Source organism: Phyllobates terribilis, unplaced genomic scaffold, assembly GCF_046119375.1.
Source record: "Phyllobates terribilis strain yellow unplaced genomic scaffold, ASM4611937v1 Scaffold_11__3_contigs__length_659146591, whole genome shotgun sequence".
NCBI lineage: Eukaryota > Metazoa > Chordata > Amphibia > Anura > Dendrobatidae > Phyllobates > Phyllobates terribilis.
Window position 1 is genome coordinate 78,749,646 of NW_027362771.1, and position 72,089 is coordinate 78,821,734.

Sequence of the window (72,089 nt, forward strand, 5' to 3'; positions counted from 1 at the left end):
TCTCCTCATTTTTGGAAGTGGTTTTTCTAAACACTACTTGCAAACAGATTGCGGAAGAGCAGATTTATTTATTTTATGTATTATTTATTTATTCATAGATTAACTGTACTAGAAAACACACAGCGGTCCTGAAAAATTATTTCTTTGGCCTAAAAATGGCAACTTGGCAGCTGATGCCAATTATTTATTTCCCAGACTACTAAAAAACACACACTAGTCCAGGAAAATAGTTTTTTTGGGCCTAGAAATGGCAACCAGAAAATTGATGCCAATTATTTATTTCCTAGACTACTAAAAAACACAGACCAGTCTAGAAAAATTGTATTTTGGGTATAGAAATGGCAACGAGATGGCTGATGTGATATATTTATTTACAAAACTACTAGAAAACACACAGCGGTCCTGAAAAATTATTTCTAATGGAAATGAGACGGTTGATTCCAATTATTTATTTCTCAGACTACTAGAAAACACACAATGGTTTAAAGGACAGTACTCCCAGAGGCGGGGGTGTGTGGTGCAGATTACACACAGCGGCTTAAAGGACAGTAGTTCCAAAGGCGTGGGGGGTGCAGAGTACACATAGCGCCTTAGAGGACAGTACTCTCTCAGGTGGGGGTGCAAATAACACACAGTGGCTTAAAGGACAGTACTCCCACAGGCGGGGGGTGCAGAGTAGAGATGAGCGGTGTTCGACTCGAACTGTTCGCCAATCTCAAATTCGAGCTGTTTTGAGCGGTGTTCGAGCCGTTCGGTGAACACGAACGATTTTAAAAAAATCCGGCTGTTCGAGGTTATGTTCGATAACTGTTCGTGCACCAAAATCATAACTGGATTCTTTCACAGTAATGCTGATAATCAATGTTAATACGCAGTTTGAGTGTACAGCGGGGCGGGGGGAGGGGCAGGGGATGGATCTCTGCATAAATAATGAAGATCTCCAATTTTTTTTCTCTTTCCCGCATTTACAGTGGGGAGGTGGAATCTGTCAGCCTATCAGCAGCGCACACACGGAGCGAACTGCTTTTTTTCACACAAGCAAGGGCATGTGTCATTGGCTGTTTATGTCACATGTCCTTGCCCTATAAGACCCAGCCATTTTCCCCGTCGCCACCATTTTCTCACTGCTGTAGCTGTGTTAGACGGTACCGCTGTTGCTGTGTGCGCTATACTTTCAGTGTTAATTTCAAGCCAATTTTCTCAGAAATATACTGATAGATTGGGAGTAGGGAATAGTTGTGATTGCAGTCCTTTTGAGGACTAGGTTACAGCATTTCCTAAGACTTTTAGCAGGCAGGTCTGTGCTCTTAAATAAACAGCTTGGGAGTAGGGACTAGTTGTAATTGCAGTCCTTTTGAGGACTAGGTTACAGCATTTCCTAGGACTTTTTGCCAGGCAGGTCTGTGCCAGTGCTGTGCAAGTGTTTTTCACAGCATTTGTCTAAATCTAGCTAAGCAAATCCTTTTTGGCTTCTTGCAGTGGGTGTTAGTCAATGGAGTAGCGTATCTGTGTTGCAAGCTACACCACCTGTGTATAGAATACAATTTTTTTTTACTGCACCTAGCCAAGTAAAACCTTTTGGGCATAGCATGATTCTATTAGGCCATCTATACTAAGCTCTACCAGCTTGCAAATTACAAATAAATTTTATCTGCATCTAGCTCGGAAAATAATTTTGGGCTTGTAGCAGTGTGTGGGACTTATTCTATTAGTCGATCTATACTAAGCTCCACCAGCTTGCATATTACAAATAATTTTTAGCTGCATCTAGCTCAGAAAATAATTTTGGGCATAATAGCAGAATATGGTACTCATTCTATTAGGCCATTTATACTATGCTCCACCAACTTTGAAATTAATAATAATTTTTAGCTGCATCTTGCCTGTAAAATAATTTTGGGCATATTAGCAGTGTGTGGTACTCATTCTATTAGGCCATCTATACTAAGCTCCACCAGCTTTCAAATTACTAATAATTTTAGCTGCATCTTGCCTGGAAAATAATTTTGGGCATAGTAGCAGTGTGTGGTACTCATTGTATTAGGCCATCTATACTATGCTCCACCAGCTTTGAAATGAATAATAATTTTTAGCTGCATCTTGCCTGTAAAATAATTTTGGGCATATTAGCAGTGTGTGGTACTCATTCTATTAGGCCATCTATACCAAGCTCCACCAGCTTTCAAATTACTAATAATTTTTAGCTGCATCTTGCCTGTAAAATAATTTTGGGCATATTAGCAGTGTGTGGTACTCATTGTATTAGGCCATCTATACTATGCTCCACCAGCTTTGAAATGAATAATAATTTTTAGCTGCATCTTGCCTGGAAAATAATTTGGGCATAGTAGCAGTGTGTGGTACGTATTGTATTAGGCCATCTATACCAAGCTCCACCAGCTTTGAAATTAATAATAATTTTTAGCTGCATCTTGCCTGTAAAATAATTTTGGGCATATTAGCAGTGTGTGGTACTCATTCTATTAGGCCATCTATACTAAGCTCCACCAGCTTTCAAATTACTAATAATTTTTAGCTGCATCTTGCCTGTAAAATAATTTTGGGCATATTAGCAGTGTGTGGTACTCATTCTATTAGGCCATCTATAGTAAGCTCCACCAGCTTTGAAATTAATAATAATTTTTAGCTGCATCTAGCCCGGAAAATAATTTTTCTTCCCAATAGTGGTAGCAATAGAAATATGGGGCGCGAGCCTGGCTAACAATAATATACGCTTCATAACAAAAAACACCAGCCTAGCGCACTGCATTAATAAGATGGCATCATCGTCTCTCCCAGTGCTAGGCCTACTAAGCCGGCTAGCATTCCTGTGCCTAAAACACAATGTATGGGTCCGCGCTAGCCACGATGCTGAGGGGTCTAAAGCTGCTGCTAACGCTTTATCACAATTCAATTGGCAGATTTTCACAGAGCTCCTCCCCAACGCCCACCCATCGGGCAACAGTTGCCCACCCTCCCTATGGGATCTAGTGGTGAATAGTTGATGCCATTAATCAGAGCGTCAGTTGCCCCGTCGACGTGGCAAGCATACGGTAAGGCATGGGAAGAGTGAACAAGCCAGATTACAAGTCACCATAAAATTTATCCACCAGCTAATGATGAAGGGCATATCAGGGGCGTCAGCGCAGCGGTGTCTGACCGGAGTAGCATTTCACTTCCAACTACTGAATTGGGGAGATGTGACAAAGAGATTCATCATCAGACAATCCATAAAAGGGTGGAAAAGGGGTCAACCAAGTCAGGAGTGTAGACGTCCCGTCCCGTGTCACTAAAACTGATTTCTCACATCATATCCCTAACACCATTAACATGACTCTCACAATTTGAAGCAACACTACTGTCTACTGCATTTGCGATCGCCTTCTTCGGGGCGCTATGCATAAGCGAATTAGTCCCTCAATCCAAAATTACTACCAGTGGAGGCTTATTACACCAGGACGTAGTCATAGCCAATAATGCAACACGTCTACGCATATGCCAATCGAAAACGGTTCTAGCGGGCAGGGGCACTTGGGTACTTCTACAACCCACAAACGGTACACTGAGTTGGGTAACAATAGTAAAAACATATATAACCATCAGATCACAAAGTAATTTCTTCCTATCACACATTGATGGAATGCCATTATCAAGATACCAGTTCCAAGCTATATTTAATAAATGCATAACATTGGCAGGGAACCACCCCAAAGATTATGGGACACACTCATTCCGCATAGGCGCGGCCACGGAAGCAGCAAGAGCAGGACTGTCAGAAACGGAAGTTCAGAGGATAGGGAGATGGCGATCCACGTGTTTGGCGAGATACATAAGACCAGACTTGTTATCCTAACGTGGTTTGTTTCTTTTACAGGTGACGCTAAACCAACAGTGTGGGTGATAGGCCACTCGTATATATATTGGGCAGAAAAAAGGGAGAAAGTCCACCCAGGTGGGAGGAAATTAGAGTTTCATAACACATATTTCAACTGGAGAGGTATTAGAGGCCTGCTATGGCCACAGGTACTAATGGAGGTAATCAAGGTAGGGAGAGAGGCAAGAGGTCCGGTCTTCTTAGTTATACAGGCCCGGGGAAACGACCTAGGTCATCACAAGAACGCATAACTAATGGCAATAATGAAACTAGACACTGAGCGCTTCAGAGAATTTTTCACAAAACTAACTATAGTATGGTCAGAGATTGTGCCGATAGCGGTATGGCAAGGTGCGCGAGACATCACGGCCATCGCACGGACAAGGCGGGTAATAAATATTCAGATGGCAAAATTTAGAAGAGACAGAGGCGGTGTAGTGATACAACACCGACAACTGTAAGGAGATAAAGCAGGCCTCATACGGCCCGACGGTATTCACTTAATGGATATTGGACTGGACATATTCCTGTCAGGACTCCAGGACGGAGTGGAACAAGCGTTAAGAGTGATGGATGGGGGTCAGAGTCCTGCATACGAGTACGCAGGATCCTCCATGGCCTGGAAATAGAAAGGACATGTTGATGAGTTACACTCTTTGGCCAACTTGCCGTTGTGGAGACCCAGGGCATGCTGCAACAAGCTGAATTATTTTAGAAATAAAATGCCTTTCTAATGGAATGAGTATAAAGAGTTAATAAAGCTGTGACTGATCCTCACCCATCCAGTTGTAAGAGTTACATTATTGTATTGTCAAGGAAAGGGGGGCGGTAGGGGGGCTGAGCGTCTGGGTTTGGTTTGGGGTCCCCACAGTCTGCCTAGGCTAGATGCATTTAAAAATTCTTATTAGATACACAGGCGGTGCAGCTTGCTTCGCAGCTGGGCTACTACGCCCAAAGTATTGCCTAGGCTAGATGCAGTTAAAAATTCTACGCTGACTAGCAGACACTGAAGCTTTGGAGCAGACCTCTGAGTAAACAGCTCTTCAGACTCAACCATCTGTGTTACCCCAAGCCATAGTGTATGTAGTTTCTTACAGTTAAAAGGGGGGGGGGCGACCCAACCCACCTGGAATTGACGATGCCAACGTCACGTAAAACACAGCAAGGGGACTCCAAAAAGAGTCTCCATTTTTTCCAAAAATTGTGGCACAGACATCACTTAAGTGGCATCATTTGCCCCAGAGTTGCTTAAAATGGTTGGTGAGGTGATTTTACCAAATCCTCAAGCTTTTAGTCTCCACAGGATGACACAGGGGTAGAAAAGTCGTTTCGGATCCATGATTTGTTCATCTTTATGAACGTGAGTCTGTCTACATTCTCAGTGGACAGCCGCGTGCGCTTATCTGTCAGCACACCACCAGCAGCGCTGAACACACATTCAGAGAGAACGCTGGCTGCAGGGCATGACAAGATCTCCAAGGCGTGAGTGGCGAGCTCCGGACATTTTTCCAGATTGTAATCCCAAAATGAGCAAGGGTCCAGTGACACAGTCATGGCTTCGATGTTCACTTGGAGATACTCCTGTACCATCCTCTCTAGGCGTTGACTATGTGTCAGACTTCTTGTCTCCTGTGGCCTTGCAAAGGATGGTCTAAAAAACTGGTGAAACGATTCCACAAAATTTCTGTTACCAGCAGATACTGTGTTACTGTTACGGTTTGAGTGATGAAGACTCGACAGTCACACGTTTTGCAACTTAGAACTGTGAGATTCACTACGTGCACCACTGGTGTTTTGTGGAAAGGCACATGTAAGATTCTGCAACAGCCTCTGCTGATACTCCTGCATGCGTGAATCCCTTTCTATGGCAGGAATTATTTCGGCAAATTTACTTTTGTACCGGCGACCTAAGAGTGTGGCAACCCAGTAGTCGGGATTACTTCGAATTCTGACAATCCAAGGGTCATGTTGCAGGTAGTGCAGCAAGAAGGCACTCATGTGTCTTGCGCATCCAGGAGGACCAAGTCCTTGTTGTGTTGGTAGCGAGGCAAGAATCATGCTTCCTTCCTCTGCCCTCTCCCCCCAACCTCACACAACAGAAATGTGATCAAGGTCTCCCTCATCTGATGAGTCTTACATGCCCATCGCCAGTTCGTCCTCCACTTCTTCCTCGGCTCCTGCACCTTCCTCAACAGTTTGGCTGCTACCATGCGCCCTGGTTAATCCCTCTCCCCCACCCTCCCATGCCTGCCGCCATGGTGCTGCCGACCGTCTGGACCTTGGAGATGTTATCCCTTCTGCATATGACTCCTCCTCTACTTCCTCCACCTCCTCTTGTCCCACCACCTGACTCTCAATTCTGTTTAACGTGTACTCCAGCATGTAACTCACCGGAATAGTCATGCTGATAATGGCATCGTTAGCACTAAACATCTTCGTCGCCATTTCAAAACTGCGCAGAAAGGTTTGTGGCGCCCCTGAGGGTTCATTCGCTACAGAGGTACTGCATCTCACCCAGAGGTGTGGTATCTCACCCTCAGGTAAGGAAGGAGTATGGCTCGGGACCCTAACACCTGCATCCAACACATACCCGCAGTGGGGGTAGGGCGAGATTGCTCCTAAATGAGAGCACAATACCAGGTCCCTAGCTGGCGGGAGGGTCATATGTAGTGGGTGTGGGAGGAGAAAGCAGTTTATGGAAGCACATGACAGGGAGAGTATAAATAGGAAGTCATCTTAGAAAAAACAAGCCAGTCAGAGGAGGAGAAGTGACAGGAGCAGAGGCTCTGCATGAGCTCTGCTCCGGATGCGGGCATAGCCTGGGAGGCCCAGGACTGAAGGAGAGAAGAGAGGAGGGGGAGCAGGAAGTCTCCAGGAACCGAAGGGACCCTAGGGGTATGGGCCACGCAGAAGGTCACTCGTACGCCCGCTGCTACCAGGAGGTAGAGCGGTCAGGCCAGATAAGGGGAACCGGTCCCTCAACTAGCGGAGAAACAGCAAGGCTCAACTAGAAACCGGAGGCTGCAGCTGTTATGTTCTGCTACCAGAGCTAAGGAAAGAGAGGAGATCTGTCCCTACGATAGAACTCAGCTTAATCCCTACGATGTAACAGGGAACCTGATCCTGCGATCAGACCTGCTAAAGTCCTAAGCTAATCTGTACGGAGACCTATAGATGTGGGGAAGGAATCCCTACAAGTACTAAGGACTGGGAGGAATATGGGACACCTCCTAACAGAAATAGTAGCAGACAGACGAACAAACAAAATATATAGAACAAAGAGGTCAGTAGACCAAGCAAACTAACAGAGCAAGACACAGAGCACAGGCTAGCTAGAAAGTAGATATACAATGAAGTCCAGCAAAGCCAGAAGGGCGGAGCAGGATTAAATAGGCCAACAAGGTCATGTGACCAGCAAAGGAAAAAAAAACTAAGAGCAAGGTTCTAACAGCAGCATTTCATGTACTGCAGGCCAAAGTCCACACCAGTCTCACTAAGAAGGTAGCCACATAGGACCCAGGGGACGGAACACACGTCGTCCGCCAATGCCGAGGATACCGGATAGAAGTGTCACTGGGTGTGAGGTGCAGGGAGAAGGCCAGAGAAAGGACACACAGAAGGGGGTCCTGCTAAGTACTCCGGACCTATCTGGGGGTGGACTGAGCCCCTCACTGAGTACGCACAGCACGACGGGGGAGATTGCTCTGGTACCTGTAATCTGGACTGCAACAACTGTGAGTAAAGATCTTGGGACTGCATCACACGGACTCTGTGTTCATTACTGACTCCCTGCACTACAACCACCATCATCCACCCACACTGCCCTGAAGCTACACTCTTCCTGTGGGGAGTAATAATACCATTGCTGCAAAACCACTAGCTTCAGAGGACTGTTCCGCAGCGGCGGCCCCTTTGGCCGCACTCCACAGGTGGCATAGTCGGACATTATAAAACCCATATATACATATTACACTTGGATTGACCGCCCTGGGTCACGGACCGGGTCACCGCCACAGTAACTAAAACCCCCAGCATCTACCGGCCCGGCTCCGGGTACCCCACGGCCCAGTGGGCGCGTCAATTTCATAGGTCCCTGATCTGAGACCACTCCTGCAGCGTGATTTGCCCCACCTCTGGATCTCGTTGGCCCAGGCTATATGTCAAAACGTATTACACCAGGGCTTGTTGGTGCTGCCACAGTCGCTGCAACATGTGCAGAGTTGAATTCCACCATGTCGGCACATCGCATTTCAGCCGATGAACTGGCAGGCCCAACGACTTCTGTAGAGATGTAAGTCGTTGAGCTGAGGGATGCGAATGGCGGAAGTGAGCACACAGCGACCGTGCCCTCTGCAGAAGGCCATCTAGTCAGGGATAGTGGGCTAAAAATTGCTGGACAACCAGGTTCAACACGTGTGTGACATTGCCCCGGCGAATGGCCGCACCCAGGTTTGCAGCATTGTCGCACACGGCCTTCCCTGGTTGCAGGTCCAGTGGAGACAACCATTCATGAAACTGGGTCTCCAGAGCTGACCACAACTCCTCAGCTGTGTGACTCACATTTCCCAGACATTTCAAAGTAAACACCGCCTGATGCCGTTGAGCCCTACTGCCAGCATAGTAAGAAGGTGTGCAGGATTCCTTCTGCGCAGTTAGAAAGCGGGTGGCATTACCAGACAGGCTTTGGGTGCAGGTGGAGGACTGAGAGGAGGTTGAGGAGGCAGAAGCAGTGGAGGAACCTTCTAGATAAAGAGGATTGACGCACAACTCGTGGGGACGGCAAGACTTGGACAGCAGCCTCTTGTCCTGCTGTCACCATAGTTACCCAGTGCCCAGTCAGCGACATGTAACGCCCCTGTCCATGCCTACTCGTCCAAGTGTCTGTGGTGAAATGCACCCTGTCACACACAGAGTTTCTCAAAGAAGCGGTGATGTTGTGTGCGACATGCTGGTGTAGCGCAGGCACACCTTTCTTTGAGAAGTAGTGCCGACTGGGCATCTGGTACTGGGGCACTGCGACGGACATAACGTCTCGAAAATCCTCTGTGTCCACCAGGCGGAAAGGCAGCATTTCTGTAGCCAACAGCTTGCAGATGGTGAAATTCAACCTCTTAGCTTTGTCATGGCTAGGAGGAAATGGTCTTTTACTTGTCCACATCTGAGGGACCGAGGACTGGCTGTTGTGCTTAGATGAGGTTGAGTAGGGTGTTCCCGGCAAACTGCCGGTCTGTAAGGAAGATGCAGGCGGAAAAGTTAGGTTGCCTTGATCCAAAGGTGGTGCTCTCGATGTCGGAGAGCGCTCAACACCAGCTGGTGTTTCCACTTCCAAATGAAATGATGACCTGCCAATCACACTGGCTGTTGCGGGTAAAGAGGTGGCAGGTCTGCGTACAAAAACATGTGTGACTGCTGTCCCCCCAGTCACAGAGGATGAAGAGGCCGCGGATGCACAAGGTGGGGCAGACGGTGGTTGGCCAGGCCCGCTAGGCCGCATTGTAGCACAGTGAGCTTCCCACTGCAACTTACGCTTCATATCCATGTGACGGTTCATGCATGAAGTACTCAAACTATGTATTTTTTGGCCTCTACTTAGCTTTTGGTGACAAATATTACAGATAGCACGAGTTGGGTCATCCTTATCGATCTGAAAAAATGCCCAGGCTATGCAAGGCTTAGAGCCCATGCGACCTGAAGAGCCACTACGACTTTTGGTCAGAGGCAGAGTTGTGGTTGAGGATGCAGTTGTTGACGTGCTTCCAGTACTCCATCTCTGTCCAGGAAGGCGCAACCTAACCTCATCGTCAATAGCATCTGTGACGCCCAGCTGCGCTTGGTATCACAGATCCTAGAAGAGTGCATTGATGGAATCCTCCACAAGAGGCCCCCATAAACATTCACACATCTCCACCTTCCACATCAGACCAGCAGAGGGAGAACTGTTAGGGATATAAATAGGGAAGGTGGAGCTAGGCAGTTCAGTTCCTCTGAAGAGTTCCTGCAGTAGAGAAGCCTAAGAGAGGTCAGTCTGCAGTGGAGCTCTAGAGAACTCAGTTTATAGTTCAGCAGTGGAGCACGAGGCTCCTGCTAGCTAGATTCAGGGAGCCCAGTTAGAGCTTAAGGTGTGCCGGCGCCATAAGATCGGTGAAGCGCGGCAAGCTGCCGTTAGTGTGTATAGCCTAGTGAGGGCCCGAGTAGGCCAAAGGCGAGTGGAGAGTTAGTACATAGGGGGCAGAGGAGCTTAACCAGCTCACCCCGGACCCCGGATCCGAGCTTACCGGGATCTCTATGACCCAGTAAGGCATAACCGGAATCCCTGGAGAACTACAAGTCCCAGGATCGCTAAGGTGCTGATACGTAACAGAGCCAGGAGACTCTTAGGCCCCACATACTGGGAGAATGAATTCCAAGACAAGGCCCTACCACAAGGTCAGCCAGCGCAGGACAGAGACAAAGTTAGGCCTAGCTCCAGGCAGGTCAGAAACTTACAACGCAGAGGCACGAAACAAGAGGCCCTACACCCGCTCATTGGGGAGGATCCTGGTATGCATCCTTCACCCTACAGTGCTCCGGGATGTGCCTGAATTTCCACCAGTAAAGGTACTGAAGTGACTACCGTGTCCGTTCCCGTTCTTGCTCTGACCCAGCTGGGTCTCGCCTGTCCTGCATTCCCCCTGCATACACTGCCCTGAGGCTTAGCTCCACCTGTGGGGAGCTATACCATCGAGCTGCCTTATCACCGGCCTTAGTGGACTGCTGCAGTGCTGGTGCTTCTCACCAGATACCACAGGTGGCGTCACAAACTCTTATAAAATTAACAATTATCCACCCTTTTAAAGAATGACCCCTGGGTACCGGCCCGGGAGCCGACCACCGCAACATCCCAAAGGCCAGGCAAAGGCCCGGGTACAGAGTCATCCCCATCCCCTGGGCTAGTCACATCCTCCTCCACCTCCTCTGCTGACCTCATCGACTGGCTGACTGTGGGTTGACAGTAAGTGGGATCTCCAACCTCGTCATCATCACCCTGTGTGTTCTCACACCCGTCGTCCTCAGAGCCAACCTCTTCCTGCCCTGACCGAAAAGTCAAGTTGTCGCTCCAATCAGGTATTTGAGTCTCATCATCGTCTTCATCATTGTCTCCACCAACAGAAGTTACAGTTTGGGAACGAGGGTCTACATTATGCTCAGAACCTTCTTTATCTGGTCCTGGATCCGACTCATAAAGATTCTGGGCATCAGTGCAGATCATTTCCTCGTCTGGATTAACAGAAGCTCTGGAGCCGACCTCCGTTTCCCAGGCTATAGTATGAGTAAACAGCTGTGCAGACTCAACCATCTGTGTTACCCCATACTCAGACGGGCAGCTGGAGACTTGGGAGCTGTGAGGAAGCAAGTGCGATTGGGGTGACACCTCTGAGGACTGGAGTATTTGTGATGTTGAAGTTGATGTGGAGGAGAGCCCACTTGAAGAAGCACTTGATATCCGTTGAAGCACCTGCTGTTTTTGTGCCTCATCTGGAATTTGAAGCGATGGGCGTGTCCGTAAGAAAGGGATCGTATCACATTGTCCACGAAAAGAAGTAGATATCTTAGTTTGGCTGGAAGATGGTCTTTCTTCTGCAGATGTTACTCCCCCTCACCGCGGGGGGGCTCGACCCACCAGCAGACAGGCACCAGTATTGGGAGAGGGGGGCTGGCCGTCAGGGTCCACCGCGGCTCTGGCACAAACCCGGCGACACGGAGGTTGCACGGGCAGGAACGGACTGGCCGTGTCAGCTTCGCACTCCAGCGCAGTCCCTCTGCCCGCTCGCGCCCGTAACCTCAAAGGGATGCACAAGCGTCTTTTCTTTCCAGGGCTATTCCCCGCCCAGCAGGAACGTGGGGGAGCTCAGGTCGGCCTTCCACTGTACTCCCTTACCTCCCTCGCCTTCTTTCCTTCTTCTGTTCTACATCTAACCCCTCGGCTCTATAGTGTCTGCTCTCCCTCCAGCTCTCTCCTTCTCACAGGTGGACTACCGCATGTATTCACACTGTGGCGAATCTTTTGGGCCCAGGCATAAGAAGTTGTCGAGGTAATGGATAATATGTGCCCCCTTAGAAACGTCCATACAACCCATTCGAGGAAGCAACTAAACACCTCAAATAGTGAGCAGGATCTGGAGCACCCCATGGGCAAACAGCGATCTATATAGTATGCTCCTTCCCAGAAGCAGCCCAATAGGTGGACACTATTCGGAGGCACAGGTAGTAAGTAACCTGAACGCTGCATCAATGTCTGTTTTGGCCATTAGGGTGACCCTTCCCAACTTCTTGATCCACCTGATTGCTTTGTCAAAGGACGTACAGTATATACTACTGTACTTGGTTCCGCGTAGATGTTGTTGTTTACTGACCTGCCCCTTGGATATGACAAATGGTGGATTAGTCCGAATGTATTGGGTTCCGTTTTTGGCACAACTCACAACGGGGATACCACTACGTCTTGTAAGGAAAGTGTTCTGAATGGAACCGCCATTCTACCTAAAGATATTTCTTTTTTTAATTTTCTTGTCACGACGTCTGGGTGTTGGTAGGCTGATTTTAGATTTTTACTCCAGCCTTTCTTGATTTTAGAAGGGCATGACATGCCTATATCTGTGTCTCCCCCTCCTTTTACTCCTCCACCTCTTTTCTTTTCGCATGACTATATGTACTTGTCACTTTTCCTTGTGTTAGTTGTGTCTTCTGAGCAGTTTGTCAGCTTTTGGACACATTTGAAGTGTTTTCTATGTGTTTCTATGTGTTTTTCTTTGCCTGCCATTGGTTTTAAGGGTGTTTGAAGGTGTTCAACGAACAGCTCGACGAACAGTTTGGCGAACATACGGGTGTTCGACAAACCAAACCGAACTCGAACACTACGGGGGTGGCTCAACACTAGTGCAGAGTACACACAGCAGCTTAAAAGACAGTACTTCCACAGGTGGGGGATCAGAGTACACACAGCAGCTTTTAGCACAGAACTCTCACAGACAGGTTTGCAGACTACCCTTAGTAGCTTTTAGCACAGTACTAGCACTAGCACAGTACTACCACGTAGGGGTTGCAGAATACACACAGCATTTTTTTGCAGCGTGCACAGTCAGAATCTGTCCTTCACTCCAGCTGCGTCCTCTCCATACACTAATGAGAGCATAATTGCAGCAGCATTTGTGAGCCGGCCTTTATATAAGCTTGGTCACGTGGTGCGCTGACCAAATCACCTCTATCCTAATACTTGACATGGTTAGGATGGCCCCAGAAGTGCCCACAGTCTAAAAGCATGTTGATTGGCTTTGCTGCAGCCTTTCAACAAACTTTCTTACACTGGCGAACCCAAACAGGAAACAGGACGTACATGTCCATGTTCAGGGTTCGTTAACAGACACTAGGTGTCTGGTACATACCCCGAACTTACCCGTTCCTGTTCACTCATCCCTATCTCTATATACTCTCTGGTGCCTCAGAATTCTTGGAACTTTTGTCTCTCTGCAGCACCAATAAAACCCACTCTGCTCAACTTCCCTAGCTGTCAGCCTCTAGTGAATACATGGACTGGATCTAGTCCTAGGTAGTCAGGTGCATCTAATTAGTGCCTCTAGTGCTATGATTTAACATTGTCTTTGCTGGCTTTCCTACATACCCTCCCCCTCTGCGCAATGTCAGGGGCTGGGCACCGTCTGCCAACACAAAGCCTACAGGGCTTTAAATTGACCAGAGCGGGAGCCTCATGCTTGATGACCTAGTAACTCCAAGAACCTGCCCCTATTTTTGGGTTCTCATTTTTGGCTCTTCTGATTTTGGGAAGGCAGCAAAGTTTCTGCTACTTTGACATCTGTAATGTTTTTGCTTCTAACCGAGCCAACAAGCACAGGGTTTCAAGTGGGTCCCTATTCTTCCAAGTTTTAGTAGATTGCCATAATATATAGGTTGCCATAATATAATCAAAACAAAAATACCCTCTTCCTTGTATGAAGATTTAACACAATAATAAAAAGTTCATGCACCAACAAATACAGGTGCATCTCACTAAATTAGAATATCATCAAAAAGTTAATTTATGGCTGCAAGCTATAATCATCAACATTAACAGAAATAAACACTTGAAATAGATCACTCTGTTTGTAATGACTCTATATAATATATGAGTTTCACTTTTTGCATTGAAGAACTGAAATAAATTAACTTTTTGTTGATATTCTAATTTAGTGAGATGCACCTGTACATGCTCATCCGCTCAGGTTAAAGTGCACACTCTCAGTCTCTTGCAGAAACTAAAAACCATTAGAGTCCTTCCCTCTTCCCACACACAGACACTATTGAGGCAATTCAGCTGTCTTTGAAATGGGCTGCCCAGGATAGATTGGAGATATGGGAGCAGCTAATCCCACTCAGCTCTTCTAGCTGCTCCTAAAACCCGGACCCAGAAATATGGTCACTTTTTAAAAACATCACACCAATCTAATGTTGTTGTAACCTGCTCTCTCGTTCTCTATCTATCTATCTATCTATCTATCTATACAGTCATATGAAAAAGTTTGGGCACCCCTATTAATCTTAAGCTTAATGTTTTATAAAAATTGGTGTTTTTGCAACAGCTATTTCAGTTTGATATATGTAATAACTGTTGGACACAGTAATGTTTCTGCCTTGAAATGAGGTTTATTGTGCTAACAGAAAATGTGCAATCTGCATTCAAACAAAATTTGACCGGTGCATAAGTATGGGCACCCTTATCATTTTCTTGTTTTAAATACTCCTGCCTACTTTTTACTGACTTACTAAAGCACTTTTTTTGGTTTTGTAACCTCATTGAGCTTTGAACTTTATAGCCAGGTGTATGCAATCATGAGAAAAGCTACTTAAAGTGGCCACTTGCAAGTTGTTCTCCTGTTTGAATCTCCTCTGAAGAGTGGCATCATGGGCTCCTCAAAACAACTGTCAAATGATCTGAAAACAAAGATTATTCAACATAGTTGTTCAGGGGAAGGATACAAAAAGCTGTCTCAGAGATTTAACCTGTCAGTTTCCACTGTGAGGAACATAGTAAGGAAATGGAAGAACATAGGGACAGTTCTTGTTAAGGCCAGAAGTGTTAGGACAAGAAAAACATCAGAAAGGCAGAGAAGAAGAATGGTGAGATCAGTCAAGGACAATCCTCAGACCACCTCCAGAGAGCTGCAGCATCAACTTGCTGCAGATGGTGTCACTGTGCATCTGTCAACTATACAACGCACTTTGCACAAGGAGAAGCTGTATGGGAGAGTGATGCGAAAGAAGCCGTTTCTGCAAGTACGCACAAACAGAGTCGGCTGAGGTATGCAAAAGCACATTTGAAGAAGCCTATTTCTTTTTGGAAGAAGGTCCTGTGGACTGATGAAACCAAGATTGAGTTGTTTGGTCATACAAAAAGGCGTTATGCATGGTGGCAAAAAAACACAGCATTCCAAGAAAAACACTTGCTACCCACAGTAAAATTTGGTGGAGGTTCCATCATGCTTTGGGGCTGTGTGGTCAATGCCGGCACTGGGAATCTTGTTAAAGTTGAGGGACGCATGGATTCCACTCAGTATCAGCAGATTCTTGGCAATAGTGTTCAAGAATCAGTGATAAAGTTGAAGTTACGCAGTGGATGGATCTTTCAGCAAGACAATGATCCAAAACACCGCTCCAAATCTACTCAGGCATTCATGCAGAGGAACAATTACAATGTTCTGGAATGGCCATCCCAGTCACCAGACCTGAATATCATTGAACATCTGTGGGATCATTTGAAGAGGCTGTCCATGCTCGGCGACCATCAAACTTAACTGAACTGGAATTGTTTTGTAAAGAGGAATGGTCAAAAATACCTTCATCCAGGATCCAGGAACTCATTAAAAGCTACAGGAAGCGACTAGAGGCTGTTATTTTTGCAAAAGGAGGATCTACTAAATATTAATGTCACTTTTCTGGTGAGGTGCCCATACTTATGCACCTGTCAAATTTTGTTTGAATGCAGATTGCACATTTTCTGTTAGTACAATAAACCTCATTTCAAGGCAGAAACATTACTGTATCCAACAGTTATTACATATATCAAACTGAAATAGCTGTTGCAAAAACACCAATTTTTATAAAACATTAAGCTTAAGATTAATAGGGGTGCCCAAACTTTTTCATATGACTGTATATATTGTGGGGTTTCTACTCACTTGGATGCGTTGGGAGGAAAACAGGAAGCGTTTTCTTTTAAATGTCCATGTCGGTTTAATGCTTCATAAACCAGGCAAAATCAAAAGGAAAACAAACAGCCTTTGGTGCAGGCAAAACAGAGTAAAGAGTCCTTTAGGCAAAGTCTCTGGTCAGACAGTCCTGTGGGCACATAGGCTGGATAGCATTCAGTTCACTGGCTCAGTCTGGAGACAACAACACACAGGAGGCCTTCTCCCTCCAAACACAGAACATGTGCCAAACAACGGCCTCCATTTTAACCTGTGAACCATACCCAGAGATGAGGTATGTGGGTAGCAAGACCAGCCCATCTCTCCGGTTACTCATAATAGCTGGCCCAGAGCACCAAACAATCCTCTTAGTACTTACATTCCCTAGAGAAACATTCCTGGATTATATCACAGATGACAACTATCTCTGTGGTACATACCTCATATCAACTATGTGTCCGTGATCTATCTTACATACCTCCCCCCTCTTCCTAAAGCCGTGGGGCTTGGCACCTTTTACTACAAGACATGGAATTCTTGAGAGGGCATCAGCATTCCCATGTAGCTTCCCGGCTCTATGTTCCACATGGAAGCTGAAATCCTGTAGGGATAAAAACCAGCGGGTGACTCTAGCATTTTTCCCTTTTTTCTCCCTCATCCACTTGAGTGAGTGGGGCATGGTCCGACACCAATTTAAACTTTCGTCCCAACAGATAGTACCGTAACGTGTCCACCACCCACTTTATGGCCAAGCATTCCTTTTCTATGACAGAATAATTTTTCTCACATGAGGATAGCTTCCTACTCAGGTAGAGAAAAGCTTGCTTGTCCCCGTGTATCTCCTGGGACAGGATGGCTCCAAAACTGACATCTGAGGCATCTCTTTGGAGTATAAATTCCCTCTTAAAGATGGGGACAACCGGAACCCGTTGCTTACACAGAGCCCCTTTCATTTCTTGAAAGGCCTTCTCCGCCTCTTCAGACCATTTGGCCATTGCTGATTTCGTCCCCTTAAGGAGGTCAGTCAGGGGTGCAGTCATCATGGCAAAGTTTGGGATGAACCTCCTGCAGTATCCCACGATTCCTAGAAAGGATCTAACTTGCTTCTTTGACAGCGGTCTCGCCAAGGTTTGCATTTCCTCCACTTTACTGATTTGGGGTTTGATCTCGCCTCTACCCACTACATATCCCAGGAATTTGGCTTCTTCTTTCCCCATGGCACATTTTTTAAGATTTAGTGAAAACCCTGCCTTTCTTAGAGCATCAAACACCACCTGGACCTTTTCCAAATGATTTCCCCAGTCTGGACTGAAGATAACAATATTGTACAGGTATGCCCAGCGTATTTATTATGGGATGCAAGGATTCGGTCCATGGCTCTCTGGAAGGTGGCCAGGGCCCCCTGCAGACCAAAAGGCATCCGAACATATTGGAAGCACCCATAGGGCGTAGAAAATGCAGTCTTCTCATTGGCTCCCTGTGACATGGGGATCTGCCAATATCCCTTCATTAAATCCAAGGTAGTTACATACCTCACTGGCTCAAGTCTTTTGATCACCTCATCAACACGTGGCATTGGATATGCGTCGAATTTGGAGACCGCATTCAATTTCCTATAGTCGTTGCAGAATCTCCATTCGCCATCGGGTTTTGGAACTAGGACAATCGGGCTCGACCAACCGCTCTTGAATTCCTCAATGACCCCGAGTTTCAACATAAGAGCCACTTCCTTGGAGATCAATTCTTGTTGGGCCTCAGGATTACGATAGGGCTTCAAGTTCACCCGCACATGTGGCTCCATCAGAACCTCGTGTTCTATGACCTTTGTGCACCCAGGCAATTCCGAGAACAGGTCCCTGTTCTTTTGCAGTAATTCCCGACACTGCTGTTTTTGGGCCTTTGACAGCATCTCTGCTATTGCAACTCCTCCAACCTTGCCTTCTAGCTTGCACAGCAAGCACGGAGTTTCAACAGGCTCTCTGTCCTGAAATGGCTTGATGAGATTGATGTGGTAGATCTGGTATGGTTTAGGTCTTTCTGGTTGATGAATCTTATAGTTCACTTCACCAAACTTCTCCACCACCTCATATGGCCCTTGCCACTTGGCCAAAAATTTACTTTCCACAGTAGCAATTAGCACGAGAACTCGGTCTCCAGGATTGAACTGCCTCACTCTGGCTGAATGGTTGTAGACCCTGGGCTGAGCTTCTTGTGCCTGGAGATGTCCTTTTACGATGGGCATCACCTTCGCAATCCTCTCCTGCATCTGTGCGAATTGCTTGATGATGCTCCTGTGGGGCGTGAATTCGGCTTCCCAGGTTCCCTTTGCTATATTTAGAAGACCCCGCGGATGTCGGCCATACAGGTGTTCAAATGTTGAGAACGCAGTAGAGGCCTGTGAAACCTCTCGGATAGAGAACAACAGATACGGCAGAAGACAGTCCCAGTCTCTACCGTCCTTTTCTATGGCCTTCCTCAGTATACTCTTCAGAGTTTTGTTGAACCTTTCCACAAGGCAATCTGTCTGAGCATGGTATACTGATGTTTTCAGTTGGGAGATTTGAAGCGCCTTACACAATTGCATCATCACCTTACTCATAAAAGGTATTCCCTGGTCAGTCAGGATCTCCCTTGGTAACCCTGTCCAGGAAAAAATGTGGACCAATTCGCGAGCTATACTCTTTGCAGAGGAGTTTCTCAGGGGGGTTGATTCAGAATAGCGGGTGGCATAGTCCAAGATGACCAATATATATTTAAGCAGATTTAACCAGGGGACCGACCAAATCCAAAGCAATTCTCTCGAACGGCACTTCAGTGATGGACAATGGCACAAGGGGAATTCAAAAGTGAGAGGTGGGGGCTGTTAACTGGCACGTAGGGCAGGACCTGCAATACTTTAAGATTTCCCGGTGACATAGAAACTCTGCACGATCCTTTCCTGCATTTTTTCCTCTCCCAGATGTCCTCCCAAGACATGTGAATGGGCCATATCCAACACCCTCTGTCTTTAGGGCCCTGGCAACAATAACTGTTCCAAAAGCTCCTCCCTCACTTTTGTAACCCAGTACAACAACTCCCCACTCAACATAAAATAGGGAAATATTGTGTCAGCCCCCGGCTCCTGTGCAATACCATTTATGACTGAGATTGTTAAAGGCTTCTCTCAGTTAGGTCACTATGTTGGGCGGACCCAAAATTCTGGCTTGTCACCCCTAACTCATGAATGTCAGTTTCAGGGGACACTACATCCTCATCTCCCACAAGAACACAGAAGGGAAACCCGTCCGACTCTGGGTGCGATGATACCTCTTCAGGGTCAACTGGTTTCATATCCGAGCCACTGAACCCTAAACTCTTCTCCCACAGATTCCAAAACAAACAAAAGTCCTGGCTTATAATAATGGGGTGCAACAAGTTCTGGACGACGCTGACATCATGGGACTCAGTACCGTGGACCATTTCAATGTCCACTCTGACCACGATATAGTCTTTAGCATCACCATGAATACAGTGTACACAAACCTTCTTCCCTGGGATTAGTTGGAGAGAAAGTATGGCCCTCACAAGGGTCACCAGACTCCTGGAATGTAGCAATCCAGTTACCTGCCAACCATTTACCTTCACGGAACATGCTTGTGGCCACTCACTGGGTGGACAGTTCACACTGCAGGCCGGATATGCGTAGTATGAAAAGCGGCATCCCAGGCTGCAGTCAATTTGCTCGGGGGTCAGGGGACAATGGGCGGCTATAAGGCCCGGGCAGTGGCATTTCCAGCATATGATATCATCCGTAGGGACCTTTGGCATTACTTCCCACTCCCCTTTGGACCTTGGATGCCCCACCACTTTTTGGGCCTCTGCCCCCAATTGGGATCCCCAGTATGGAGTGGGCTCCCTTCCCAAGGAACCCTCAACCCCCTGATATCTCTCGACCAGTGCGATCAGTTTAACGGCAATCCGGGGATCACCCTTGGTAACCCAAGTCTGCATTGGCCTCAGCAGGGAATGCACAAACTGGTCCATCACCAGTCTCTCTACCATCTGCGTAGGGGTAGAGGACTCCGGCGGCAGCCATTTTTGTACGAGGTTCCGAAGGTCAAACATTTGGGAGTGAGGTGGTTTGTCATGGTAATATGCCCAAACGTCATTGTCACCCCCAAGCGTGCCAGAATTTTGTTTTTCAGCTTGCCAGACTCCTTGACGTCCTGCAAAGCTAAGTCATAGTAAGCCTTTTGGGGCTCCCCCTCAAGTATGGTGCCAGCACCTCTGCCCACTGGTATAGCAGAAGTTTCTCCCTCTTGGTGACCCTTTCAAACACAGTCAAAAAGGCTTCCACATCATCCCCAGGGGTCTTCTTCTGCAAGGCCGGTCTTACTGCCTTCCGGATATGGGAGTTATCAGCTAGACTTGGGGTTGGGGCACTCTTCCTACCCTGGATGGCGGTTGCCAGAAGTTACATCTGCTGTCTTTGCTCCTGCTGGTGCTGTTGGATTTGCTGTATCAACAGCCTGTTGGTCTCCTGCTGGTGCTGCTGCAACTGGACCAGGTGTTTAAGCAGGTTCTACATTTTGTCTGGCGTCACTTGCTGGCTTGTGGCAGACTTCACTCAGGACATGCAGTACGTCTTGTAGCAGTCACACGTGTCTGCTGGGAGCGCTGCCCGCACTTCTAACACCAATTGTGGGGTTTTTACTCACTTGGGTGCGTCGGTAGGCAAATAGGAAGCATTTTCATTTAAATGTCCATGTCGGTTTATTGCTTCATAAACCGGCCAAAAGCAAAAGGAAAACAAACAGCCTTTGGTGAAGGCAAAACAAAGTAAACAGTCCTTTAGGCAAAGTCTCTGGTTAGCTAGTCCTGTGGGCACACAGGCTGGATAGCATCCAGTTCACTTGCTCAGTCTGGAGACAACAATACACAGGAGGCCTTCTCCGTCCAAACACAGAACATGTGCCAAACAGCGGCCTCCATTTTAACTTGTGAACCACACCCAGAGATGAGGTATGTGGGTAGCCAGACCCGCCCATCTCTCCGGTTACCCGTAAAAGCTGGCCCGGAGCACCAAAGAATCTTCTTAGTGCTTACACGCACTAGAGCAACATTTCAGAATTACATCACAGATGACAACCATCTCCCATCAACTATGTGTCCGTGAGCTATCTTACAATATATTGTGGTAGATCGCTCACTCAGCTGCACATGGAGGTAGACACAGGTACACTGTCTCTTTAAACTTCTGGTTGGTTTATTAAAATGCAACATAAACCAACAAAAAGTAAACACAGCCCATTTGGCATAATGTCAAAACAAAATAAAAAGATATAGCACAGTCCGTATATCGGCCGGGGTTTGGCCACTCAGGGTTAACGCACACCGTTCAGTTTTAGCACAACAAATGCAAGCTCCTCTCTGGAGCAAGCCTCTCCAGATACTGATCACCCCATGGCTCAATAAGGCAAGAAATCCCACTTATTGAACCTGACTGGGCACACCTGTGAAGTGAAAACCATTTCCGGTGACTACCTCTTGAAGCTCATCAAGAGAATGCCAAGAGTGTGTAAAGCAGTCATCAAAGCAAAAGGTGGCTACTTTGAAGAACCTAGAATATGAGACATATTTTCAGTTGTTTCACACTTTTTCGTTAAGTATATAATTCCACATGTGTTAATTCATAGTTTTGATGCCTTCAGTGTGAATGTACAATTTTCATAGTCATGAAAATACAGAAAAATCTTTAAATGAGAAGGTGTGTCCAAACTTTTGGTCTGTACTGTATATATATATATATTGAAGGGGTTCTACTCACTCAAGTGCTTTGGGAGGCAAAAAGGAGGCATGTTCCTTTAAATGTCCATCTGGTTTTATTCTGTCATAAACCTGACAGAAGCAAAAAGAAATACAAACAGCCTATAGTTCAGGCAAAAACAAAGTAAAGAGTCCTTAAGGCAAATTCTGAGCACACAGGCTGGGTAGCTTCCAGTCCACTAGCTCAGTCGGGAGACCACGACACACAGGAGGTCTTCTCCCTCCAAACACACAGACCATGTGCCAAACAACGGACTCCATTTTATATCTTAACCACACCCAGAGGTGAGGTATGTGGGCAGCAAGACCCACCCATCTCTCAAACTACCCGCAACCTGGTCCCAGGTGCACCAAACAGTCCTCTTAGTGCTTAACTGCACTAGAGCAGCACTGCGGATTACATCACAAAGGACAGCCATCTTTGTGATACATGCTTCCCATCTACTATGTGTCCATTAGCAACCTTACAATATATATACATATATATATATATATATATATATATATATATATATATATATATATATAAGTTTGATGTGTCACATGACCCTCTTCCCATTGAAAAAAATAAAGTTGGATCCAAAATGGCCAACTTCAAAATGGCCGCCATGGTCACCACCCATCTGGAAAAGTTTTCCCCCTCCCATATACTAATGTGCCACAAACAGGAAGTTGATATCACCAACCATTCCCACTTTATTTAGGTGTGTATGTACTGTATATATATATATATATATATATATATATATATATATATTAGAGATGTGCACATCAGTCTCATGTTTGTGTGGATTTGGGGTCACAGCATAAAAAACCTAAGATGTAAAAAATAATCGCTCATCTCTCTGCCCAATCCTGCTGCTCCCTGCCTGCAGTTTGATTCTCAGCACCTCTGTCGTGTTACATCTCTGATCCGATGCAGATAGTTACAGATAGTCCCCAGAGCATGTGCAGTGGTCTCCGGGGCTTCCAGCCCCTAAACAAGAGTGAACAGTGTTTCGGAGATACAGTGCAATGGAAGCATAAGGATCAGACACTGGGCAGGGAGCAGTGGGGGTGGCCGGAGGGGTAGGAGGCATGCAAAAGGTTAGGAAAAAAAACATACTCACTTCACTGCTCAAATCTCCGGTCTCCCCCCTGCTCTCAGCTTGCTGTATGGTCCTCCACACCTCTGCTGCATTGCATCTCCAACCTAGTATTCAATATAGGCTAAAGCTTCAGGCTGCAAGTATCTCCCAGAGTTCATTGTGCATGCTCCAAAACCTGCTCACAGCGGGATGCCCTGGGCTATAGTGAACACTAGGCCAAAGAAGTGACGCAATGGAGGCAAAGAGGACCAGACAGTGTGCAGGGAGCAGCAGGAGCAGTCGTACATGTGAGCATTGATTTGAGGATATTTTTTTTTTCAGCCCCTTACTTTTCAGAAAGATGGCACCCGTAGCTGGCCATCACTTTTCTGAATTCAAGCAGGATTGAATCATTTATATTTTCCAGAATGAGGTTTTTTTACATTTCAGCAGAATTCAAATCATTTTGAGTAATTTGACCATGTCCAATGTATATACATGTACAGAAGATACACACATATATATTATATATATATATATATGTATATATATGACTCGCCCCCTGGGCCGAGAGGCACCCGGAACCGGGCTTCTGGGGGTTGTAGTATCCGTGGCAGTGACCCGGTCCCGTGGCTCAGGGTGGTCAGGCCAATGGCGGTATTTTGTGGGGGTTTTAGGTTAATTGTCCGACTACGCCACCCGTGGATTGCGGTCAGGGTGTACAGCCGCAGTCCGCTGAGGCTGGTGTGGTGTGCGCAGCAAAAGATGGGATAACTCCCCACGGGAGGAGTATGGCCTCAGGGCAGGTAATGTGGATGATGGGAGTGATGGTGTGCGGGCGTCCCAGCACTAGTAGTGCTGGTGCGGCGATGAGCAGGAACGACTCAGAGTCTTTGCAGTGCAGTTCAGGGTCTTTACTGATGATACGAAGGCAGACCCGCCCGGGAGTACTGGCTAGCATAAGGGGCCTGGTCAGTCTGCGAGCAAACAGGAGTTCCCCTGGCCAGGTGGAGTTGTAGGCCTCCCTGTCTATCTGCACTCTTTCTGGCTACCTTGCTGTAAGCGGGTAGAAGTAGCCCACGTCCCTGAGTATACCGTGTGGTGCTCACCCATATGGCTGGTGACTTGGGGCCTTCTGTTAGCCTCCGCTCCTGGATGGCGGTGCTGGTCCCTTCCTTGTGACTGAGCCTCCGGGCTTCTATGGCCAGAGGACCTGGAATCCCCTGCCGGCTGGTTTCTGCTGCTGGGTGAATATCCATCCCCACAGCCTCGGACTCCGGTGTCCGGTTATCAGATTCTTCTGCCAGGGCGAGCTATATCTCTGCTTAGCTTCCAGCCCCTGGTCTTCTGCTCCTAGCTCCTACAGAGCTTCTGCTGTAACTTTCCCTCTCCAGGCTCTGACTCAACTAATCTCGCCCCAGACCCAGTTTATAAGGGCAGATTCCTCCCCTCCCAGGTCTGGGCAGGAAGGTGTTGCATGCTTAAGGGCTCCGGACCAGAGAAACCTCCCACTTGCTCTCAGACGTAATATTTCTATTACTGTGGCAACCAGACCCCTGGGGTGCCACATATATATATATATATATATATATATATATGTATATATATATATATATATATATAAGTTGTTTACATAACCTGGCAGAATTTTTGCTTTCTTGGCCTTGTGTCAGAGAATATGAATGATAACAAACTTTTTCTCCACTCATGGTTATTGGTTGGGCGAAGACATTTATTGTCAAAATACTGTGTTTTCTCTTTTTAAATCTTAATGACAACCAAAAACATCCAAATGACCCTGATCAAAAGTTCACATACACCAGTTCTTAATACCGTGTATTGCCTCCTGTAATATCAATGACAGCTTGAAGTATTTTGTGGTAGTTGTGGATGAGTTTCTTTATTTTCTCAGATGGTAAAGCTGCCCATTCTTCTTGGCAAAAAGCCTCCAGTTCCTGTAAATTCCTGGGCTGTCTAGCATGAACTGCGCGCTTGAGATCTCCCCAGAGTGGCTCAATGATATTGGGTCAGGAGACTGAGATGGCCACTCCAGAACCTTCACTTGGTTCTGCTGTAGCCAATGACAGGTCTACTTGGCCTTGTGTTTTGGATCATTGTCATGTTGGAACTTCCAAGTACATCCCATGCGCAGCTTCCGGGCTGATGAGTGCAAATTTGCCTCCAATATTTGCTGATAGCATGCTGCATTCTTCTTTCCTTCAACTTTTACCAAGTTTCCTATGCCTTTGTAGCTCACACATCACCAAAACATCAGCGATCCACCTCTGTGCTTTACAGTAGGAATGGTCTTCCTTTCATCATAGGCCTTGTTGACCTCTCTCCAAATGTAACGTTTATGGTTGTGGCCAAAAAGTTCAATTTTGGTCTCATCACTCCAAATTACCTTGTTCCAGAAGTTTTGAGATTTGTCTCAGTGCTGTTTGGCGTATTGTAGGCGAGATACTTTGTAGCATTTGCACAGTAATGGCTTCCTTCTGGAGACTCGACCATGCAGCCCCTTTTTCTTCAAGTGCCTCCTTATTGTGCATCTTGAAACAACCACACCGCTAGTTTTCAGAGAGTCCTGATTTCAGCTGATGTTATTTGTGGGTTTTTCTTTGCATCCCGAACAATTTTCCTGACAGTTGTGGCCGAAATTTTTGTTGGTCTACCTGACCGTGGTTTTATTTTTACAGAGCCCCTGATTTTCCATTTGTTAATCACAGTTTGAACACTGCTGACTGGCATTATCAATTCCTTGGATATCTTTTGTATCCCTTTCCTGTGTTATACAGTTCAACTACCTTTTCCCTTAGATCCGCTGACAATTCTTTTGCTTTCCCCATGACTCACAATCCGGAAACGTCAGTGGCTGGATGAAAGATGCAAGAGTCTGTCTGGATCCAAGAAACTCACTCAGCTTTTATGATCACTGATTACAAGCAAACAGGTCACAGGTGAGGATGTTACCTTTAGTAGCCATTCAAACCCATTTGTGTCAAATTCTGTGCATGTTATGAAGCCAAAATCACTAGGGTATGTGAACTTTTAATTAAGGTCATTTGGATGTTTTTGGTTGTCATTAAGATTTAAAAAGAGAAAACACAGTAGTTTGACAATAAATTGCTTCACCCAACCAATAACCATGAGTGGAGAAAATGTTTTTTTGTTATCATTCATATTCTCTGAAACAAGGCCAAGAAAGGAAAAATTCTGCCGGGGTATGTAAACTTTCGAGCACAACTGTGTATATATATATATATATATATATATATATATATATATATATATATATATATATGAACACACATGTGGTCAAAATTGTTGATACCCCTCGTTTAATGAAATAAAAACCCACAATGGTCACAAATAACTTGAATCTGACAAAAGTGATAATACATTAAAAATCTATGAAAATGAACAAATGAAAGTCAGACATTGCTTTTCAACACTGCTTCCACAGAATTTAAAAAAAAATTAAACTCATGAAATAGGCCTGGACAGAAATGATGGTACCCCTGAAAATAATGTGACAAAAGGGACATGTTAATTTAAGTTGTGTCCACTAATTAGCATCACAGTTGTCTACAATCTTGTAATCAGTCAGTGGGCCTGTATATAGGGCTGCCGATACTCACTGTGCTGTTTAGTGACATGGTGTGTACCACACTCAACATGGACCAGAGGAAGCAAAGGAAAGAGTTGTCTCAGGAGATTAGAAAGAAAATTATAGACAAGCATGTTAAAGGTAAAGGTTCTAAGACTATCTCCAAGCAGCTTGATGTTCCTTTGACTACAGTTGCACATATTATTCAGAAATTTAAGATCCATGGGACTGTAGCCAACCTCCATGGACGTGGCCGCATGAGGAAAATTGATGACAAATCAAAGAGACGGATAATACGAATGGAAACAAAAGAGCCCAGGATAACTTCTAAACAGATTAAAGGTGAACTTAAAGCTCAAGGAACATCAGTTTCAAATCACACCATCCATCGTTGTTTGATGCAAAGTGGACTTCATGGGAGACGACCAAGGAGAACACCATTGTTGAAAAAAATCATAAAAAAGTCAGACTGGAATTTGCCAAACTGTATGTTGACAAGCCACAAAGCTTCTGGGAGAATGTCCTATGGGCAGATGAGACAAAAATGGAACTTTTTGGCAAGGCACATCAGCTCTATGTTCACAGATGGAAAAATGAAGCATATCAAGAAAAGAACACTGTTCCTAATGTGAAACATGGAGGAGGCTCTGTTATGTTCTGGGGCTGCTTTGCAATGAAATCTCAAGACTATCAAGGGATTCTACAGAGAAATGTGCTGCCCAGTGTCCGAAAGCTTGGTCTCAGTCGCAGGTCATGGGTCTTGCAACAGGATAATGACCCAAAACACACAGCTAAAAACACCCAAGAATGGCTAAGAGGAAAACGTTGGACTATTCTGAAGTGGTCTTCTATGAGCAAAGCCCTAAATCCTATTGAGCATTTTTGGAAAGAGCTGAAACATGACGTCTGGAAAAGGCAACCTTCAAACACGAGACAACTGGAGTAGTTTGCTCATGAGGAGTGGGCCAAAATACTGTCGAGAGGAGCAGAAGTCTCATTGACAGTTACAGGAATCGTTTTATTGCAGTGATAGCCTCAAAAGGTTGGTCAACAAAATATTAAGTTGAGTACTCTCATTTCTGTCCATGCTTATTTTATGAGTTTAATTTTTTTTTAAATTCTGTGGAAGCAGGGTTGAAAAGCAATGTCTGACTTTCATTTGTTCATTTTCAAATATTTTTAATGTATTATTACTTTTGTCAGATTCAAGTTATTTCTGTGACCATTGTGGGTTTTTCTTTCATTAAATGAGGGGTACCAACAATTTTGACCACGTGTGTATATACACAGTGGAAACCAGAAGTTTACATACACTATATAAAAAGACACATATGCATGTTTTTCTCAATATCTGATATGAAATCAGAATAAACTTTTCCCGTTTTAGGTCAATTAGGATTACCATAAGTTTTAACATTTGCCAAATGCCAGAATAATGAGAGAGAGAGAGAATGTTTTAAGGCATTTTTATTACCTCAAAGTCAAAAGTTTACGTACATTTCATTAGTATTTGGTACCATTGCCCTTAAACTGAATGACTTGAGTCAAACTTTTGGGATAGCCTTCCACAAGCTTCTCACAATCGTTGGTCGGAATTTGGGCCCATTCCTCCTGACAAAACTGCTGTAACTGATCCAGGTTTGTAGGTCGCCTTGCTTGCACCTGCCTTTTCAGCTTTGCCCATAAATTTTCAATAGGATTGAGATCAGGGCTTTGTGATGGCCACTAAAAATACTGACTTTGTTATCCTTAAGCCACCTTGTTATCATTTTGGCAGTATGCTTTCGGTCATTGTCCATTCGGAAGACCCATTTCCGCCCAAACTTTAACTTCCTGGCTGATGTCTTGAGTAGTGTTGAGCCATCCCCGTAGTGTTCGAGTTCGGTTCGGTTCGTCGAACACCCGTGTGTTCGCCGAACTGTTCGTCGAACACCTTCGAACACCGTTAAAACCAATGGCAAGCAAACAAAAACACATAGAAACACATAGAAAACACCTTCAAAGGTGTCCAAAAGCTGACAAACTGCTCAGAAGACACAACTAACACATGGAAAAGTGACAAGTACATATAGTCATGCGAAAAGAAAAGAGATGGAGGAGTAAAAGGAGGGGGAGACACAGATATAGGCATGTCATGCCCTTCTAAAATCCAAAAAGTGAGAAGCCGACACGGCCAGTCCGCTCCTGCCCGTGCCACCTCGGTGTCGCCGGGTTTGTGCCAGAGCCGCGGTGAACCCTGACGGCCAGCCCCCCTCTCCCAATACTGGTGCCTGTCCACTGGTGGGTGGAGCGAGCCCCCCTGTGGTGGAGGCAGCTCTAAGCTTTTTAATTTAAATTGTCTCTCTAATTTGAATGAATACACTTTAAATCCATTTAGAAGGATCTATTGGAGGGCAAGTCTCATGCCAGCAGCCGCGTAATTCCAGCTCCAGTAGCGTCCACTAAAGCTGCTGCAGTTAAAAAGCTTTTATAAGGATCGAGCTCGGCTGTCCACTGCAAGGCATCCTACTGCCAGTCCCAGCCCCTATGCCTTGGGGTGCCTCCTGATGCTCTTCACTAAGTATCCCATGGTCCCGAAGCATTTCCTTTGAAAAAATTAAGTGTCCAAACTACAGGTGGTGTAGCTTGCTTAACAGCCGGGATAATTCGCTGACTAGCAGACACTGCTACTAGGCACAAAGTATTTCCTGGGCTAGATGCAGTTAAAAATTTGTAATTAGATACTCTCGTTGGATGCTGAGAAAGCATTCCATAGAGTCTCCTGGCACGCCATATATGATTCTCTTAAAAAGCTTGGGGTAGGGGTCTAGGGGACCCTTTTATAGCCAAAATCACGGCCCTGTATCGCAATACGTCACCTAGGCTGAAGATAAATGGAACTGTAGCACCCTGAGGGCTCGGTTGCTACAGAGGTATTGCACCTCACCCAGAGGTGTGATATCTCACTCTCAGGTAAGGATGGAGTGTGGATCAGGACCCGACACCTGCATGCATTACACCACATTGCCGTGGGGCAGGGCGACCAATATACCCCTGAGATGGGCTCGACAGTCCCTGGCTGGAGTGGGGGGAGGCAACACTGAGGAAGGGGAACCCTGTAGTGCAGGAGCAGGGAGGAAGCAGTTCCTGGGTGCATTGAGAAGGGAGTATAAAAGGTGGGCACCATCTTAGTTCAGTGCAGAGAAGTCTGAGCAGAAGTGACAGGGAGCAGGGGCTCTGCATGAGCTCTGCTCCGGAGGCGGGCCTAGTAACAGAGGCCCAGGCCTGGAAGAGGGAGAAGGAAGGAAGAGGAGCGGAGAAGGCTTCGGAATGAGGAATGAAGGGATCCCAGGGGTGTGGACGGGCGAGTCGCCACCGCACGCCCGAATCCACCTGCGTGGAGGGGTCAGGCCAAAGGGGGAGACCGGTCCCTGAAACTAGTGGAGGCAGGAAACGACCCTCAGCTAGAAACCGGAGGCTGTGACATTTTATGTGGCGCAGCCCCTCGCTACACCCGCTAGGAAGGCACCACATAGGGTCAGGGAAACTGGAGCCAAGTTTACCAAGAGGAGGCCCGAGGCAGCCGGACAGAAGGGTTGGTAAGAAAGGCCAGACAAAGGACACACAAAGGGGGTCCTGTGAAGCGCTCCAAAGTTACCTGAGAGTTGTCTGAGCCCCTCACCTGGTGAGCACAGTACGACGTGGGCAGCCGTTACCTGCAGACGTGGTCTGGATAATAAGAACTGTGAGTAAAGGCCCTGGACTGCATCACTGACTCAGTGTCGTTACTGCTGCTGCCCTGCACCATCACCCCCATCCTCCGCATATACTGCCCTGAGGCTATACTCCTCCCGTGGGGAGTTATGCTACGCTCTGCTGCACCCACAACACCAGCCTCAGCGGTCTACCCTGCAGCGGCGGTTCACTCTGACCGCAATCCACGGGTGGCGTAGTCGGACATTTAAACATCAAAAACACTTAAATAGTTCCACCACTGGTTTGACCGCCCTGAGCCACGGAACCGGGTCGCCGCCACGGAGACTACAACCACCAGCATCCACCAAAAAGGGTCCGGCTCCGGGTGCCCAAGGCCCAGGGGGTGCATCAGAACATTTTCATCACGATTCACAATCACCAATGGGACAAGGCAGGGATGACCTCTGTCCCCTCTCTTATACATCCTAGTGACGGAGCACCTGCTCTCATCAATTCGCCATAACCCCAATATTAGGTGGATTGAGGTGGGAGGCACCGAGTACAAGTGCTCTCTATTTGCTGATGATGTCCTAGTATATATCACTCAATCACATATATCCATCCCTGCTGTTATGGCTGAAATAGATCACTTTATTACATGGTCAAATTTTAAAATCAATGCAGCGAAGTCTGAGTCCCTCGATGTCTCCCTCCCCAAATCCATACAGGATTCCATCCAGTCCAACTTTCCCTTTGCCTGGCCCTCACAGGGTATCAAATACTTAGGAATTCCTATTCATAGAGACCTCTCCCATCTATGTTATCTTAATTTTGGGCCCTTTATTGAACAACTCCATACAGACCACGGTTGGCAAGTTAGAAATGTAAGATTCATTACGTGAACCACTGGTGTTTTGTGGAAAAGCACATGTACACTGTGTTCCAAATTATTATGCAAAAAGTGTTTAGGAGTGATAAGGGAAGAATTTGTTTGTTTGTCAGTTAAACTCATTGATGGTGATGTGTGTCAGGGCTCTTTATATCACTGTAAGCAATTGCAGACACCTGTGCTAATTAGTTTGGCAGGTGTGTCCAATGAAAGGCAAGACTACTTAAGAAGGCTGTCCCACATTATTAAGCAGCCTACATTTTCTGCCAAAATGGGAAAGAAAAAGGATGTGTCGGCTGCTGAGAAGCAACAAATTGTGGAGTGTTTAGGTCAAGGCATGACTACAATCAACATTGTGCGATGATCAGGATGAAGTGTCTTGGCAATCAAGAAGTATGTAGCTGATTCACAGTACACACGTGTGCGTGCTGATAAGGGCAAATTGAGGACTCTTTCCTACAGGCAATTACGTCAGGTTAAAAGAGCAGCGGCAAAAAAGCCTTGTCATAGCAGCAGACAAGTTTTTGAAGCTGCTTGTGCCTCCAACGTCCCCCGAACAACAAGATGCAGGGTCCTTCAGAGGTTTGCAGCTGTGCATACGCCATCCTGTCGACCTCCTCTATCCACTTCACACAAGCAGAAACGGCTCCAGTGGGCCAAACATTACATGAAGACTGATTTTAAAACTGTTTTGTTCACGGATGAGTGCCGTGCAACGCTCGATGGTCCAGATGGATGGAGTGGAGGATGGCTGGTTGATGGACACCCCACGCAAACACGGCTACAGCGCCAACAAGGAGGAGGTGGAGTAATGTTTTGGGCTGGAATCATGGGGAGAGAGATGGTCGGCCCCTTTAGGATCCCTGAAGGGGTAAAGATGAACTCCATAATGTATGTGGAGTTTCTCAAAGAGCACTTCCTGCCATGGTTCAAGAAGAAGAACCGTGTATTCCACAGCAAGATCATTTTTATGCATGATAATGCACCATCTCATGCTGCACATAAAACATCTGCATCTCTGGCTGATATGGGCATAAAAGGGGACAAACTTATGGTGTGACCCCCATGCTCCCCTGACCTCTACCCCATTGAGAACCTCTGGAGCATCATCAAAAGGAGTGTCTATGATGGCGGGAGGCAGTTCACATCTAAGCAACAGCTCTGGGAGGGTAATCTGTCCTCATGCAAAACAATTGAAGCAGAAACCATCCAAAACCTGACAAATTCAATGGACGAGAGAGTTCAGAAGCTCCTTTCGAACAAGGGGTCCTATGTGAAAATGTAACATCACCTAGAATAAAGTTTTGAGTTGAAAACTGTTTGATTTCAGTTTCTAATAACCTGCTAATGCTTATAATTTCAAAAATGACCATTTTTTTGGTCTTTATTAAAATGAAAAGGTTGATCGAAAAGTTTGGGGGATCTAAGAGTGTGGCAACCCAGTAGTCAGGTTTACTTCGAATTCTGACAATATGAGGGTCATGTTGCAGGTAGTGCAGCAAGAAGGCACTTATGTGTCTTGCGCATCTCGGAGCCCCAAAATTATTTTCCGGGCTAGATGCAGCTAAAAATTATTATTAATTTTATATCTGATGGAGCTTAGTATAGATGGCCTAATAGAATCAGTGCTGCACACTGCTAAAAAGCCCAAATTATTTTCCAGCCAAGGTACATATAAACATGATTAGTAATTTTAAATCTGGTGGAGCTTAGTATAGATGGCCTAATAGAATCAGTGCTGCACACTGCTACAAAGCCCAAATTATTTTCCAGCCAAGATACAGATAAACATGATTAGTAATTTGAAAGCTTAAAACAGTTGGTGAGGTGATTTTAACCAATCATCAAGCTTTTACTCTCCCCAGGATGACCCAGGGGTAGAAAAGTCGTTTCGGATCCATGATTTGTTCATCTTTATGAACGTGAGTCTGTCTACATTATCAGTGGAGAGCCGCGTGCGCTTATCTGTCAGCACACCACCAGCAGCGCTGAACACACGTTCAGACAGAACGCTGGCTGCGGGGCATGACAAGATCTCCAAGGCGTAAGTGGCTAGATCCGGCCATTTATCCAGATTGGAAGCCCAAAAAGAGCAAGGGTCCAGTGACACAGTCACGGCTTCAATGTTTACTTGGAGATACTCCTGTACCATCGTCTCTAGGCGTTGACTATGTGTCAGACTTCTTGTCTCCTGTGGCCTTGCAAAGGATGGGCTAAAAAAGTGGTGAAATGATTCCGCAAAATTAATGTTACCTGCAGATTAGAGATGAGCGTTGTTCTACTCGAACTGTTCGCCAATCTCAAATTCGAGCTGTTTTGGGCGGTGTTCGAGTCGGTCGGCGAACACGAACAATTTGAGAAAAATTCGGCTGTTCGAGGTTATGTTCGATAACTGTTCGTGCACCAAAATCATAACTGGATTTTTTCTCAGTAATGATGAAAATTAATGTTAATACGCAGTTTGAGTGTACAGCGGGGCGGGGGGAGGGGCAGGGGATGGATCTCTGCAGGAACAATGAAGATCTCCATTTTTTTTTCTCTTTCCCGCATTTGCAGTGGGGAGGTGCAATCTGTCAGCCTATCAGCAGCGCACACACGGAGCGAAGTGCTTTTTTTCACACAAGCAAGGGCATGTGTGATTGGCAGTGTATGTCACATGTCCTTGCCCTATAAGACCAAGCCATTTTCCCCGTCGCCACCATTTTCTCACTGCTGCAGCTGCGTGTTAGACGGCACCGCTGTTGCTGTGTGCGCTATACCTTGTTAATTTCAAGCCAATTTTCGCACAAATATACAGATAGCTTGGGAGTAGGGAATAGTTGTGATTGCAGTCCTTTTAAGGACTAGGTTACAGCATTTCCTATGACTTTTATCAGGCAGGTCTGTGCTCTTAAATAGATAGATTGTGGGAGTAAAGACTAATTGTAATTGGAGTCCTTTTCAGGACTAGGTTACATCAGTTCCTATCAGTTTTTGCCAGGCAGGTCTGTGCCAGTGCTGTGCAAGTTTTTTTCACAGCATTTGGCTGAATCTAGCAAAGCTAATCCTTTTTGGCCTATTGCAGAGTGTGTTAGTCAGTGGAGTAGCCTATCTGTGTTGCAAGATATACCACCTGTGTATAGAATACCAATTTTTTTACTGCACCTAGTGAAGTAAAATCTTTTGGGCATAGCATCATTCTATTAGTCCATCTATACTGACCTCCATCAGGTTGCAAACTGAATATAATTTTTTTCTGCATCTAGCTCTGAAAAAATATTTGGGCTTCTAGCGGTGTGTGGGACTTGGTCTATTAGTCCATCTATACTGACCTCCATCAGGTTGCAAATTAAAAATAATTTTTTTCTGCATCTAGCTCTGAAAAAATATTTGGGCTTCTAGCAGTGTGTGGGACTTGGTCTATTAGTCCATCTATACTGACCTCCATCAGGTTGCAAATTAAAAATAATTTTTTTCTGCATCTAGCTCTGAAAAAATATTTGGGCTTCTAGCAGTGTGTGGGACTTGGTCTATTAGTCCATCTATACTGACCTCCATCAGGTTGCAAATTAAAAATAATTTTTTTCTTCATTTATCTCTGAAAAAATATTTGGGCTTCTAGCAGCGTGTGGGACTTGTTCTATTAGTCCATCTATACTGACCTCCATCAGGTTGCAAATTAAAAATAATTTTTTTCTGCATCTAGCTCTGAAAAAATATTTGGGCTTCTAGCGGTGTGTGGGACTTGGTCTATTAGTCCATCTATACTGACCTCCATCAGGTTGCAAATTAAAAATAATTTTTTTCTGCATCTAGCTCTGAAAAAATATTTGGGCTTCTAGCAGTGTGTGGGACTTGGTCTATTAGTCCATCTATACTGACCTCCATCAGGTTGCAAATTGAATAAAAAAATTTTCTGCATCTAGCTCTGAAAAAATATTTGGGCTTCTAGCAGTGTGTGGGACTTGGTCTATTAGTCCATCTATACTGACCTCCATCAGGTTGCAAATTGAATAAAAAAATTTTCTGCATCTAGCTCTGAAAAAATATTTGGGCTTCTAGCGGTGTGTGGGACTTGGTCTATTAGTCCATCTATACTGACCTACATCAGGTTGCAAATTAAAAATAATTTTTTTCTGCATCTAGCTCTGAAAAAATATTTGGGCTTCTAGCAGTGTGTGGGACTTGGTCTATTAGTCCATCTATACTGACCTCCATCAGGTTGCAAATTAAAAATATTTTTTTTCTGCATCTAGCTCTGAAAAAATATTTGGGCTTCTAGCAGTGTGTGGGACTTGGTCTATTAGTCCATCTATACTGACCTCCATCAGGTTGCAAATTAAAAATAATTTTTTTCTTCATTTATCTCTGAAAAAATATTTGGGCTTCTAGCAGCGTGTGGGACTTGTTCTATTAGTCCATCTATACTGACCTCCATCAGGTTGCAAATTAAAAATAATTTTTTTCTTCATTTATCTCTGAAAAAATATTTGGGCTTCTAGCAGCGTGTGGGACTTGTTCTATTAGTCCATCTATACTGACCTCCATCAGGTTGCAAATTAAAAATAATTTTTTTCTGCATCTAGCCCAGCCAATAGTTTTGGCCTAATACCACAGTTTGGCCACTCAGCTCTGCTCGGTTACCATCCATTGTTTTTTTGTGCAAACAACTCCAGAGTTGTGAATTAGTTAACCACCAAAATGAGTGGAAAAAGGCCTGCTGCTGGTGGAAAGGGGAATAGGCGTGTTGGGAAGGGGAAAAAAGGTTGTGTCCGTGGGTAGGTGCAGAAGAAAGACCATCTTCCAGCCAAACTAAAATGTCTACTTCTTTTAGCGGACAATGTGATAAGATCCCTTTCTTACGGCCACGCCAATCGCTACAAATTCCAGATGAGGCACAAAAACAGGTGCTTCAACGGATATCAAGTGCTCCTTTATGTGGGCTCTCCTCCACATCAACTTCAACATCACAAATACTCCAGTCCTCAAAGGTGTCACCCAAATCGCACTTGCTTCCTCACAGCTCCCAAATCTCCAGCTGCCCGTCTGAGTATGAGGTAGAACAAATGGTTGAGTCTGCAGAGCTGTTTACTCATACTATAGCCTGGGAATCAGAGGTCGACTCCAGCGCTTCTGTGAATCCAGACGAGGAAATGATCTGCACTGATGCCCAGAATCTTTATGAGTCGGATCCAGGACCAGACGCAGAAGGTTCTGACCATAATGTAGACCCTCATTCCCAAACTGTAACTCCTGTTGGTGGAGACAATGAGGAAGACGATGATAAGACTCAAATACCTGATTGGAGCGACAACTTTAGTTTTTTGTCAGGGCAGGAACAGGTTGGCTCTGAGGACGACGGGTGTGATAACGCACAGGGTGATGATGATGAGGTCGGAGATCCCACTTACTGTCAACCCACAGTCAGCCAAGAGATGAGGTCAGCAGAGGAGGTGGAGGAAGATGCTAGTGACGACGAGGTCAGGTTGCGCCTTCCTGGACAGAGACGTAGTACTGGAAGCACGTCAACAACTGCATCCTCAAACACAACTCTGCCTCTCACCACAAGTCGTGGTGGCTCTTCAGGTCGCATGGGTGCTAAGCCTTGCATAGCCTGGGCATTTTTTCAGATCGATAAAGATGACCCAACTCGTGTTATCTGTAACATTTGTCAGCAAAAGCTAAGTAGAGGCCAAAAAATACATAGTTTGAGTACTTCATGCATGAACCGGCACATGGACATGAAGCATAAGTTGCAGTGGGAAGCTCAGTGTGCTACAATGCGGCCTAGCCGGCCGGGCCAATCACCGTCTGCCATATCTTGTGCATCCGCGGCCTCTTCATCCTCTGTGACTGGGGGGACAGCAGTCACACCTGTTTTGGGGCGCAGACCTGCCACCTCTTTACCCGCAACAGCCAGCGTGATTGGCAGGTCATCATTTTCTTTGGAGGTGGTAACACCAGCTGGTGTTGAGCGCTGTCCGACATCGATAGCACCACCTTTGGATCAAGGCAACCTAACATGTCCGCCTGCATCTTCCTCACAGACCGGCAGTTTGCCGGGGACACCCTTATCAACCCCGTCTAAGCACAATAGCCAGCCCTCGGTCCCTCAGATGTGGACAAGTAAAAGACCATTTCCTCCTAGCCATGAGAAAGCTAAGAGGTTGAATTTCACCATCTGCAAGCTCTTGGCTACAGAAATGCTGCCTTTCCGCCTGGTGGACACAGAGGATTTTCGAGACCTTATGTCCGTCGCAGTGCCCCAGTACCAGATGCCCAGTCGGCACTACTTCTCAAAGAAAGGTGTGCCTGCGCTCCACCAGCATGTCGCACACAACATCACCGCTTCTTTGAGAAACTCTGTGTGTGACAGGGTGCATTTCACCACAGACACTTGGACGGGTAGGCATGGACAGGGGCGTTACATGTCGCTGACTGGGCACTGGGTAACTATGGTGACAGCAGGACAAGGGGCTGCTGTCCAAGTCTTGCCGTCCCCACGAGTTGTGCGTCAATCCTCTTTATGTCAAAGTTCCTCCACTGCTTCTGCCTCCTCAACCTCCTCTCGGTCTTCCACCTGCACCCAAAGCCTGTCTGGTCATGCCACAAGCTTTCTAACTGCGCAGAAGGGATCCTGCACACCTCCTTATTATGCTGGCAGTAGGGCTCAACGTCATCAGGCGGTTTTTACATTGAAATGTCTGGGAAATGTGAGTCACACAGCTGAGGAGTTGTGGTCAGCTCTGGAGAACCAATTTCATGAATGGTTGTCTCCACTGGACCTGAAACCAGGGAAGGCCGTGTGCGACAATGCTGCAAACCTGGGTGCGGCCCTTCGCCGGGGGAATGTCACACACGTGCCTTGTATGGCTCACGTGTTGAACCTGGTTGTCCAGCAATTTTTAGCCCACTATCCCAGACTAGATGGCCTTCTGCAGAGGGCACGGTCGCTGTGTGCTCACTTCTGCCGTTCGCATCCCGCAGCTCAGCGACTTACATCTCTACAGAAGTCGTTGGGCCTGCCACTTCACCGGCTAAAATGCGATGTGCCTACCCGGTGGATTTCAACTCTGCACATGTTGCAGCGACTGTGGCAGCACCGACAAGCCCTGGTGCAATACGTTCTGACGTATAGCCTGGGCCAACAAGATTCAGAGGTGGGGCAAATCACGCTGGAGGAGTGGTCTCAGATCAGGGACCTATGCACCCTTCTGCACAGTTTTGAAATGGCGACGAAGATGTTTAGTGCTGACGATGCCATTATCAACATGACTATTCCGGTGATTTACATGCTGGAGCACATGTTAAACAGAATTCGGAGTCAGGTGGTGGCACAAGAGGAGGTGGAGGAAGTAGAGGAGGAGGAGTTGTATGCGGAAGGGCTAACATCTGCAAGGTCCAGACGGTCGGCAGCACCAAGGCGGCAGGCATGTGAGGGTGGGGGAGATGGTTTTACCAGGGCGCATGGTAGCAGCCAAACTAGTGAGGAAGGTGCAGGAGCCCAGGAAGAAGTGGAGGACGAACTGATGGAAGACTCATCAGATGAGGGAGACCTTGATCACATTTCTGTTGTGCGAGGTTGGGGGGAGAGGACAGAGGAAGGAAGCATGATTGTTACCTCGCCACCAACACAACAGGGACTTGGTGCTCCTGGATGCGCAACACACATGAGTGCCTTCTTGCTGCACTACCTGCAACATGACCCTCGAATTGTGAGAATTAGAAATAATCCTGACTACTGGGTTGCCACACTGTTAGATCCCCGGTACAAAAGTAAATTTGCAGAAATTATTCCTGCCATAGAAAGGGATGCACGCATGCAGGAGTATCAGCAGAGACTGTTGCAGAATCTTACATGTGCTTTTCCACAAAATACCAGTGGTGCACGTAGTGAATCTCACAGTTCCAACTTGCCAACCGTGGGACCGTCAAGTGTTCAGCACTCAAACCGTAACAGAACCACAGTATCTGCTGGTAACATCAATTTTGCGGAATCATTTCACCACTTTTTTAGCCCATCCTTTGCAAGGCCACAGGAGACAAGAAGTCTGACACATAGTCAACGCCTAGAGACGATGGTACAGGAGTATCTCCAAGTAAACATTGAAGCCACGACTGTGTCACTGGACCCTTGCTCTTTTTGGGCTTCCAATCTGGATAAATGGCCGGAGCTAGCCACTTACGCCTTGGAGATCTTGTCATGCCCCGCAGCCAGCGTTCTGTCTGAACGTGTGTTCAGCGCTGCTGGTGGTGTGCTGACAGATAAGCGCACGCGGCTCTCCACTGATAATGTAGACAGACTCACGTTCATAAAGATGAACAAATCATGGATCCGAAACGACTTTTCTACCCCTGTGTCATCCTGGGGAGAGTAAAAGCTTGATGATTGGTTAAAATCACCCTACCAACCGTTTTAAGCTTTCAAATTACTAATCATGTTTATCTGTATCTTGACTGGAAAATAATTTGGGCTTTGTAGCAGTGTGCAGCACTGATCCTATTAGGCCATCTATAATAAGCTTCACCAGATTTAAAATTAAAAATAATTTTTAGCTGCATCTAGCCCGGAAAATAATTTTGGGGCTCCGAGATGCGCAAGACACATAAGTGCCTTCTTGCTGCACTACCTGCAGCATGACCCTCATATTGTCAGAATTCGAAGTAATCATGACTACTGGGTTGCCACACTCTTAGATCCCCCAAACTTTTCGATCAACCTTTTCATTTTAATAAAGACCAAAAAAATGGTCATTTTTGAAATTATAAGCATTAGCAGGTTGTTAGAAACTGAAATCAAACAGTTTTCAACTCAAAACTTTATTCTAGGTGATGTTACATTTTCACATAGGACCCCTTGTTCGAAAGGAGCTTCTGAACTCTCTCGTCCATTGAATTTGTCAGGTTTTGGATGGTTTCTGCTTCAATTGTTTTGCATGAGGACAGAATACCCTCCCAGAGCTGTTGCTTAGATGTGAACTGCCTCCCGCCATCATAGACACTCCTTTTAATGATGCTCCAAAGGTTCTGAATGGGGTAGAGGTCAGGGGAGCATGGGGGTCACACCATAAGTTTGTCCCCTTTTATGCCCATATCAGCCAGAGATGCAGATGTTTTATGTGCAGCATGAGATGGTGCATTATCATGCAGAAAAATGATCTTGCTGTGAAATACACGGTTCTTCTTCTTGAACCATGGCAGGAAGTGCTGTTTGAGAAAATCCACATACATTATGGAGTTCATCTTTAGCGCCTTCAGGGATCCTAAAGGGGCCGACAATCTCTCTCCCCATGATTCCAGCCCAAAACATTACTCCACCTCCTCCTTGTTGGCGCTGTAGCCGTGTTTGCGTGGGGTGTCCATCAACCAGCCATCCTCCATTCATCTGGACCATCGAGCGCTGCACGGCACTCATCCGTGAACAAAACAGTTTTGAAATCAGTCTTCATGTAATGTTTGGCCCACTGGAGCCGTTTCTGCTTGTGTGAAGTGGATAGAGGAGGTCGACAGGATGGCATATGCACAGCTGCAAACCTCTGAAGGACCCTGCATCTTGTTGTTCGGGGGACGTTGGAGGCACAAGCAGCTTCAAAAACTTGTCTGCTGCTATGACAAGGCTTTTTTGCCGCTGCTGTTTCAACCTGACGTAATTGCCTGTAGGAAAGAGTCCTCAATTTGCCCTTATCAGCACGCACACGTGTGTACTGTGAATCAGCTACATACTTCTTGATTGCCAAGACACTTCATCCTGATCATCGCACAATGTTGATTGTAGTCATGCCTTGACCTAAACACTCCACAATTTGTTGCTTCTCAGCAGCCGACACATCCTTTTTCTTTCCCATTTTGGCAGAAAATGTAGGCTGCTTAATAATGTGAGAGAGCCTTCTTAAGTAGTCTTGCCTTTCATTGGACACACCTGCCAAACTAATTAGCACAGGTGTCTGCAATTGCTTACAGTGATATAAAGAGCCCTGACACACATCACCATCAATGAGTTTAACTGACAAACAAACAAATTCTTCCCTTATCACTCCTAAACACTTTTTGCATAATAATTTGGAACGCGGTGTACATGTGCTTTTCCACAAAACACCAGTGGTTCACGTAGTGAATCTTACAGTTCTAACTTGCCAACTGTGGTCTGTATGGAATTGTTCAATAAAGGGCCCAAAATTAAGATAACATAGATGGGAGAGGTCTCTATGAATAGGAATTCCTAAGTATATGATACCCTGTGAGGGCCAGGCAAAGGGAAAGTTGGACTGGATGGAATCCTATATGGATTTAGGGAGGGAGACATCGAGGGCCTCAGACTTCGCTGCATTGATTTTAAAATTTTACCATGTAACAAAGTGATCTATTTCAGCCATAACAGCAGGGATGGATATATGTGATTGAGTGATATATACTAGGACATCATCAGCAAATAGAGAGCACTTGTACTCGGTGCCTCCCACCTCAATCCACCTAATATTGGGGTTATGGCGAATTGATGAGAGCAGGTGCTCCGTCACTAGGATGTATAAGAGAGGGGACAGAGGACATCCCTGCCTTGTCCCATTGGTTATTGTGAAAGGTGATGAAAATGTTCTGACGCACCCCCTGGGCCTTGGGACACCCGGAGCCGGACACTTTTTGGTGGATGCTGGTGGTTGTAGTCTTCGTGGCGGCGATCCGGTTCCGTGGCTCAGGGCGGTCAAACCAGTGGCGGAACTATTTATGTGGTTTTGATGTTTAAATGTCCGACTACGCCACCCGTGGATTGCGGTCAGAGTGAACCGCCGCTACAGGGCAGACCGCTAAGGCTGGTGTTGTGGGTGCAGCAGAGCGTAGCATAACTCCCCACGGGAGGAGTATAGCCTCAGGGCAGTGTATGCGGAGGATGGGGGTGATGGTGCAGGGCAGCAGCAGTAACGACACGGAGTCAGTGATGCAGTTCAGGGCCTTTACTCACAGTTCTTATTATCCAGACCACGTCTGCAGGTAACGGCTGCCCACGTCGTACTGTGCTCACCAGGTGAGGGGCTCAGACAACTCCCAGATAACTTTGGAGCGCTTCACAGGACCCCCTTTGTGTGTCCTTTGTCTGGCCTTTCTTACCAACACTTCTGTCCGGCTGCCTCGGGCCTCCTCTTGGTAAACTTGGCGCCAGTTTCCCTGACCCTATGTGGTGCCTTCCTAGCGGGTGTAGCGAGGGGCTGCGCCACATAAAATGTCACAGCCTCCGGTTTCTAGCTGAGGGTCGTTTCCTGCCTCCACTAGTTTCGGGGACCGGTCTCCCCCTTTGGCCTGACCCCTCCACGCAGGTGGATTCGGGCGTGCGGTGGCGACTCGCCCGTCCGCACCCCTGGGATCCCTTCATTCCTCGTTCCTGGAGCATTCTCCGCTCCTCTTCCTTCCTTCTCCCTCTTGCAGGCCTGGGCCTCTGTTACTAGGCCCGCCTCCGGAGCAGAGCTCATGCAGAGCCCCTGCTCCCTGCCACTTCTGCTCAGACTTCTCTGCACTGAACTAAGATGGTGCCCACCTTTTATACTCCCTTCTCAATGCACCCAGGAACTGCTTCCTCCCTGCTCCTGCACTGCAGGGTTCCCCTTCCTCAGTGTTCCCTCCCCCCACTCCAGCCAGGGACAGGGACTGTCGTGCCCATCTCAGGGGCATATTGGTCGCCCTGCCCCACGGCAATGTGGTGTAATGCATGCAGGTGTCGGGTCCTGATCCACACTCCATCCTTATCTGAGAGTGAGATATCACACCTCTGGGTGAGGTGCAATACGTCTGTAGCAACCGAGCCCTCGGTGCTACAGTTCCATTTATCTTCAGCCTAGGTGACGTATTGTGATACAGGGCCGTGATTTTGGCTATAAAAGGGTCCCCTAGACCCCTACCCCAAGCTTTTTAAGAGAATCAGATATGGCGTGCCAGGAGACTCTATGGAATGCTTTCTCAGCATCCAACGAGAGTATCTACTTACAAATTTTTAACTGCATCTAGCCCAGGAAATACTTTGTGTCTAGTAGCAGTGTCTGCTAGTCAGCGGATTATCCCGGCTGTTAAGCAAGCTACACCACCTGTAGTTTGGACACTTAATTTTTTCAAAGGAAATGCTTCGGGACCACGGGATACTTAGTGAAGAGCATCAGGAGGCACCCCAAGGCATAGGGGCTGGGACTGGCACTAGGATGCCTTGCGGTGGACAGCCGAGCTCGATCCTTATAAAAGCTTTTTAACTGCAGCAGCTTTAGTGGACGCTACTGGAGCTGGAATTACGCGGCTGCTGGCATGAGACTTGCCCTCCAATAGATCCTTGTAAATGGATTTAAAGTGTATTCATTCAAATTAGAGGGACAATTTAAATTAAAAAGCTTAGAGCTGCCTCCACCACAGGGGGGCTCTCTCGACCCACCAGCGGACAGGCACCAGTATTGGGAGAGGGGGGCTGGCCGTCAGGGTTCACCGCGGCTCTGGCACAAACCCGGCGACACGGAGGTGGCAAGGGCAGGAGCGGACTGGCCGTCTCGGCTTCTCACTTTTTGGATTTTAGAAGGGCATGACATGCCTATATCCGTGTCTCCCCCTCCTTTTACTCCTCCACCTCTTTTCTTTTCGCATGACTATATGTACTTGTCACTTTTCCATGTGTTAGTTGTGTCTTCTGAGCAGTTTGTCAGCTTTTGGACACCTTTGAAGGTGTTTTCTATGTGTTTCTATGTGTTTTTGTTTGCCTGCCATTGGTTTTAACGGTGTTCGAAGGTGTTCGACGAACAGTTCGACGAACAGTTCGGCGAACACACGGGTGTTCGACGAACCGAACCGAACTCGAACACTACGGGGGTGGCTCAACACTACTGCAGATACTGTGGTTCTGTTACGGTTTGAGCGCTGAACACTCGACGGTCCCACGGTTGGCAAGTTGGAACTGTGAGATTCACTACGTGCACCACTGGTGTTTTGTGGAAAAGCACATGTAAGATTCTGCAACAGTCTCTGCTGATACTCCTGCATGCGTGCATCCCTTTCTATGGCAGGAATAATTTCTGCAAATTTACTTTTGTACCGGGGATCTAACAGTGTGGCAACCCAGTAGTCAGGATTATTTCTAATTCTCACAATTCGAGGGTCATGTTGCAGGTAGTGCAGCAAGAAGGCACTCATGTGTGTTGCGCATCCAGGAGCACCAAGTCCCTTTTGTGTTGGTGGCGAGGTAACAATCATGCTTCCTTCCTCTGTCCTCTCCCCCCAACCTCGCACAACAAAAATGTGATCAAGGTCTCCCTCATCTGATGAGCCTTCCATCAGTTCGTCCTCCTCTTCTTCCTGGGCTCCTGCACCTTCCTCACTAGTTTGGCTGCTACCATGCACCCTGGTAAAACCATCTCCCCCACCCTCACATGCCTGCCGCCTTGGTGCTGCCGACCGTCTGGACCTTGCAGATGTTAGCCCTTCCGCATACAACTCCTCCTCCTCTACTTCCTCCACCTCCTCTTGTGCCACCACCTGACTCCGAATTCTGTTTAACATGTGCTCCAGCATGTAAATCACCGGAATAGTCATGCTGATAATGGCATCGTCAGCACTAAACATCTTCGTCGCCATTTCAAAACTGTGCAGAAGGGTGCATAGGTCCCTGATCTGAGACCACTTCTCCAGCGTGATTTGCCCCACCTCTGGATCTCGTTGGACCAGGCTATACGTCAGAACGTATTGCACCAGGGCTTGTCGGTGCTGCCACAGTCGCTGCAACATGTGCAGAGTTGAATTCCACCGGTTAGGCACATCGCATTTTAGCCGGTGAAGTGGCAGGCCCAAAGACTTCTGTAGAGATGTAAGTCGCTGAGCTGCCGGATGCGAACGGCGGAAGTGAGCACACAGCGACCGTGCCCTCTGCAGAAGGCCATCTAGTCCGGAATAATGGGCTAAAAATTGCTGGACAACCAGGTTCAACACGTGAGCCATACAAGGCACGTGTGTGACAATGCCTCGGCGAAGGGCTGCACCCAGGTTTGCAGCATTGTCGCACACGGCCTTCCCTGGTTTCAGGTCCAGTGGAGACAACCATTCATGAAATTGGTTCTCCAGAGCTGACCACAACACCTCAGCTGTGTGACTCACATTTCCCAGACATTTCAAAGTAAAAACCGCCTCATGACGTTGAGCCCTACTGCCAGCATAGTAAGGAGGTGTGCAGGATCCCTTCTGCGCAGTTAGAAAGCTTGTGGCATGACCAGACAGGCTTTGGGTGCAGGTGGAGGACCTAGAGGAGGTTGAGGAGGCAGAAGCAGTGGAGAAACTTCGAGATAAAGAGGATTGACGCACAACTCGTGGGGACGGCAAGACTTGGACAGCAGCCCCTTGTCCTGCTGTCACCATAGTTACCCAGTGCCCAGTCAGCGACATGTAATGCCCCTGTCCATGCCTACTCGTCCAAGTGTCTGTGGTGAAATGCACCCTGTCACACACAGAGTTTCTCAAAGAAGCGGTGATGTTGTGTGCGACATGCTGGTGGAGCGCAGGCACACCTTTCTTTGAGAAGTAGTGCCGACTGGGCATCTGGTACTGGGGCACTGCGACGGACATAAGGTCTCGAAAATCCTCTGTGTCCACCAGGCAGAAAGGCAGCATTTCTGTAGCCAAGAGCTTGCAAATGGTGAAATTCAACCTCTTAGCTTTCTCATGGCTAGGAGGAAATGGTCTTTTACTTGTCCACATCTGAAGGACCGAGGACTGGCTATTGTGCTTAGACGGGGTTGATAAGGGTGTCCCCGGCAAACTGCCGGTCTGTGAGGAAGATGCAGGCGGACATGTTAGGTTGCCTTGATCCAAAGGTGGTGCTATCGATGTCGGACAGCGCTCAACACCAGCTGGTGTTACCACCTCCAAAGAAAATGATGACCTGCCAATCACGCTGGCTGTTGCGGGTAAAGAGGTGGCAGGTCTGCGCCCCAAAACAGGTGTGACTGCTGTCCCCCAGTCACAGAGGATGAAGAGGCCGCGGATGCACAAGATATGGCAGACGGTGGTTGGCCCGGCCGGCTAGGCCGCATTGTAGCACAGTGAGCTTCCCACTGCAACTTATGCTTCATGTCCATGTGCCGGTTCATGCATGAAGTACTCAAACTATGTATTTTTTGGCCTCTACTTAGCTTTTGCTGACAAATGTTACAGATAACACAAGTTGGGTCATCTTTATCGATCTGAAAAAATGCCCAGGCTATGCAAGGCTTAGCACCCATGCGACCTGAAGAGCCACCACGACTTGTGGTGAGAGGCAGAGTTGTGTTTGAGGATGCAGTTGTTGACGGGCATCCAGTACTACGTCTCTGTCCAGGAAGGCGTAACCTGACCTCGTCGTCACTAGCATCCTCCTCTATCTCCTCTGCTGACCTCATCTCTTGGCTGACTGTGGGTTGACAGTAAGTGGGATCTCCAACCTCATCATCATCACCCTGTGCGTTTTCACACGCGTCGTCCTCAGAGCCAACCTGTTCCTGCCCTGACAAAAAACTAAAGTTGTCACTCCAATCAGGTATTTGAGTCTCATCATCATCTTCATCATTGTCTCCACCAACAGGAGTTACAGTTTGGGAATGAGGGTCTACATTATGGTCAGAACCTTCTGCGTCTGGTCCTGGATCCGACTCATAAAGATTCTGGGCATCAGTGCAGATCATTTCCTCGTCTGGATTCACAGAAGCGCTGGAGTCGACCTCTGATTCCCAGGCTATAGTATGAGTAAACAGCTCTGCAGACTCAACCCTCTGTTCTACCTCATACTCAGACGGGCAGCTGGAGATTTGGGAGCTGTGAGGAAGCAAGTGCGATTGGGGTGACACCTTTGAGGACTGGAGTATTTGTGATGTTGAAGTTGATATGGAGGAGAGCCCACTTAAAGGAACACTTGATATCCGTTGAAGCACCTGCTGTTTTTGTGCCTCATCTGGAATTTGTAGCGATTGGCGTGGCCGTAAGAAAGGGATCTTATCACATTGTCCGCTAAAAGAAGTAGACATTTTAGTTTGGCTGGAAGATGGTCTTTCTTCTGCAGATGTTAATGTTGCTTTAACACCTACCCCACGGACACAACCTTTTTTCCCCTTCCCAACATGCCTATTCCCCTTTCCACCAGCAGCAGGCCTTTTTCCACTCATTTTGGTGGTTAACTAATTCACAACTCTGGAGTTTTTTGCACATAAAAACAATGGATGGGAACCGAGCAGAGCTGAGTGGCCAAACTGTGGTATTAGGCCAAAACTATTGGCTGGGCTAGTTGCAGAAAAAAATTATATTCAATTTGCAACCTGATGGAGGTCAGTATAGATGGACTAATAGAACAAGTCCCACACACAGCTAGAAGCCCAAATATTTTTTCAGAGGTAGATGCAGAAAAAAAATATATTCAGTTTGCAACCTGATGGAGGTCAGTATAGATGGACTAATAGAACAAGTCCCACACACTGCTAGAAGCCCAAATATTTTTTCAGAGCTAGATGCAGACAAAAAATTATTTTTAATTTGCAACCTGATGGAGGTCAGTATAGATGGACTAATAGAGAAAGTCCCACACACTGCTAGAAGGCCAAATATTTTTTCAGAGCTAGATGCAGATAAAAATTATTTTTAATTTGCAATCTGATGGAGGTCAGTATAGATGGACTAATAGAGAAAGTCCCACACACTGCTAGAAGGCCAAATATTTTTTCAGAGCTAGATGCAGAAAAAAATTATATTCAGTTTGCAACCTGATGGAGGTCAGTATAGATGGACTAATAGAACAAGTCCCACACACAGCTAGAAGCCCAAATATTTTTTCAGAGGTAGATGCAGATAAAAATTATTTTTAATTTTGCAACCTGATGGAGGTATAGATGGACTAATAGAATGATGCTATGCCCAAAAGATTTTACTTCACTAGGTGCAGTAAAAAAATTGGTTATTCTATACACAGGTGGTATATCTTGCAACACAGATAGGCTACTCCACTGACTAACACACTCTGCAATAGGCCAAAAAGGATTAGCTTTGCTAGATTCAGCCAAATGCTGTGAAAAAAACTTGCACAGCACTGGCACAGACCTGCCTGGCAAAAACTGATAGGAACTGATGTTACCTAGTCCTGAAAAGGACTGCAATTACAATTAGTCTTTACTCCCACAACCTATCTATTTAAGAGCACAGACGTGCCTGATAAAAGTCGTAGGAAATGCTGTAACCTAGTCCTTAAAAGGACTGCAATCACAACTATTCCCTACTCCCAAGCTATCTGTAGATTTGTGCGAAAATTGGCTTGAAATTAACCAGGTATAGCGCACACAGCTACAGCGGTGCCGTCTAACACGCAGATGCAGCAGTGAGAAAATGGTGGCGATGGGGAAAATGGCTTGGTCTTATAGGGCAAGGACATGTGACATACACTGCCAATGACACATGCCCTTGCTTGTGTGAAAAAAAGCACTTCGCTCCGTGTGTGCGCTGCTAATAGGCTGACAGATTGCACCTCCCCACTGTAAATGCGGGAAAGAGAAAAAAAAATGGAGATCTTCATTATTCCTGCAGAGATCCATCCCCTGCCCCTCCCCCCGCCCCGCTGTACACTTAAACTGCGTATTAACATTAATTTTCATTATTACTGAGAAAAAATCCAGTTATAATTTTGGTGCACGAACAGTTATCGAACATAACCTCGAACAGCCGAATTTTTCTCAAATCGTTCGTGTTCGCCGAACGGCTCGAACACCGCCCAAAACAGCTCGAATTTGAGATTGGCGAACAGTTCGAGTCGAACAACGCTCATTTCTAGTCTTGAGATGTTGCTTCAGTGTTGCCACATCATTTTATTTGTTCATGATGCCATCTATTTTGTGAAGTGCACCAGTCCCTTTTGCAGCAAAACAACCTCACAACATGATGGTGTTTTTAGGCTTCCAAGCTTCTCTCTTTTTCCTCCAAATGTAATGATGATCATTATGCCCAAAAAGTTCAAATTTAGTTTCATCACACCACAGGACAAGTGATGGGCAAGCACTAAAATGCTCGGGTGCTCGATGCTCGGGTTGAGCACATAGGAATACTCGGGTGCTCGACTCGAGCAACGAGCCCAATGTAAGTCTATGAGAAACTCAAGCATTTTTCAGGTGGCTCCCCCCGGCGGTCTGCAGAGGGCCTAAAAATTGCCCAAATTGCTCAAATGACATGGGGACAGCATGGGGAAGAACCCTGGAAGCATTTCTGACTCCCAGGTCACTTCTGTCAACAACGTTGTCAGAGGTATTACACCACTTTTACAGACTCACAACAAAACATACCAAAACGAAACCAAAATGGATTTTCCTGGGAAATATGTTAAGGAACATCCTTTCCAGGGTAATGACTTGTATATAAAGCAAAATAAATAACCAAAAACAAAAATACTCCTCCACACCTTGGGCTATGTTCACACTTAGCATTTTTGATGCGTTTTTGCACTTTTGCATTGCTTTCAACCGTGACACATGCATTCACCAGGAAATGTCATTTTAATATTTTACAACATTATCTGGCCATGTGGTGTGTGAGATATCATCAGACACACTGTGTTTCATTTATAAAGGAGGGACTCTGAAAGTCACAAAGCCTATCTTTATAGGGCCCTCAGGCGGCCTTCACTATTCTTATAGAGCCATTAGTCGGCTATGTTTTTTTGTTCCCAATACTAAAGAGTGGGTCTCCTATACTGTTATTGTGTATGCAGTGAGTGGCAGGGCTGCCCAAAATTTGGATGCTCCCCAATATCCCTTTGAAGAGACTTAGAGGAGGGCCTCCTGAAAACAATGTTCCCATTATTATGAAGTATGTCTCCCATTGTGTTTGCCTATGCAATGAATGCAAGGGATGCCAAAAATTTGAAGGCACTCCAATGCCCCTTGGAAGAGATGTGGAGGTCAGAGGGCCTCCTGAAAACAGTGTTCCCATTATTAGAAAGTGGGTCTCCCATTTTGTTTGCCTATGTAGTGAATGCAAGGGTTGCCAAAAATTTGGAGGCACTCCAATGCCCCTTAGAAGAGACGTAGAGGAGGGCCTCCTGAAAAATGTTCCCATTAGAAAGGAGTGGGTCTCCTATCCTTGTAATGCCCATGCACTAAGTGTATGGGCTGACAAACATTTACCCCTGGGGGGTAAACATGAACATACTGTATGAAAAAATTTTTTACGTGCATCATAAACACCCTTTAAAAAATTTATGTGGGTGTTGCATCACTGACCACGGTCACCCTGCTGATATGGTGGTGGAGGATGAGGATGAGGAGAAGGAGGAGGACAAGAGCAAATAGCCAAAATCAGGAAGCATATACCCATGTCTGGGTGTGAAGAGATGCATGGGAATACACCTCCCAAAAAAAGACACTGGATTTGAGTTTATGTTGCGCTATTATTCGGTGGTGTTGAGAAGTCTGGCCCAATGCAGCCCTTGTTCATTTTTATAAGCGTCAGCCTGTCAATATTTTCAGTTGACAGGCGGATGCGCTTACCAGTTATAATTCCACCAGCAGCACTAAAAACCCGCTCTGATAAAACGCTAGCAGCAGGGGAGGCCAGGACCTCCAAGGCATAGAAAGCCAGTTCATTCCTCGTATCCAGCTTGCATACCCAATAATTATAAGGCACAGAGGAATCACGGAGGACGTTGGTACAGTCAGCAAGGTACTCCCTCAGCATCTTCCCAAACTTTGCCCTCCTTGTGAGAGTACCCCGTGCCTCAGGGCCTGTGTGATGGTAGGGGCTAGGAAAATTCTCCCAGAACTTTGACGGTGTTCCCCTGCCTCTGCTGGATTGAAGTTGTGTCTCTCTCGCCTGTACCCCTTGGTTGTCCAACGAACTGTGACCTCTGTCGCCAGCGTTTTTAGATGGGAATTTTTTTAATAGTTCAGCAACAAGGGCCTTTGGGTACTGCCCCCTTTTAGTAGACCTGTCCGCCTCAGGAATAAGAGATATAAAGTTCTCATTGTCGCGTAGGTCTAGATGTGTCACTAACCAGTAATGACTGTCACCCAAAATTTTGAGAACGCAAGGGTCATGGGAAAGGCAGCGTAAAATATACTCAGCCATGCGTACCAGACTGCTAACAGGCAAAACTTCCGTGTCCTCACCAAGAGGATGACTGACCATGCTCTCCTCCTCCTCCTCCGCTCTGTCCTCAGGCCATCCACGCTGAACAGACAGTATGACAGTTATGCTGGTAGTACCGTCTGTAGCACATGAAACTAGCTCCTGTTCTTCCTGTTCTGGGCTGTGTGTAATCACACTGTGTGGTTCCTTGGTCCAGAAGACAGAAGACAGAAGCGGGATGGTGACGCTAATTATGGCATCATCGCTGCTCACCATCTTGGTGGAGTCTTCAGAGTTTTGGTGGATGGTGCATATATCTGACATCCATGTACACTCCTGAGGTCTTATGTGTGGAGTTTGAACTGAATACCGACGACCTTGTTGATGCTGGTACTCAACAACTGCCCTCTTCTGCTCACAAATCCTTCCCAACATCTGCAGTGTAGAGTTCCAATGCGTGGGGACATCACACACAAGTCTGTGAGTCGGAAGCTGCAAAGGCTGCTAAAACACGGCAAGGGTGGCAGAAGATGTAGGTGACTTTTCTTAAATGGGCACAAAGGCAGCGTACTTTAACAAGCAGATCCGGCAGCTCTGGATAGGATTTGAGAAACCGCTGAACCACGAGGTTAAGCACATGGGCCAGCTCGCCTCGCCTCAGAACCGCCACCAGGTTCCGGCTATTGTCACACACGACCATGCCTGGCTGTAGGTTCAGCGGTGTGAGCCACATATCTGCCTGCTCTTTCAGAGCTGTCCACAACTCTTCAGCTTTGTGTGGTTTGTCACCTAAGCATATTAGCTTCAGCACAGCCTGTGAATGCTTTGCTGAGGCAGTGCTGCAGTGCTTCCTGCTTGTGACTGATGTGGTCATTTCAAAGATGGAGGCTGAAGAGGAGGAGGCTGAGGAGGATGAGGTGTTGGAGCTGTAGACTGTGAGGGCAACCCTGATTGGCCTAGGGCGCACAATCCCTGGCGTCGGGAGGACATGTTCCGTCCCAAGGTCCGACTGGGTCCGAGCTTCCACTATGTTAACCCAGTGTGCCGTCAGTGAGATGTACTGTCCCTGCCCACAAGCTCTTGTCCACGTGTCCATGGTTAGGTGGACTTTCCCGGTAACTGCGTTGTTGAGGGCACGTTCAATGTTTTGGATTGGGACAAGAAGTAGACGTGCTTCCTCATGCTGCTACTTGAGAGTGTGCAACGACAGGTACAGGAGAGGAGGCATCTTCGCATGCACCATGGACAGGGGATTGGCTTGCATGCACAACAGCGGAAGAAGCAGTGGTGCCACCCACAGACACTGTTCCTGGACCCTGGGGTTCGGCCCACAAAGTCAGGTGCTTTGCTGCCATGTGCTTGATCAGCCTGCTATTTTTGTCATGCCTGCTGATGCTGGCCTGGCAGGTGGTGCAAATGGCCTTTTTGGAGTTATCGGCAGAATCTTTAAAAAACAGCCAGACTCGGGAAGATTTAACAGTTGTAGTGGCAACTTCCGTTGTGTTGGTATTACAGGAAACGGTTGCCTGGCTCTTGTCTGCGGCTACCGCACTGCTCCTTCCTGCCTCTTGGGGTGCTCTGCCTCCCTCCCCCTGTGTGCTGCTGTCCTCGCTCTGCATGTCCTCTTGCCAGGTTGGTTACTATTTCATTCACCACCTAGTCTTCTTCTTCCGCACCCTGGTCCTCCTCCTGACTTTCTGGCAATTGTGTCTCATCACTGTCCACCTCTTGTGACACTTTCACCCCGTTGCCTTCATGCGATCTCCTCTTGCCCCGCTTCAAGTGGGCCGGGCGAGAAGACAGGGTGGTGTTGGTGGTGGCTACGTGACTGGAAGCATTATCCGCTTTCCAACCAATAACCTTTTGACACTGCTCTGGGTTCAATAGTGGTGTGCTGCGGTCCCTTAGGAATTGGGACAGGAAGGTCGGGAGAGAAGATGTGGGTGTTTGTTGTGGCACAATTTTCAGCTTGCCCACAGCCTCGGCCTCTGCATGCACCATCACCATCACGTCCAGTTCCCCGTCCCTTGCCATGTGCCTTGCCCATTTTAAATGGAGGACAATATCTTCCACGCTCACTACAAATGGCTGAATTTGGAGCGAAGTTATATGTAATCCGTGTGACTGAGAAACCACAGTTTTAAATACCTGGCCTGTAGGTTCATTGGTATGATCAAAAATTCCCTATCCACCTATACTATCAGAACACGGGACACACGAGTGAATGGCAGTCTAATGAGATATGATCTCTATTTCTACAAGCAAGTTCATCTCTGGGACACAGAACCTGTCTCCTTCCTGAACGGTATGATGGCTGGACATTCCCATCTTCCTGATATCTTGGCTGATTTCTTTAGACTTTCCCATGATGCTACACAAAGAAGCAGTGTGTTTCAGGTGTGCATTAAAATACATCCACAGGTGTGTCTATAATTAGCTCAGATGTTGCCAAAAAAACTATCGAAATCTTCCAAACACATGACATCATTGTATTGGCAGTCCAAAATTGTTTAAAGGCATAGTAATCTTAGTGTATGTAAACTTTTGACTTTGCAGTAAGTAATAAAAATGCCTTAAAACATTCTCTCATTATTTTGGTATTTAGCAAATATTAAAAATTATGGTAATCCTAATTGACCTAAAATGGGAAAGGTTTATTCTTATTTCATGTCAGATATGGAGAAAAGCATGCATATGTGTCTTTTTATAGTGTATGTAAACTTCTGGTTTCAACTGTATATATATATATATATATATATATATATATATATATATATATATACAGTAGAGACCAAAAGTTTGGACACACCTTCACATTTGAAGATTTTTCTGTATTTTCATGACTATGAAAATTGTACATTCACACTGACGGCATCAAAACTATGAATTAAAACATGTGAAATTATATACTTAATAAAAAAGTGTGAAACAACTGAAAACATGTCTTATATTCTAGGTTCTTCAAAGTAGCCACCTTTTGCTTTCATGACTGCTTTGCACACTCTTGGCATTCTCTTGGTGTGCTTCAAGAGGTAGTCACCAGAAATGGTTTTCACTTCACAGGTGTGCCCTGTCAGGTTTAATAAGTGGGATTTCTTGCCTTATAAATGGGGTTGGGACCATCAGTTGTGTTGTGCAGAAGTCTGGTGGATACACAGCTGATAGTCCTACTGAATAGACTGTTAAAATTTGTATTATGGCAAGAAAAAATCAGTTAAGTAAAGAAAAACGAGTGGCCATCAATACTTAATGAAATTAAGGTCAGTCAGTCCGAAAAATTGGGAAAACTTTGAAAGTGTCCCCAAGTGCAGTTGCAAAAACCATCAAGCGCTACAAGAAACTGGTTCACATGAGGACCGCCCCAGGAAAGGAAGACCAAGAGTCACCTTTGCTTCTGAGGATAAGTTTATCTGAGTCACCAGACTCTGAAATTGCACATACACACACATACATATATACAGTGGGGGAAATAAGTATTTGATCCCCTACTGTTTTTGTAAGTTTGCCCACTGACAAAGACATGAACAGTCTATAATTTTAAGGGTAGGTAAATTTTAACATTGAGAGATAGAATATCCAAAAAAGAATCAAGAAAATCACATGGTATAAGTTAGATAATTATTTTTTGCATTTTGCACTGAGAAATAAGTATTTGATCCCCTACAAACCATTATGAGTTCTGGCTCCTACACATCAGTTAGACGATCCTAATCAACTTGTTACCTGCATTAAAGACAGCTGTCTTACATAGTCACCTGTATAAAAGACTCCTGTCCACATACTCAATTAATCAGTCAGACTCTAACCTCTACAACACAGGCAAGACCAAAGAGATTTCTAAGGATGTCAGGGACAAGATCATAGACCTGCACAAAATTGGAATGGGCTACAAAACGCTGGGTGAGAAGGAGACAACTGTTGGTGCAATAGTAAGAAAATTGAAGAAATACAAAATGACTGTCAATCGACATCGATCTGGGGCAGCATGCAAAATCTCACCTCGTGGGGTATCCTTGATCATGAGAAAGGTAAGAGATCAGCCTAAAACTACAGGGGACGAACTTGTTAATGATCTCAAGGCAGCTGGGACCACAGCCACCAAGAAAACCATTGGTAACACATTATGCTTTAAAGGTTTAAAATCCTGCAGTGCCCGCAAGGTCCCCCTGCTAAAGAAGGCACATGTGCAGGCCCGTCTGAAGTTTGCCAATGAACACCTGGATGATTCTGTGATCTATTGGGAGAAAGTGCTGTGGTCAGATGAGACAAAAATTGAGCTCTTTGGCATTAACTCAACTTGCCATGTTTGGAGGAAGAAGAAGGGTGAGTACAACCCTAAGAACATCGTCCCAACTGTGAAGCATGGTGAGGGAATCATTATACTTTGGGGGTGCTTTTCTGCAAAGGGAACATGATGACTGTGGCACCCTGCTGTTCACAGGTACCACAGGACCCAAAAGGGTGCATGGATGGACTTCTCCACAAGAGGCCCTCATCACATGCAAACATCTCCACCCTTCCACCTTATACCAACAGAGGGAGCCCTGTTAGGGATATATATATGGATGGTGGAGTCAGGCAGTTCAGTTGAGTGAGAGAGTTCAGAGAGTGTGCTGCCACTGAGGGCAGTGAAGACGCAGCCCGTCTGCTGCTGGATTGAGGGCCCCGAGTGTGGCCGGAGGCAGTAAGGAGAGGAGAGAGGAGTTGAGGGGGCAGAGGAGCATCATAGGCTCACCCCAAGACACAAACCGGACACTGGGTCCGCCCCTACAGGGTCCTCTATACCCAGTAGGGACAACCGGCATACCAGGAGGCTTCCAGAACCCTGGTCATCCTGAAGCTACCAGCAATAACAGGACTAGGAACCACGAAGGCCGCGGCATCCAGGGATAGTGGTTGCCAAAGAAAGGTCCTACTACCAAGCGGTCAGGTGAGAGAGCAACACAACACAGAAGCTAGGCCAAGTTCCAGGCTGGCTAGAAGCTTAGAGAGAGGGAGACACGGATCAGGAGGCCTTATACCCGCTCACTGGGGAGAAGTCCTGAAGTGCACCCTTCCTAGCAAGTACCATGGACCATACCTGCCGTTACTCCAGTAAAGGTACTGAAGCGAACCCCCTGTGTGCGTGTCCGTCATTCACCTTGACCTGGCCATCTTTCACCTGCATCCTTCCATCAACTCTGCCCCGGGGGTCCGCTCTACCTGTGGGGAGCAGAAACATCCCAGCTGCCATTTCATCACCCCCCGAGGTCTGCAGCACTGCCGGTAACCATTACCGGAAACCACAGGTGGCATCGCGAAACAAACTATACACTAAAAACCCCTTTTTCAAGAGAGACCCCAGAGTACGGGCCCGGGAGCCGACTGCCGTGACCTCCTAAGCAAGGTAAAAGGTCTGGGTACCGAGTCCCCTATGTCCCCCTGGGTGACACATCTCTCTTCCTGGCTTCACGAACAGGATTTTGTGCCCGTTCCCATCGAGTACTGTGTGCCGTATTGAATTGTGTTTTAACTGTGGTGAACATCGCCGCCATTACCGCGTCACCGCGCGGGAAGAAGAGGGGCGTATCTGCGGGAGCCAGAAATGCGTGACTGTTGGAAGCGCGTGAAACTCAAGCCCCGCCTCGCGCTCTGACGCAGCTCCAGGAAGCGTCATGTCCTGGAAGGAGACCGTCGTCCGCGGAGCTGCAGCCTACCCGATCAAAAGTAAAGGAGGTAGGCCACTTCACTAGGGGGGGCGCAACCATGGCCGACGACCAGCAAAACGCTGGAGCACCGGTTAACGCTCCTGATGCTCAACTCGCGCCCAGCGCTGCTCAGGCCAGAGCAGCCGCCCCACCAGCAGAGTCGCGATTCCAGTCATGCCGATGGCCCTGCCGTACATCCCCAGAGCTAAATGGCTTCCCCAGTATGATGGCAAGCCAGACACCCTGTCTGGATTCAAGAGAAAGATATGCGGTGTATTGACCATGTATTCAATGACTGGTAAGCAGAGAGCCGCTGTTGTGCTGGGACAATAGACTGGTGCCGCAGAGCGGGAAGTTGAAACCTGGCCAGCCGCAGACCAGGAATCAGTATCCGTTATCATTAAGAGACTGTAAACTGTCTTTGAAAACCGCACTGAGACAGATCTCCAGATGAGGTTCTTCCACTGTACCCAGAAACCTGAGGACAGTATCCGCGACTATGCCTGGCGCTTACAGGAAGCCCTGCGGGCCCTGAAACAGGTTAGTCCAGCCAGCATACATGGTGAGGACAAAATGCAGACAGAACAGTTCATCCGGGGGTTGAGGTCTCAGGAGGAGAGCAGAACCGTATGGTGGTGGGCCTTAGATCATCCAAATGCCACCTTTGACGCCCTGAAGGACATGGCTATTAAGGGTCTGCAGCCCCTGGAACCATCAGATACTGCTATCCAGTGTTACCAGGGTGGGGCCACCCACTGCTCCTTCATTAACGGCTGAAACAAAAATGCAGACAGTGAACCCTAGCGAGCTGGAAAGCCTGCGCTCTGAAGTGCGTCAGCTAAGTAAAACCCTGGCCACTGTCCTGAGCACCCTGCAGCTACAGATGGAGCCCGAGCCGGAAGGAGGGATCCTACTCGCCGACTGTCCTGAAGATGTCCCCTGGATGAGGAGAAGGAGGACAACGCCACCCCGGACTTCATCTGCTACCGTTGCCACAAGGCAGGCCACACCGCGCGGAACTGTCCATTAAACGGGCAAACCCTGGGGCCAAGGGACGACACCCAGGAGTAGATCAATCAGGCCCATCAAGCTGGTACGATCGGTTTGAAGGAGGAAGGCCTTTCCTGTCCATGGTGCTGAACGGCATAGCAACACCTGCATTACTGGACACCGGCTCACAGGTAACCATCATACCTGATGTCCTCTACAAAAGGTACTGGTCCATAGATGAACTCCACGCGCCAGCCCCGAACCACTATGTGTATGCCTCTAACGGCCTTTCTCTTAACCTAGTAGGGGTTAAGGACGTGACAGTGAAGGTGGGGAGAGTGGAACTAAAAGACCAAGGACTAATTGTCATAGAATCTAACCCTGGCGATACCAATCCGTATATGATACTTGGTACGAATATTGTTGGTAACTGTTTGGGAGAAGTGCTGTTTTTACTCCAACAGATTGGTGACACCGCCAAACCAGGGCAGAGGAAGGTGCTCCAGAAAGAAATTCGAGCCCTCCTGTACCAGCAACAGGTAAAACTAACAGGTGGTGAGATTGGTAATGTACGGGTGACAGACCCGATACCCATTGTGATTCCCCCAATGAGTGAAATGCTGATTTGGTGTAGGGCAGCAATAGGTCTCAAGGGACAGAACTACCAGGTGGTAGTTGAGCCCATCAGTTCAGAACACAGACCTACACTCCTAACTGCTAGAGGGGTGGTTGATGTAAACAATGGAAGGGTACCTGTACGTCTCCTAAATTGTGGGGAGGAGGAAGTTAAATTGCCAAGATACGCCCCTGTTGCCAGATTGTATACTGTGAATAATGATGCCATACACACAGTGGAATCCTTGACCCCATCTGATACAGTGGAGGACAATGACTCCGAAGATCAGATGGAGGATTGGTGTCAATAGCTCCATGATGGGACTGACGCCACCACTGTCCATCAGACACACGGTGTTTACAGAGTGGTTTAGGAATATGAACAAGTGTTTAGTAAACACCCACTTGATTTTGGAAGGGTTAAAGGGGTACAACACCACATACCCACCGGTAACCATCCACCCATTCAGGAGCGTTACAGACCCGTACCACCAGCACATTACCAAAAAGCCAAGGAAATGTTGCATGACATGAAAAAGGCAGGGGTAGTAAGGGATAGCTGTAGCCCCTAGGCAGCTCCCCTGGTCCTGGTCAGAAAGAAGGATGGTAGCATGAGAATGTGTGTAGATTATAGACAAATTAATCGAATAACACAAAAAGATGCATACCCTTTGCCCCGTACAGAGGAATCCCTGGCTGCACTAAAATCAGCCAATTACTTCTCTACATTGGATCTCACTAGCGGGTACTGGCAAGTCTCTGTTTCTGAGGAAGACCGGGAGAAGACAGCCTTCACCACCCCGATGGGATTATGCGAGTTCAACAGTATGCCATTTGGGCTCTGCAACGCCACCGGGACGTTCCAGAGGCTGATAGAGTGTTGCTTAGGACACCGGAACTTTGCTGTACCTGGATGACGTTATCATGTACTCGATAACGTATGAAGACCATCTGAAGCACCTGGCAGAGGTATTTGAAGCATTGTCCCGGTATGGGATGAAACTAAAACCTTCCAAGTGCCACCAGCTCAAACAGAAGGTTCAGTACCTGGGACACCTAGTCAGCTCGGAGGGAGTAGCACCAGACCCGGAGAAGGTCACTGCCATCCAGAAGTGGCCTGAACCGAGAAACATCAAGGAAGTACGTCAGTTTCTGGGACTGGTCGGGTACTACCGGAGGTTCATAAAGGATTACACCAAAAAGGCAGCACCTTTACAAGATCTCCTGGTAGGACAGTCCAAGAGTGGTAAAAATCCCCCATTCCAGTGGGGTAAGGAACAGGCTGAATTCTTTGCAGTAATGAAGGAAGTCCTAACTGGTGAAGAAATCCTGGCTTACCCTGACTACAGCCAGCCTTTCCTGTTGTACACCGACGCCAGCAATGAGGGACTGTGAGCTGTGTTGTCCCAGAAGCAAAACGGCAGAGAAAAGGTAATTGCGTATGCCAGTAGGAAGCTTCGCCCTACTGAGAGGAGCCCGGAGAATTACAGTTCCTTCAAGCTGGAGTTCCTGGCCTTGGTCTGGGCTATCACTGAAAGATTCAAGCATTACCTAGCCTCAACTAAATTCACAGCCTTTACCGACAATAATTCCTTGACACACCTGGAGGTGTACCGGGCAGGTCACAAGAATACCAATGCTGATGCCTTGTCAAGAATGCCCCACCAGTCGGACACCAAGGATGAAGAGAATGATCTCGAAGAAATTGAACTACCTGCTTTCCACAGAAATGGAATGGTCCACGAGCAGCACGCCTCCAGAAGATGTCATGGTAGGACGCCAAACCCTCTACCGCATCACAGCTGGAAGGAGACCCAGGACAGTGACCCGGTTGTCAGCCTCATCAAAAGACTGATAACCCAAGAAGGTTCTCACCTGGTGAAAGATGCTCCCCCACAAGCCAAACACCTGTGGAATGAGAGAAGCTGGCTGTTCATCTACAGAGAGAAGCTGTGCAGAAGGTATGTCAACCCCAAGACCCATGAAATGGTGTGGCAGATTGTTGTACCCAGGACAGATATCCAGATGGTGTTAGAGGCCTACCACGATCAAGCAGGTCACTTTGGCTGGAAGGAGCTGGAGACCCTGCTGAAGGACCGGTTCTATTGGGTTGGAATGCAGAGCTCCATAGAAAGGTGGTGCCGGAATTTTGGACCCTGTAGCCTCAGAAGGAAAGACTACGGCAGCCAGAAAGCACCCTTGCAGTCCATCAAAACAACCCAACCCCTGGAGATTGTCGCTCTGGATCACGTCAAACTGTCACCCAGCAGATCAGGCTACTACTATGCCCTGACCATGGTGGATCACTATTCCCGTTTCCTGGTGGTAGCCCCTGTCAAGGATCTGACAGCAGAAACTGCAGCAAGAACGTTTCAAGCCTACTTCTGCAGACCCCATGAATATCTGGAAAAGGTGCTCACAGATCAAGGCCCTGCTTTCGAAGCTGAGCTATTCAAGGAGTTCTGCCACCTGTATGGATACAAGAAGATCCGGACTACGCCATATCATCCACAAACCAACGGTATGTGCGAAAAAATGAGCAACATCGTTATAGTCCTGTTGAAAACCCTACCTTTGGAAGAAAGGAACCAGTGGCCAGAAAAGCTACCTGACCTAGTGGACCTGTATAACCACATACCCGTGAGTTCTACAAATTGTACCCCAGCGTACCTTATGAGAGCAAGACCTGGAAAATTGCCCATGGACCTGGAGCTCGGAGTGGCACAGTCATGTATCGTGAGATTTTGGTCAACAACCTCCTTCCCTCAGTAAGAGCATTGAAGATGGGTCGTGGCTGGATCTTCAAGCAAGACAATGACCCAAAACATAGGCAACAAAGTAGTGAATTAAAAAGAAGCACAGTAAGGTCATGGAGTGGCCTAACCAGTCTCCAGACCTTAATCCCATAGAAAACTTATGGAGGGAGTTGAAGCTCCGAGTTGCCAAGCGACAGCATCAAAATCTTAATGATCTGCAAAGAGGAGTGGACCAAAATTCCTCCTGACATGTGCGCAAACCTCATCATCAACTACAAAAAACGTCTGACTGGTGTGCTTGCAAACAAGGGTTTTGCCAACAAGTATTAAGTGTTGTTTGTCAGAGGAATCAAATACTTATTTATCACTGCAAAATGCCAAAAAAAATATCTAATTTATACAATGTGATTTTCTTGATGTGTTTTGAATATTCTATCTTTCAATGTTAAAATTAACCTATCCTTAATATTATAGACTGTTCATGTCTTTGTCAGTGGGCAAACTTACAAAAACAGCAAGGGATCAAATAAGTATTTCTCCCACTGTTTATACAAAAACAGTATATATACAATTCTTAAAAGAAGAAAACAAATTCTGCTCACAATCTCAATAAAGCCAGTCTGAATGCAGATCTATGTGCTTATCGGTGTGAAGGACACACTGAATTTTATTATATCAATTTTCTAGTACATTGCAAAGTAAACACTTCTACAACAGTGTCCTGATACTTATCACGTCCACAGAAGTTGAACAATCATTCATTCTTACGGTACATGAGTCTTGTACCGGGAAGATGTAGGACATAAGCCAGGATGTCTGAGAGTCTGAGTTACATCATGCCGTTAGAAAAATACTTTTGATCTATGAATAACTGTATTGTCGTAATGTGCACAGAACATAATGCAAAGGAGTTAAAAAAATTGCTTTTAAAATATTTTTCACTTTCAACATCATCTGAAAAGCTAAACAGCATACTGACATTTTTTTTAAATTAGTTACAGCACTGAATTAGTGTTTTTAATGTTGTCATAGCTATCACAGCTTAAGTAATAATTGCTCATAAACATTAAAACTTAATCAGAATCTGTCATCAGGTTTTTGTTATGTAAGCTCAAGACAGTATGCTTTAAGGGTTAAAAAACAAGATTTCAGCTAAGCCTCTCTTATCAAGCTCTGTGGTTTTGTTTATCTGTAATGATTGTTTTAGCACCAGGAGCTTATCATTTTGAACCCAAGTCTGACTCCGCCCTCTTCTTTGATAAGCAGCTCAGAGTCTATAGCCATTGTATATAGAGACCCTGGTGTGGGCGATATTAGCTTTCTCAGCTCTGCTACATGCTAAATCTAAAAGCTCTGATTGTGCCAGAACTGCTGCACCCATTAAACGAAGTGATACATCGTTGGATTCAGCTTCTCTTTGCCTACATTATGTTGGTCTCAGATGAGGTTGCAAAAACCTGCTGACAGATTCTCTTTAAGCTCCAGATTACACAGGGATTTTTGTGTGATGCTGCTTTGATTTGACTTTATTTCAATTTAAGTACTGGACTGTAAGATTTTAATTAATTTTAGCCTTAGAGATATTAATAAAATTTTCATTTTTTCTTTTGCACTTTGGGGATCATATTATTATTATTTTTGATATATATAGCTGAAGCAGACTTTGTTCTGTGTGGCATGAGTTGTATTTTATGTAGTTGCCATGATTTTAAACAGTTAAGCAGAAATGCAAAAGAGAGCAATTTTAAGCATTGTATAGGTTGATTTGATTGTGATATTACTAGTGTTGAGCGAGCACTAAAATGCTCAGGTGCTCGAAGCTCGGGCCGAGCTCACCGTGATACTCGGGTGCTCGACCCGAGCAACGAGCCCAATGTTAGTCTATGGGAGACCCTAGCATTTTTGCGGCGGCACCCCCGGCAGTCTGTAGAAAGCCTAAAAAGTGCCCAAAACGATAGTGACAGTGCTCAAATATCATGGGAACAGCATGATGATCGCCACAGGAAGCATTTCTGACCCCCAGGTCACTGCTGTCAACAACACGGTCAGAGGTATTAAGCCACTTTTACGGGCTCACAATAAAACGTTCAAAAACGAAACTGAAGCTGCTTTTCTGTGAAATATGTTAAGGAACATCCTTTCCAGGGTAAAGACTTGTGTACAAGGTAAAATAAATAAATAACCAAAAACAAAAATACTCCTCCACACCTTGGGCTATGCTCACAAGTAGCATTTTTTATGCGTTTTTTCCCTTTTGTATTGCTTTCAACCATGACAAATGCATTCACCGGGAAATGTAATTTTGACATTTTACAACCTTATCTGGCCATGTGCTGTGTGACACATGCATACAGTGCTGAAAAGACATAAGAACAGCCTGGGGAAGACACCTGGAAGCATCTCTGACACCCAGGTCACTTCCTAAAAGTGTGCCCATCAGAAGTGATCCTTGCCGCATCAGAAGATGCAGACTTGCTACTATCCCCGTGCAAGTCCTTGTCCCAGGGCAGTGTTCAATTGTACCTCCCCCATTCCTTGCAATACAAGCGCAAGTATGCAGCCTGCCACCCACCCACCCCCAGGCTGCAATACCATACTGCTTGCTTGCACTTAAAATTGGGCCTTTTAGGCATGTGGAGGCAGAATCTGGCCACCACGTCATGGCTGCGTCAGCGGCCTGGTATCCATACTCAGTCCCCAGCCGCCCTGCGGCCGTGTGTCCTCGCTTGGTCCCCAGCCGCCAGGGGGGGGCCGGGTGTCCATAAACGGTCCCCAGCCGCCCCTATTTGAAGGACAGCCGAACCACAAACACGTGGACAAGTGAATGTGGCCAGGGATGGTCCATCTCACTGACGCCTTCACACTGGGTTACTATTGTGGAAGCCGGGACACAGTTGGACACTGGGATGCAACACGTCCTCCAGACATAGAGGATTGCGGGTCCTGGGTCAATCAGGCTTCAACACAAAGTTCAGAAGGTAGACAGCAGCAGTGGTCAGCCTCCTACACAACGAGTAAATTATTCATGATCATGAGGCCATCCATCTGCTTAGCTTTCTGTTCCTTGGAATGCAAGCGCATGTCTGTAGTAGCGGCTAGGCCTGAGGTGGTCAGCGTTTTGGCGCATATCCTACCTCCTCCGAGGATTGCTGGATGTTTTCCTGCTACTATCCCAGTTCTATGACTCCCGTTAAAACAAAGCTTCAGGTGATGAATGATGGATGAGGTGGTGGCAAAGGAGAAAGAGCCGGAGGAACAGGGACCATTCACATCAATATCAGGCCAGTCAAACACACATGTCTTGTAGGATATGTTTCTGTACCAAAAGGAGCGGTTCGGCTACACAGTTATAGGGCATGCAGAGAGTGCAATGCCTACCAAAAATTTCGACGCACTCCAATGCCCCTTGGAAGTGACATGGAGGTCAGAGGGCCTTAACTAAACCGTTTTTTCCATCTATAGCAACTGGATCTCCTGTACACTGTTGGCCAAAGCAGTGAATAGAAGGCCTTCCAAAAATTATGAGGAACTGCAATGCCCCTTGAAACAGACGTGGATTACAGCGTACTAAAAACTTTCTACCCATTATTGGAGAGTGGGTCTCCCTTAGTGTTCGCCTATGCATTGAAAAGCAAAAACTGACTAAAATTAGGAGGAAATTCAATGCCTGTTGGAAGAGTCGTGGAGGTTAGAGTTGATTAAAAACAACATTTCAATGCCCCTTGGAAGAGCTGTGGAGTTCAGAGTGGTTTAACAAGACGGTATTAATGCCCCTTGGAAGAGACGTGGAGGTCACAGTGGAATAAAAAGACAATATCAATGCCCCTTGGAAGAGTGGTGGAGGTCGCAGTAGCTTAACAAGACGGTTTTAATGCCCCTTGGAAGAGTGGTGGAAGTTGCAGTAGCTTAACAAGACGGTTTTAATGCCCCTTGGAAGAGTGGTGGAGGTCGCAGTGGAATAAAAAGACAATATCAATGCCCCATGGAAGAGACGTGGAGGTCACAGTATCTTAACAAGATGGTTTTAATGCCCCTTGGAAGAGACGTGAAGGTCACAGTAGCTTAACGAGACGGTTTTAATGCCCCTTGGAAGAGACGTGGAGGTCACAGTAGCTTAAAAAGACAGTTTTAATGCCCCTTGGAAGAGTGGTGAAGGTCGCAGTGGAATAAAAAGACAATATCAATGCCCCTTGGAAGAGACGTGGAGGTCACAGTAGCTTAACAAGATGGTTTAAATGCCTCTTGGAAGAGATGTGGAGGTCACAGTGGAAAAAAAAGACAATATCAATGCCCCTTGGAAGAGTGGTGGAGGTCGCAGTAGCTTAATAAGATGGTTTTAATGTCCCTTGGAAGAGTGGTGGAGGTCGCAGTAGCTTAACAAGACTGTTTTAATGCCCCTTAAAAAAAAGAGTGGTGGAGGTCGCAGTGGAATAAAAAGACAATATCAATGCCCCTTGAAAGAGTGGTGGAGGTCGCAGTAGCTTAACAAGACGGTTTTAATGCCCCTTGGAAGAGTGGTGGAGGTCGCAGTGAAAGAAAAAGACAATAACAATGCCCTGTGGAAGAGACGTGGAGGTCACAGTAGCTTAACAAGACAATTTTAATGCCCCTTACAAGAGCCATGCAGTACAGCATATTAAAAACATTATTTCCATTATTGGGGAGTGGGTCTCCCATAGTCTTTGCCTATGCCTTCCAAGCAAAAGCTGCCAAAAATTAGGTTGGAGGAACTTGCAATGCTGGCAACATGGACCATGGTCACCCTGGTGGTATAGTGGTGGTGGAGGCTGAGAAGAGCAAAAAACAGCTGAAATGAGGAAGTGTATACCCATGTGTGGGTGTGAAGCGGTGCATGGGAATACACCTCCCGAAACAACACAGTGGATTTGACTTTGTTACTCTGCTGTCATTTGGTGGTGATGAGAAGTCTGGCCCAATCCAGCCCTTGTTCATTTTGATAAGGGGAGGCTTGTCAGCATTGTCAGTTGATAGGCGAGTGCGCTTATCAGTTATAATTCCCCCAGCGGCACTAAAAACACGCTCCGATAACACGCTAGCGGCAGGGCAGGCCAGGACCTCCAAGGCGTACAGAGAGAGTTCATTCCAAGTGTCCAGCTTGGATACCCAATAATTAAAAGGCACAGAGGAATCACGGAGGATGCTGGTACGGTCGGCAAGGTACTCCCTCACCATCTTTTGAAACTTTCCACTCCTTCTGAGAGTACCCCGTGCCTAAGGGCCTGTAAGCTGGGCGGGTCTCAGAAAACTGTCCCAGAACGTTGACAGTGTTCCCCTGCCTCTGCTGGTTTGGAATTGCATCTCTCTCGCCTGTACGCCATGGTTGGTCAATGAACTGTGACCTCTGCAGCTAGCGTGCTCAGATGGGAATTTTTTTAACAGTTCTGCAGCAAGGGCCTTCTGGTACTGCCCCATTTTTGTAGACCTCTCCACTTCAGGAATAAGAGAGTGAAAGTTCTCCTTGTAGCGGGGGTCTAAAAGTGTCACCAACCAGTAATGACTGTCACCCAACATTTTGACAACGCGAGAGTCAAGGTTAAGGCAGCGTAACATAAAGTCAGCCATGCATGCCAGACTGGTAACGGGCAAGACTTCCGTGTCCTCACCAAGATGACGACTGACCATGCTCTCCTCCTCCTCCCCCTGTCCTCAGGCCACACACGCTGAACCAACAGTATGACAGTTGTACAGGTACTACCGTCTACAGCGCATCATACCAGCTCCTGTTCTTCCTCCTCCTCCTCCTCCTCTCCCTCATTATTCCCAATGCACGTTGGGATGAGATGAGGCTGGGCTGAATGTAATCGCCCGCTACGGCTTCTTGATCCATCTCATCATACTCTGGCTGCAATGCCTCCTCTTTAATTTTCTGCAGAGAGCGTTGCAAAAGACAGACAAGTGGGATGCTGACGCTAATGATGGCATCATCGCCACTCACCATCTTGGTGGACTCCTCAAAGTTTGTCAGGATGGTACATATGTCAGACATCCAGGTCCACTCCTGAGGATTTATGTGTGGAGTCTGACCTGAATATCGACGGCCTTGTTGCAGCTGGTACTCTACAACTGCTCTCTTCTGCTAACAAATCTTTTGCAACATGTGGAGGGTAGAGTTCCAACGCGTGGGGATATCACACACCAGTCGGTGTGCCGGAAGCTGCATACGCTGCTGCAACACAGCATGGGCGGCGGAAGCTGTAGCCGACTTCTGAAAATGAGCTGACAGGCGGCGTACTTTGACGAGCCGATCTGGCAACTCAGGGTATGATTTAAGAAACCGCTGAACCACGAGGTTAAGCACATGAGCCAGGCATGGTACGTGTGTGATCTCGCATCGCCTCAGAGCCGCAACCAGGTTACGGCCATTGTCACACCTGGATGTAGGTTCAGCGGTCTCAGCCACAGATCTGCCTGCTCTTTCACAGCTGTATACTACTCACAAGCAGTGTGAGATTTATCACCTAAGCTTATGAGTTTCAGCACAGCCTGTTGCCGCTTGGCTGAGGCAGTACTACAGTGCTTCCAGCTTGTAAATGGTGTGTTGATATCTGAGATGGAGGCTGAACATGAGGAGGAGGAGGAGGATGATGCGCAGGAGCTGTACACTATGGGGGCCACTCTGACTGACATAGGGCCCACAATCCTCGGTGTGGGGAGGATGTGTTCCGTCCCAAGATCCGACTGGGTCCCGACTTCCACTATGTTTACCCAGTGTCAGGGAGATGTACCGTCCCTGGCCACAAGCACTTGTCCACGTGTCCGTTGTCAGGTGGACTCTTCCAGTAACTGCGTTGTTGAGGGTACGGCAGATATTTTGGGACACGTGCTTGTGTAGTGCGGGGATGGCACAGTGGGCAAAATAGTGTCGGCTGGGGACCGAGTACCGAGGGACGGCCACCACCATAAGGTTGCGGAAGGATTCCGTCTCCACCAGCCTAAAAGGCAGCATTTCCAATGCAAGCAGTCGTGAAATGTGCGAATTTAGGACTGTGGCCTGTGGGGCGTTGGATGCGAATTTGCGCTTTCGTACAAAGCTCTGGGATATGGACAATTGAACGCTGCGGTGGGACGTGAACGTGGACGTTAATGCTGTTTCTTGAGAAACTGCCATAACAAGTGAAGACTGAGAGGAGGGGCATCTTTGCATGCATACAGAGGATAGCCTTGCACGCAGGGGGTTCTCTTACATGTACAACAGCAGAAGAAGCAGTGGTGACAACCGCTGACACTGGTCGTGGACCCTGGGGTTCGCCCCACAAAGACGGGTGCTTTGCTGCGATGTGCTGATCATGCAGGTGGTGGTCAGGCTGGTAGTTTTGTCACCCCTGCTGATCCTGGCCTGGCAGGTGGTAAAAATTGCCTTTTTGGGGTTATCAGCAGAATCTTTAAAAAAATTCCAGACTCTGGAAGACCTACCGGTTGTTCTGGCAATGTCCCTCGTGTTGGTGTTACGGGGAACGGTTGCCCGCCTTCTGTCTGTGGCCACCACACTGCTTCTTCCTGCCTGTTGGGGTACTCTGCCTCCCTCCCCATCTGTGCTGCTGGCCTCGCTCTGCATGTCCTCCTGCCACGTTGGGTCAGTTACTAGATCATCCACCACCTCCTCCTCTTCCACTTCCACACCACGGTCCTCCTCCTCACTTCGTGGCAATTTTGTCTCGTCATCGTCCACCTCTTGTGACAAATTGCCAGCGTCGCCTTCCTGTGGCCGTAGCTGTTCAAATATTTGGCCATCACTACATGGGATCTCCTCTTCCACCACTTCAAGCGGAGCAAGCGAGGGGCACAAGTATGAAAATGGACCAGTGAACAGCTCTTCAGAGTGTCCAACTTTGGGATCAGTTGCTGTCTGACGACACTCGGCATGGTGGGAGGAACGAGCATCAGGGTGAGGAGGAGTATGCAGTCGAGACTCACAGCTACTAACACTTGACCATGTGGAAGACAGACCAGAGGTGGTGGTGCCCAGGTGACTGGAAGTATTATCTGCTATCCAATTAATAACCTGTTCACACTGATCAGTTCACAATAGTGGTGTTGCTGTGTGCTTCCCTAGTAATTCGGTCAAGAACTGGGAGCGAGAAGATGCGGCTGTTGATTGTGGCACATTTTCACCTTGGCCACGGCCCCGTCCTCTGCACGCACCATCACCAGAACGTCCAGTTCCACGTCCCTTGCCACGCGCCTTGCCCATTGTAAATGAAGTAAAATAGCTTACACTCGCACTATCAATGGCAAAAGGGTACTAAAAAGGAGATTTGAACCGTGGAAAAGGAAAACCACAGTTCTAGTTCTTTGGCCTACACCAGACTCTTTTAAATATATATATTGGTGTCTGAACACTCACAAGCACTCCCCTTGAGAAAGCACAGGGTGTGCGAAACGCGCGTCAGGGCGTTATTGATGGCATAAGACAGAACCTATCCATACTCCTGATGGGTAAGCATAATGATTTAGGTTAGATGCTTGCAACTATGCTAGTACTCTTCTGTTACTCTCTTCATACTAGTCTGAATTATTTGTGATCCATGGACACTTGTGGACATTATTCTAGTTATAAATTGCACCATATGGCTTGCTCCATTATTTAGCCTGGGAGATTTTACTGTTATCATCTACTGTAATTCAGAATATTTATGCCTATTCTGTCTCTGTGCGCTTGATAATTTTTTGTCTCATCCTTTTCCTCATGACAATATTTTTAAAAAATTCTATGTGATTATCTGTTTATGATCTTTTAATCGCTATTTGTTGTTAATAAAATTGGTATTTTTTACTCGCAAGTGGTATTTGGAAAATTTCTTTTCCAAGCATAGGTGTTATGATTAGAGATGAGCGTTGTTCTACTCGAACTGTTCGCCAATCTCAAATTCGAGCTGTTTTGGGCGGTGTTCGAGCCGTTCGGCGAACACGAACAATTTGAGAAAAATTCGGCTGTTCGAGGTTATGTTCGATAACTGTTCGTGCACCAAAATCATAACTGGATTTTTTCTCAGTAATGATGAAAATTAATGTTAATACGCAGTTTGAGTGTACAGCGGGGTGGGGGGAGTGGCAGGGGATGGATCTCTGCAGGAACAATGAAGATCTCCATTTTTTTTTCTCTTTCCCGCATTTACAGTGGGGAGGTGCAATCTGTCAGCCTATCAGCAGCGCACACACGGAGCGAAGTGCTTTTTTTCACACAAGCAAGGGCATGTGTCATTGGCAGTGTATGTCACATGTCCTTGCCCTATAAGACCAAGCCATTTTCCCCGTCGCCACCATTTTCTCACTGCTGCAGCTGCGTGTTAGACGGCACCGCTGTTGCTGTGTGCGCTATACCTTGTTAATTTCAAGCCAATTTTCGCACAAATATACAGATAGCTTGGGAGTAGGGAATAGTTGTGATTGCAGTCCTTTTAAGGACTAGGTTACAGCATTTCCTACGACTTTTATCAGGCAGGTCTGTGCTCTTAAATAGATAGGTTGTGGGAGTAAAGACTAATTGTAATTGGAGTCCTTTTCAGGACTAGGTTACATCAGTTCCTATCAGTTTTTGCCAGGCAGGTCTGTGCCAGTGCTGTGCAAGTTTTTTTCACAGCATTTGGCTGAATCTAGCAAAGCTAATAGTTTTTGCCTATTGCAGAGTGTGTTAGTCAGTGGAGTAGCCTATCTGTGTTGCAAGATATACCACCTGTGTATAGAATACCAATTTTTTTACTGCACCTAGTGAAGTAAAATCTTTTGGGCATAGCATCATTCTATTAGTCCATCTATACTGACCTCCATCAGGTTGCAAACTGAATCTAATTTTTTTCTGCATCTAGCTCTGAAAAAATATTGGGCTTCTAGCTGTGTGTGGGTCTTGTTCTATTAATCCATCTATACTGACCTCCATCAGGTTGCAAACTGAATACAATTTTTTTCTGCATCTAGCTCTGAAAAAATATTGGGCTTCTAGCTGTGTGTGGGTCTTGTTCTATTAATCCATCTATACTGACCTCCATCAGGTTGCAAACTGAATATAATTTTTTTCTGCATCTACCTCTGAAAAAATATTGGGCTTCTAGCTGTGTGTGGGTCTTGTTCTATTAATCCATCTATACTGACCTCCATCAGGTTGCAAACTGAATATAATTTTTTTCTGCATCTAGCTCTGAAAAAATATTTGGCCTTCTAGCAGTGTGTGGGACTTGTTCTATTAGTCCACCTATACTGACCTCCATCAGGTTGCAAACTGAATATATTTTTTTCTGCATCTACCTCTGAAAAAATATTGGGCTTCTAGCTGTGTGTGGGACTTGTTGTATTAGTCCATCTATACTGACCTCCATCAGGTTGCAAACTGAATATATTTTTTTCTGCATCTACCTCTGAAAAAATATTGGGCTTCTAGCTGTGTGTGGGTCTTGTTCTATTAATCCATCTATACTGACCTCCATCAGGTTGCAAACTGAATATAATTTTTTTCTGCATCTAGCTCTGAAAAAATATTTGGCCTAATAGTAGTGTGTCGGACTTTCTCTATTAGTCCATCTATACTGACCTCCATCAGGTTGCAAATTAAAAATAATTTTTATCTGCATCTACAGTACCTCTGAAAAAATATTTGGGCTTCTAGCTGTGTGTGGGACTTGTTGTATTAGTCCATCTATACTGACCTCCATCAGGTTGCAAACTGAATATATTTTTTTCTGCATCTACCTCTGAAAAAATATTGGGCTTCTAGCTGTGTGTGGGACTTGTTGTATTAGTCCATCTATACTGACCTCCATCAGGTTGCAAACTGAATATATTTTTTTCTGCATCTACCTCTGAAAAAATATTGGGCTTCTAGCTGTGTGT